This window comes from Mandrillus leucophaeus, unplaced genomic scaffold (genome assembly GCF_000951045.1).
Source record: "Mandrillus leucophaeus isolate KB7577 unplaced genomic scaffold, Mleu.le_1.0 Scaffold472, whole genome shotgun sequence".
In the NCBI taxonomy this organism is placed as follows: domain Eukaryota; kingdom Metazoa; phylum Chordata; class Mammalia; order Primates; family Cercopithecidae; genus Mandrillus; species Mandrillus leucophaeus.
The window spans coordinates 1,588,975-1,661,063 of NW_012105054.1; the positions used below are offsets into that span (position 1 = coordinate 1,588,975).

The window sequence follows — 72,089 nt, forward strand, 5'->3', positions numbered from 1 at the left end:
TGACCAAGGCCTTTTCTTCGAGAGTAGATCTATTGATCAGAGTTTGCCATCATCTTTCTTGTATGAATCACATTTATAATGCATATTCTACAATGTCCAGTTTGGGATTCTTTAAGTAGAACACAAACTTAAAGATCCCTGCAAAAACCTATGTATGTAGAACCTTTCTATGTTTAGTGTTTTTTGTTTTATATCTGTCTCTTCTATGGCCATTTTTGTTTTGTTTTGTTTTACTGACTTTCCTTGAACTCTTATAGAAAAAAAAATGTATTTGTTTGTTAACTTGAGTTTTGTTTTGCTTTTCTTAGATTTCTTAAATTTTTATGGGATACAGTCCCAAATACAACTGGCAGAAACAGGTTTGGGAACAAACATGCCTGACCCTTAAGAAGCATACAGTTCAGCTAGTGAGAGCAAAAATGCACAGGCATTGCACAGAGTGACTCACTAGTTACACATATTCAATCTTCTGAGAGCATCAGGCATGTGTTTTATGTGGAAATCAGAATCGTCCATCAATCACAAAGTAAATTAAGTGGGATCGATTAAGAGGTTTCCTACAATATTTACTCCCATAGCAAAGTAAAATTGGGAAGGAGATTGCTGTCTATCACAAGAACTTAAGTTGTTAGCATCACGATGACTGAAGAGACAAAGTATTTAGAAGAGTAGTCATGGAATTCAAAAAATATCCAGAAACTATTTAGTTTAAGAGCAAACAGACCTGCCTGATTAAATAGAAGTGACTGAGATTATACCTGAACAATTTCTGAATCATCATCCAAAAACTAAGGCAAAATTATGTTCGGTGTTGTCTATTTAAGGATGTAGAACATAGAACCGCACAAAGAGTTCCCTCAAGTATATTAAAATAAAATTCTGGCACTTGTGATGTTTGACTCTCTATCATTCACCCTATCCAGTCCCACATTATCTAGTAGCAAAGCAATTTAGGGAATTGACCCTATCTCTGGAAGTTGGTTCTGATTTGTCTTAGTCAATCATGGATTTCTGTCCTTGTGATTGGTCTGTGCCAACTTGGTCCAGAAAGCCACTAGGGAAGACTTACCAGTAACTTTTGTGAAATGTCTTCCTTGCGTTTAAAAGAATACCATGAGAAGTGTTTAAAGAAAAACTTCAGCCAAATTAAATTTAAAGGAGTTTAATTGAGCAATGAACTGTTTGCAAATCAGACAGCCTCCTGAGCCAGAGTAGGCTCTGGGACTCCAGTGCAGCCACGTGATGGACAAAGATTTATGGACAGAAAAAAGCAAGTGATGTACAGAAAACGGAAGTGAGGTACAGAGACAACTGGATTGGTTATGATTTGGCATTTACCTTATTTGAACACAGTTTGAACAATCGGTCACATTTGATTGGCCAAAACATAGTGATTGGCACAAGTGTAGGCTACCACCTGTTTACACATCTCCTTATAATACTTTATGACGTACAGAGAAACCTTTAGACTGAACTTAAAATATGTAAGGAGGCAGCTTTAGGCTAAATTTGATTTAACAGAAGCAATATATTCTGAATACAAGTGAAGATGAATAATGCCCAGGTTTTTCCTAAGGGTCTTTTGTGATCATATGCCTAATGACAAGTCAAAATACTGATGAATGGAGCCATCAGAGGACTATAAGGTAATAGAGCTGGTGCCATGATTAGACCATTCCTGAAAATTTGGTCTTCAACTACATGAACAACAAATGCCCTTATTATTTAAACCTGCTTAGTCAGATTTCTACTTCTTCTAGTCGCACATACACTATTATTATTATTATTTTTTGAGACATAGTTTCGTTTTTTGTCACCTAGGCTGGAGTGCAGTGGTGCAATCTTGGCTCACTGCAACCCCTGCCTCCTGAGTTCAAGCAATTCTTCTGCCTCAGCCCCCCGAGTAGCTGGGATTACAGGCATACACCACCATGCCTGACTAATTTTTGTATTTTTAGTAGAGACGGGGTTTCACCATGTTGGCCCAGCTGGTCTCTAACTCCTGACCTCAATTGATCCACCAACCTCGGCCTCCCAAAGTGCTGGGATTATAGGCATGAGCCACTGTGCCAGCCCACTATTTTTTTCAGTATTTAAAAGACCGTTCTTCAATTATATACAAAATAAGCATTCTTTACAAGAGACACTTCAGTTTCTTTCAATTCAAATAAATTAGCTGCTACTTTAATTTATACGTTAAACTGATAGAATTTGTTACCTCAAGAGGTAACCTAAGCTCAAATGAATATTTATAACAGGATTATTAAAGAAAGATGTTTGGGTCAAAAACAACTCTATGATTTATTAACAACCACATCTGGGAGAGTAAACAATAGCCACATCTATTCCTAAAACATCCCATGGGGCCACTGTCAAAACTAGTGTCTTGGAATGCCTGGGCCCACGATATGATCGAGGGAGGTATTTCTGAACATTTTTAGAGGTTGGAGCCATAAAAATATAATTAAATATTTCTAGCAGGAATTGATGGTGAACTCACCATGTCAGACACTAAGCTCCACCATTTAGATGTCTTTCCACTTAAAATTTTTCAAATAGCTCTATCAAGAATATACATTTTTATTCCAAATGTAAAAAGAAGGAAAAATGGTTATTAAATTTAAATAACTTGTCCAATGCCACAGAGCTGCTAAGCGGCTAACCTAAAATTTGTTATTATCTAACTAGGAAGTGATTCTCTTCATTATGTTGTACATTTGATTTTATTTACTTATTTTTAAATTCACTTGCTAAGAAAAAAAAAAAATACATGGAAGCCAAACATTACAGCATGTAGAACTATAACGATCAGAAACATCTACCAACACTTTCCTCTCCTGACAGTTAACTCAGCTTCACTTGTTCTAATAGCATGTACTCTCTCAATGGGCCAAAGGGGCCCTTCTACCTTTTCAAGGAGAAAAGTTTTCTGTTGTAGGTCTCTGAGAAGTGACAGGTCTACAATAAGTGCATTTCCAATGACTTTACATTAGAGGGTCATGGTAAATATGTAGCATATGAATCCAAAGAGACTTTGAGATTGGCTCTACTTGAAAACACTACGGAAAATACAGCACTCAAGGTTTAAAAATGTGCAATCAGAAATACAACTTAACCAAGGTTGTGTCACATGGTCACTATCATTCTTTAAGAACTACATTGAAAATAGTGTATTTATCATACTTTGAAAACTATATATCAGACCCGGCATGGTGACCCACACCCGTAATCCCAGCACTTTGGGAGGCCAAGGTAGGTGCATCACTTGAGGTCAGGAGTTCAAGACCAATCTGGACAACATGGTGAAACCCCATCTCTACTAAAAATACAAAAATGAGCCCAGTGGGGGCCGGGCATGGTGGCTCATGCCTGTAATCCCAGCACTTTGGGAGGCCAAGGCAGGCAGATCATGAGGTCAGGAGATCAAAACCATCCTGGCTAACATGGTGAAATCTCATCCCTACTAAAAATATAAAAAAATAGCCAGGCGTGATGGCATGCGCCTATAGTCCCAGCTACTCAGGAGGCTCAGGCAGGAGAATGGTGTGAACCTGGGCAGTGGTGAAGGTTGCAGTGAGCCAAGATCGCACCACTGCACTCCAGCCTAGGTGAAAGAGCAAGACTCCGTCTCAAAAAAAAAAAAATAAAAAGAAAAGAAATTACCCCAGTGATAGCGGCACGCACCTGTAATCCCTGCTTCCCTGCTACTTGGGAGGCTAAGGCAGGAGAATCACCTAAGCCTGAGAAGCAGAGGTTGCTGTGAGCTGAGATTGTGCCACTGCACCCCAGTCTGGGTGACAGAGTGAGACCCTGTCTCAAAACAAAAACAAAAACAAACAAACAAAAAAAAATTACATATCAAACAGATTATGCTTCTTTATCATAAATTCATCTCTCAGTGGTTCATTGAGGTGGTTTGGGTATAATATTCAACTATTGAATTAAAAAAGTAAAGATTAGAACCAAATCAATGGTCTGGAAAATTGTGTTTATGGATTAAAGAAATGAAAGGAGTATACTCATCAGTATTCTGATTCTTAAATTGTTAAAGCGGTTTGACATGAGCTCACTCTAACAGCACCTCAGGGACATAAGCGAAATAGGTATAATTGGCTCCACCCTACAGAAGAATAAATCTAGAATCAAAGGATATAGTTCAAGGTTACATCATTGAGTAAAAAGACAGCCTGGATGAAATACATTTAGTACTCACTCTAGGACTCAACACATCTCCTACTTCTTCATGCATACACAATTTCTAGTAATGTTAATTAATGCTCCATATTAATCATGCATATAAAACCAAGTTCACATTTCTCTAAGATAAAGTTATACAATTAATAAAATTATCTTTATCTTATATCTAAAGAAAAAACAGAGGTGGAAATATATCACTGAGTTCTAAACATACCATTTAAAACCCTATGCATCTCTAATTAGATCACAGTAAATAATCTTTTGATGTCGACTTCTGCAGTCATTATACTATGTGCTCACACTTCTTATCCATGAACCTGGAAAAGACTATCTGAGCAGAGGAAATACCCAGATGTGAACAAATGTGGCTTTGGCCAGTTCATACTAACATTCCATTTATTTGCTTCCAAAGAAGAATTCAGGGTCACCAATACAGTATGGCATTTTTCAGTTTTTCTAGTTGGTCTACCTTTACCTTTTGGCAAAAACAAAAAACTACAACCTCATCTTCACAGAGGCCTCCTCTTCTATTTACTTGTTGAATAATTTTTAAAATGAAAGCACTAAGTCTGTACTCCAGAACTTCTACAAAAATGTAGATTGTCTGGTCCTATTCCTGATCTATTGTCTCAAAATTTCTGGTGGGTGAAGCACAGAATGTTTATTTTTAATACTTTTAATAAGGTTCCCAGATGACTGTGCACACTAAAGTTGGAGAATTTCTGGATTAAAGAATGAAGTCCCATCTTAAAGTTTCCCTGTCCAAGTAGTTTTACTCTTAATGACCTTCCTTTCTGGCTTTTAGGAGCCAAAGAAAGAATGTTCTCTAGAAACATGAAGAATGATAGAAAAGAAAAACATAGAAGCAGAAACTCTATCAAGAGAATGAAAGAGAAAAGAGATTAAAATCCAATGATGCACAAAGCAAAATACAGACCCAGAAATATAGAAACGCAAGCAAAAGATAGCTGGACAACACACCCACTCAAAAATAGAAAGCTATATCTGAACATATCTGTCTAATCGTAACTAAGTGTGAAACACATTTCATGTATTCAAACCTCATCTCTTTGTTTTAATCTCTTTTTTAAAAGCAACATGGGTTATTCGGCAGTAATTTTTCTAGTCAACTTGGTTGAATCGTCTTGACAATTGTTTTTGTCCTACAGCAAGTATTGAAGTCAAATATTTTACTGTTGTTGCTGTTACGACAAAAAGTACTTATTGGGGCATCAAACACACAGTAACAATCCATTTAAAAATATGTCTGAAGATTAGGTAGGTCCTTGTGATAAGATCTGTTGTTACGAAGAGAGATGCAGAAGCTGTGTCCAAGAGATCCATGTCTTATCCATGTCTAGCTACTTTGCATTTTAGTGTCTTAAGGCTGAACCACGCTTGAGAGAGTCTCACTCTGCCTTTTCTGTAGATGTGGACATTGAAACGAAAAATGTAAATGTAACAGTGACAGAGTTATTTAGTGACTGAGAAAGGATAAAGCTTGGATTTCCTGACTCGTGGTCCAGCATTCTTTCCTCCTCACTAGTGCCTCCTCTCTGTAGATCACCAGCCGGATAAGTAGTTGGCTGTATCAGCTGTAAATATGCAAATTATATATCGAAGTGGAAGGATGCAGTTGTGATATCAGCAGACTTATGGGGGAGCAGGAATCATGCTCTTGGTGGACTATAGTAGGACAAATGGCTGAAGGTCAATGGTTGGTAAAGGGGTTCCTAGGGTTTGAACCCCAGCTCTTTCACATCATAGGTGTTTGACTTTGAATAAGTTATTGCACTTCTCTTTGCCAAAACAGTTTGTTTTTCTAACCTATGGAATGGTGGCTAAGATCCACCTTTGAAAAAGCCAGGGCAGAAGCTCTACCTCATAGAGTTTTTATAAGGCTTAAAACATTCAGAACAATGTCCAGCACATAATACCATCATAGGAGTTTTTAAAATAAATATGTGGTATACTCATACACATTGTAGATAGTGTCTCTCAGCTACCCTAGTCGGGGAGGCACTGTTTCCAAGTCTGGATGCTAACTTTGTCTAACTCCTTCCTTCAGTAATTCATAGATATTATTTCCTGGGCTTCATGTCTTACACAAAATCTCCCTCAAATTGACTAAGGTTCATCACTCAAATTATCAAAAAATGAGTTGCTTGTAAAGATCTCCATTTGTAAGACAAATTCTTTTGTAATTTTTTTTTTTAATTTGGGTTCAACTAACATTCTTTAAGGACCTACCACACTTTTCTGTGTCACTGTGTGCGATTCTACTGTAAATGGAGTTCCTTCCACTCTTACAAGTCTGTAAAAGCAGACAAGGTTATACTAAGTGAAATGGACCCAATTTCATTAGCTCTTGCCTCACCGCCTCAACAGACAGACCTTAGTCAGCTCCATACCCCATCTCTAAGCTTATGTCTGGGAACCCTCAGGCATCTCACGTGGGCCCCACTCTCATGGAGATCCATCACACCACCACTACTTCCAGGGGATACCTTGTGAATGCCAAAATCTGGGGAAGATCCATTCTCCCAGATCCCCCAAAGCTGTTTGCCTATTCTTCATGCAGCATCCATGATGCTGTTTTTGAAGCAAAATCAGAGAAAATGTTCCCCTCTCCCAAAGAGTATCACAATTTGTTACCTGGGGACCAATAGTGCCCCCTTTACATTGAGTTCTTGATGTAAAAGGATTCTTCCATTGCTGCCTGCAGCCCATCTCTCTACTAGTCTGGGCGTAAGTCCTTGAAGCCTGACTGGTGGAGGATGTGACTTTCCCTACCCTATTTTCTCCTGGCGCCTACTCCTTCAGGAATACAACAACACAAAACCTCAAGCAATTTGTTTTTTTGTTTGTTTTGTTTTGTTTTGTTTTCAGATGGAATCTTGCTCTGTCTCCAGGATGGAGTGCAGTGGTGCAATGGGCTCACGCAGTCTCCACCTCCCAGGTCCAAGCCATTCTCCTGCCTCAGCCTCCCGAGTAGCTGGGATTACAGGAGCCCGCCACCATGCCTGGCAAATTTTTGTATTTTTAGTAGACGGAGTTTCACCATGTTGGCTGGGCTGGTCTCAAACTCCTGACCTCAAGTGATCCGCCCACCTCAGCCTCCCAAAGTGCTAGGATTACAGGCCTGAGTCACTGCACCTGGCCGAAATCTCAAGCAATTTGATTCCCAAAGGCCAGCCCATGCCTTCATCAGACTATTCTTTGACACATCTAAGTTACAGTAGAGGATAGAGAAAGGCACTTGATCTTGGCCTCATGGCTTCTAGATTGCATCTATTATTTTCCCATATACGATCACCTGAATGGTGTTTATTACAGGGATTTTTTTTCTATAAAATTTACTTTCAGTGCTTAATCCATCTACTATCAATTCTGGGATTATTACTTTGAAAATCAGTCTTCTGGGTGATGGATGAATTGAGTCAGAATCATAAATGTGTGCTTGTTCAATACAATAATGGGTTAAGGTTACATTCCCTGGTTTGTAAAATGTTTAAAGCCCAAAGATAAAAGCTGTTCACCTATCACCTTTTCTCACTCACTGGTGATGCCTAATTGCAGGAGTAAGCTGGGGTGGTCAGGTGGCGGACTGGGAACTTGCTGTCTTAGGAAAAGGAAGGCAAGCTTGTCTTGTTTCTTTGAAGCTGCTGACACTTGGCTTGCTGGGGACATTGGTTGGACCAGCTAACATTTGCTGTCCATTCCTCTTTAAAGTAATCAAAAAGCCACTCTATCTGTTAACCTTGACCGTATTTAGCTTGTAGATCACTCTTAAGTCCTCTACCCCAGAATGTTTTCATACAGTGGTTAAATTAATGATTCAACCAGCCCAATTAGCTAATTTTTAATTGTAATACATATCTTATTATCCAAAGCCCAAAAGGAAAGGACTATTTTCCCCTACTCCATGTTTTCAATCTGAGGCCATTAGTAACTTCATGGCAGTATGGGCTAGTCCATGATCTGATGGAGACTGGTTTAAATTCACTCTTTTGAGAACATAGAAGTTAGTTGACTTCAGAAGTGTGAACCCCATAATATTTGGTATATTAATAGTTACTAAATGTATGCCACTGAGAGAACCTAAGCATTTCATCTGGTTGGCAATTAGATCACATTTAGGATATGATTACTAAGATGGAAAATTAGCTTTATCTTTAAAAAATATCCTATGTACTGACAACTTAGAGTCTTTGAGGGATAAGTAGATCTGCCATGAAACACAAACATTTGTTGTCACATCAATGGCAAGAAGCCTTCTTGGTTTCATTTAGGAGGGTTTGATGGTTGTCTTCAAAGTGGTTGGAAGCTGTAACAATAAACACTTTGAAGCACAATGCTTTGTCATTCTCCTGCCTTAGGCCTGCCTGTTTCTGGCATAGATTAGCACGGTTTGTCTTTTTTTCCTTCTTTCTTTTTTCCTTTCTTCCTTTCACAATGGAAGAGTTTCCCCTTAATGACTGCCTTTATCCCATGTAAGCACCAAACTTTTTAAATGGTTTAGGCTGGGGAACTCAACTGTGTTGATAAAAACTTCATTAATGAAAGGCGTATTCCATGGGAACTTTTGTTGCCACATTATAGTATTTGTGTTAGAACACTGGGTCCGCCACATAACAGTGATGCAGGCACCACCACCACCATGACAGCAAGAATTACAGTAGGAAATTAACTCTAGCCCTAGGTGGCTCATTGCTTTTTTCTGACAATGATGGGACCTTCTCTCAACACTTCCCCTGACGTCTTCCTGAAGAGAAGTTAGCTAAACCAAAAAACATTCTTCATCATTTTTATTCACTCAGTTGGCCTAATATTTCCCAAAACCACCTCCAGATTTCAACTGCCAAGCTTTCTGCAGGAAAAATGCTTCTCTGGTGTCTGTTGAGAGAATTTGAAGTCATGGTGGAACGCCCAGGATTATGGGCTCTTCTTGAAACTGGACATCATCAAACGGGGCAATTGTTCATTTCTAAGAAGCCTGAAACAGCTCTGTGGTTCTTTGCTTGTGGACAGTTTGCCTTTCCTGTTTTTCTTACTGTAGGCACTAATTAAGAACAATTAACAAAAGCCTAAAAGGGTGTAATGGAGAATTTCTAATGAATCCTGACTTATTATGGCTGAAAGAAGACTTGATGTTGGATTAATGTAGAAACACTGGAATACTATTAAAGGAGCTGGCACTTGATTTGATAGAAAAAAAGAATTATTACACTGTTCTATTCCCTTTTTTCAATTTGTACAACTCCTCAGACAATTGTTTTCTAAGAAAGGATTAAACTCCTATATGAAATGGATTTTGATGTTAAATGATGACACATTCTCTTTCTCAGTCCCACATGTATGTGTATAGATATCATATATACACACACATATTCATATACTTCATGTATATGTATGTGTATATATATACATATATATGCACATTCAAAGTATTTTTCTATACCTCACTTTGTTTTCTTTCAGTAATTTTCACCTTGATTATGATAATATCCATATAAACTTCATTACAAGTTTACTCGTTTATAATTCAGTGAAGTTTTTACTTCGTCCCTAAAATGTATTCATTGTTAAACTTGGCAGGAAATAAAAGCTAATGCAAGTGCTCATGTGTGTACCCGCAGGCACACACACACATACACGCACACACAAATGTCCCACTGCCCACAAAGTAAAATAAAGTACTTTGGAATACCCCTAGCAAAATATGAGAATAGCAAGATAAGGCAAAGTAATAAATATAAAGCAAAACTAACAATTCCCATTTTCTAACTTAAAAATCGAAACTTTCCTGCTAAATTAAAAAGGGTTTAGTATAAATTTGCATGAAGTTGGCATTTCACTTCAAGATAAGTGCCAGTGAACTATATGGTGGGTATGAAGTGTCTCTGTGTTAAAAAGTTAGAAGTGACTTCAACACTCAGTCCACTCACCCCTTTTTTTTCACTACATAAGAAAATAAACACAAAAATGCAATTATGGAAGAACAAAAAGAAAATTAACTTTAGATTTGAATATAGACCTGGGTTGGAATTTTAATTCCAATTAATGTTACTCAACCATGCCTCAGATTCATCAGTAAAAGCAGCAATAACTCCTGTGCAGGGTGGTTAAAACGATGATATGTGAATATTAAATGAGGCGATACATGGGACATTCCTGGTCCAAATGAGCAGTTGTGGAGCTTACTTTCTCCATGTAAACTCTGAGATGGGCACAGATAATAGAGAAAAACTAGAGAAGAAAAGGTCGACCTATCAATTAATGTTTGACCTTACTTTTGTAATTCCAAATTCCAACTCTGTTGGTCCCAGTAATAAGACTAAGTACATTTTTTCCCCATGTATATAGTTCTCTAGCTCTAGTTGCTCCATGCATTTCCAGTTTTCTAACTGGAAAGGAAAGGAGGAAGAAGGAAAGAGGGAGGGAAGGAATTAATATCTCTTTATTTCCTGTGAGTAGTTGCCACTACACTTGAAGAAATGGGAAATCAACAAAAGAATAAAATATAAATATTGCTGATCCAAGCATCTGCAGCCCATTAACAGCCTCTGCCATGGCAATATCTATTCTTTTTCTACTTGAGCTCTCTCACTCCAGCTTTTGTTCTCTCCCACATTCAGTCTGTTTCTCATCCTCTTCTGGATAATTACAGTAAAAACAAAATTATCACCCAGCAAAGGATGTGTCAATATGTGTGCAAAGTTGATCATGGAAAATAAATAAGACATAAAATAAAAATAAAAATAAAAAATACATCCCAAACAGGTCTTTTTATTTAACATAAGGCCAAAGAAGCTATCAGGCGTTGCTGAATACTGTCCACTAACTGTACAAAATATTGACTGCATGCCTCGCAAACACCAAAATATCCGCTGGAATGCCATAGAAATAAATAACTTCTGCTATAAACACATGAAAACATATCAAACTGTTATCTCTTTAAACATATTGTAAATAAAAAAATTACCAGTACTTCTACACAATAAATATTAAGAAACCATTGACATAGTTGAAATGCACTCATATAAATTAACAACTTTAATTACATTAGCCAAACAGACATTGGTTAAAGAACTGCATGTAGTATGCAAAAAAAACAAAACAAAACAAAAAAACAGAGTAAAAATCCAACAAAATAAAAACAAACAAACAAACAACATCAACCACAGAACATAAAAAGTTTTAAAATAAAACGGGCTTCAGATTATCTTGGCTTTCATAATTATATTTTTCTTTTAAAGAAAAATATCAACCCATTGTCAATGCACTGTTTTTCAAAGCATTTAAATAGAGGGTAAAACCCATTGGAAATTAATACAGAAGAAATGATTCACTTTATGCATAAAAAATAAATAATAATATAGCTGAGACATGTGGTTTGCTTCTGCTCTTGAAGATGTGAACAGCTTCTAAGCATTCGTTTTCTCTGACCCATACAACAGCTTCTCAGTGATACAGGGTTTAATTTAAACACATACGATGTCCACCCCCAAGCCTTCTGCCCACATCTACAAGTTTTATTTATTTTGTGGGTTTTCAGGGTGACTAAGTTTTTCTCTACCTTGAAAAGAGAAGTTGCCAAAAGGTGCACAGGAAATCATTTTTTTAAGTGAATATGATAATATAGGTCCATGCTTAATACAACTGAGACATATTTGTTCTCTGTTTTTTAGAGTCACCTCTTAAAAGTCCAATCCCACAATGGTGAAAAAATAAATAAATAAAAAGCATTTGTTCTACCTTTAAGGAGACTGCAGGGATTCTCCTTGAAAATGGAGTATGGAATCAATCTTAAATAAATATGAAATTGGTTGGTCTTCTGGGATAAGAAATTCCCAACTCAGTGTGCTGAAATTCACCTGACTTTTTTGGAAAAATAAAAATAGAAAATGTCAATTTGGTCCATAAAATACATATTACTATTAAAAGATATTTGAAGACAAATCCTTTTCAGAGCTTCTAAGATTGGTGTGGGCAGATTTTTAAGAGCCTAGAGTTTAGCCTTAGAGAAAGAGCGAGGAGATAGTAAGCTAAGATAGAGCCACCCTGGTTTCAAAAAAAAAAACATACTACTAAGAATCCCATATGTTAGAATTTAAAGCCTTTACTTTTGGCCTCATGCTGCTAGGTGAAAGGGTGATTGTTCACAGGGCTTGTATTTTCCAAGATTATTAAAGATGGTAAAATACTATCTTTCAATGTTATCAAAAAATGGTAGCAATTTATACTTCTATTTCAAAGCCATATAAATTTAACAAAATTAAAGTTTGTGGGTGTTTGATAACCCAATCATTCAATATCCAATTAAAATATGGAATAAGTTTCAAATAAAATATGGAATTACATTTCTCTGCTTCTGATAACTGTGGTCACTAATCAACCCCTATGTTATCCCCGATATGTCTAGGACTTAGCTTAAAAAGGTAGCAGATGTATTTGAGATGAATGGGAACTATACATGGGTATCAGCTTTCTTTGCAAATTTCTGCTTTTTCCATATCCTTGACCATCTCTGCTACTGCGCAGTGAACCAGGACTTAATTTCTCACACTGTTTCTGCAGGTACCAGTACCAAAGAAGATGCAGTTCAAAATACTGCCAGTTTTCCATGAAATTTTGTAAAGTTGAACATGGCCATCTACTCTTGCCTTAACACTTCTCTCACCACACCCACCTTCCCACATGCATGATATCCAAGGTCAATAGACCTTGATTAGAATCCACTCTCAAGCTTCTCATGCAGTGCTTATTGTATTTTCTGCATAAGAAAGGGCGGCCTCTAGAACACAGTAAGTGTATTTGCCCTGTAGTGACATTGCCTACATATAGCCAAGTGTTACAGTATACCAACTGAGTATATTTTTCAAGGAGAGCTAAACCATCTTTTGTAATCTTTGGTTTCTCACTGATATCTTCCTTTCCTATAATTAATTTATTTTAATCTACAAATTGACATAGGGCTAAAAGCTTCAATATTTTACAAAATATTAATTAATGTAATTGTTCCCAATTATTAGAAACTTTTTTCCTTTTTTCAAAATATTTGCCAACTTCACACAAGTCTGTAAAAATAAGGCTCTGTATTTTCAAAAGCACATACATGAATAATTTATTAGCTATTCTAGGCAAGCTAAATACTAGAATAAACTAGATAAAAACTTGGCTTTAAGCATGTACTTTGATATTTATAAAATAAAGGTTTTTTTTTTTTTTCCTCTCTGCATCTGAATCGATACAAATTTACACATGAAGAGTTTTGGCTATAAATTAAAAATTTAGAGATTTTTTACTACTGCCCTCATCTCTGCCTCTTCTTAACTGTTCTCTTCCTTACTCTCCCTCTCTTAACACCTTCTCCTAAATTAATTATCTTTTAGTTAGTGGCGACATTATTTTTCCCAGCTGGTACAGGTAATATTTCTCACAACCAAGCCTTAATCATTTTTTAAAAATACACTTAACTCTAATTCTGACCTAAATATTATATTTTTCTGAAAAAGCTTCTGATTTAAGATTGATTCCAGTAGACACTAAGTTGGAAAAACTTCCGCCCAGAGTTTTGATTATCATCCTGTTTTCCCCATAGGGGAAAACTTGTAGAAGTGGGAGGGGGCACAAAAAAGAGGAGGAAATTTGATCCCTGTACAACAAAAGAGGGCCTTGCTGAATATTCACTGGAATTTTCAGGCTTTTTCCCATCCGAATTTTTGAAATGTGCCCACCTAGTTCAGAGTAAAAGCAAAAACTATAGCCTATCCTTCTTAAAAATACTGTGTTTTGCACACAAACATTCATTGCTTTAAGAACATTAAAAAATGACAGCCTGAAGTGCTTAAAATGTGTATGGACATGGTACAATACATGTATATATACATACAGATATGCATATGCACAAGCAATGTATATATACACATACAAGCATGTAGTTCCATGAATTTGATTGAACTTGATATCCAACAGTGTACAACTACTGTACATCCAGTATGAAATGTCCTGTTTCATGGATGTAAAAGGAGTCAAAAACCAAACTTCTCAGGTCTTTTAAGCCTGAACACAATCCACACTACTCAACCTTGAATCCCAACCCCTGACTCATTGATGGTGAATGATACCAACCACAGACAGACTGTTTAAAGGCTCACACAAATGTCTTTGGTGTATGTGTCTATTTTTTAAGGTACAAAATAATAATAATAATTATAATTATAATAATAAAAATAGCTATTTTGTGTGCTGTAGCAGTTCTTTTATAGCTCACATTAAGTGCAGCTCTTAAACCCCACCCCCACCCCCACTCAAAGAAAATACTTGTTAAATAAGGATTAGACAGGTCAAACACCATTGTAGTGCAAATAGTAAACGATTAAAAAAAAACAACAACAACATTTACAAAATATAGAAATGTTTGGATCCAACAGATGGACAAACATATTCCTTTCAAGTATCTCTCCTTGAAGAAAATAAAAATTAATCAGATTACTTCCAATACAAAAAAGTCTCTCTTTTTGTTCTCTCTCAGGTAAACAGTTTCAAACCTATTAGGTTGCATAGTTCTAAGATCATAAGCACCTTAACGAAATGTAACTTGGTATTCTTTTTTCCTTGATCTTTCATTCTTTCCATACTTGTTCTCAATTTTTTAATGTTGTTTGTTTTGTTTTGTTTTGTTGCAAAAGTGGTACAGAAAAAGGAAGTGTGACCACCTGCACACGATTGTTCTTTTACCAGTATGTGTATATATGTAATGTGTGGGAATGCCTGTGTGTGTGTGTGTGTGTGTGTGTGTGTGTGTGTGTGTATGCTGATATACACAGAGATAAGTGTCACACAGACATACCTTATGACCTGGGTAATTGGGTAGGAAAGTGCCTGTGATGGGCCCTTTCAAACTCATGGCTTTCTAGATGCTATTTGGGTTGCTCTAGTCCACACTACTGCAGACTAGATTAGTTGACTCAAGGCTCACAAGGGAACCACAAGGGGGGAAAGGACAATACCCCATTTAAACAACTGATGTCATCAGTGTGATTTCAGAAGAAATAAAGGGTACTCCATTCTCCCTTTGCCTCTCAATTCCTGTCTCTTTCACTGCTTCATCTCTGAGCCCTGGCTAAGGATTTTTTTCCACATCTTCCTTCATCTGTTTCATCAGGTTTTGTTTTTAATTTACTTTTGTTTTTTTGTTTTTTTGTTTTTTTAATTTATATTTATCTGGTAACTCAGAAACCTTAAAAATTTCTTCATTTTGCCACTGTCTTCTCTGGACAACTCTTGCTCCCTTTCCCCCTGGACTGGGCAACTCTATGAGCACCCACACTCCTCCACGATCATGTTCTGAATGTCCTTTTTGATGATGTTTTGACCATCATCATAGTACAACATGGACATGGGTCTCAGCTTGGTGGGCACACAGCATGATTTGAGGTTGGCAAAGGGGCTGTGGCCCCGCATGCGGTAGTGGTTGATGACTGTTGAGTGGAAGGACAGTGAGGACCCGGATGTGCCTGCTATATGGCTCGGGCACTCACCCTCGCAGTAGTTGGCATGATAGCCAGAGGGAGCAATGATCCAGTCATTCCAGCCGATGTCCTTGAAACTAACAAAGAACTGTTTCTTACAGCAGATGTTGACCTTGCCATCACACTCCAAGCCCCGCCGACGCCGGCGATGAGGGTGGTCTTCAGACTGCCGGGCCTGCAGCATGAGGAAAGGTCTGTGCGACTGCTCCTTCTCCTCATCTGCTCCTGCCCCACCTTCACCTCCACCCTTCTTTTTCCCATCCCCCTCCTCTTCTTTCTTCTTCTTCTTGCCCAGGAGCACCAGGCTGGCGCCACTCTCCTGGCACTGCTCACAGGCAATCCGAACGTCCAGGGAGCTTTTTCCCTGATCCAGCAACCGCTGGATGCTGCTGGAGACAGGGAAGACATGCCAGGTGCTCTTCCGAGCGTCTACCACTTTTTCAGAGAGCAACAGTTCACTCCTCTCCCCCTTTAAGCCCACTTCCTCGGCCTCTTCCCCTGTGTCCAAGCTGCCCTGCGGGTGCTTCTGCTGCTGGAAGAGGCGGATGGTGACTTTGGTCCTGGTCCTGTTGGCCTTGGGGACTTTTAGAAAGAGCCAGACTTCTGCACGCTCCACCACTGACAGGTCACTGCCTTCCTTGGAAATCTCGAAGTGCAGCGTCTTCCTGGTTGTTCCTGAAGACAAAAGACAGCATAAGAGAAAACAGTGACACCTGTTAATTCCAACATTTACATGCACTCACAAATTTCAGGCAAGCAAGAGTCTTCTGTGATAGATCCTCTCCAACAGGGGTCAGCGAACGACGGCCCATGGGCCGAAACTCTTTCTGTACTGCCTGCAAACTAAGAATGGTTTTTATACTTGTAAGTGGTTAAAGAAAAGTGGTATTTTGTGACATGTGAAAATTGTCTGAAATTTAAACGTTAGTGCCTGTAAATAAAGTTTTGTTGGAGCATGGTTATGCTCATTTCTGTACATGCTGCCTACAGCTGTTTTTGCACTAGAATAACCCAGAGCTGAGTAGCTACAACAGACTCTCTGGCTCACAAAGCGTAAATCATTTTCTCTCTGGCCCTTTATAGAAAAAAGGTTTTGGACCCTTGCTTTAGAATGAAGAGGGCCTGTGATTCTGTGTCTGTTGACTAATTGCTTAACCTCAGTTTCATCTTCTATAAAATAGGAATGACATAAGGATATGTGACCTGTTATCTCACAGGTTTAGGAAGATGAACTGAGATAACATAAACGAAAAGACACTGTAAGCTCTAGAGAGCTAAGGAAATATTATTCTCAGACAAAAATGCAGCCCCTGGCCTCGCCTCACTATGTAGGTCTGTGCAGTCGGGACACACTGAGTCAGCTTCCTCTTCCCCTGTCACAGCCTGATTCCTCCCCCATCACCTCTTTGCTGGGTCACTGCAGCAGCATGTTCTTTACTTTGCCTCTGCAACACTAAGGCGGGCCTCCTCTCCAGTCATTTCTCCATGAAGCAGCCAAAGGCATCTTTCTCACAGGTGGATCTGATCACATCACTTCTTGAAAGTCCTTTACTGAATTCCTATTGCTCTCAGTATCCAACAGAAAGTGCCTGGGACTTTGGGCTCTGTACATGCTGTTCCTTCCTTGAATGCCAGCTCTTGCCCAGTCCTGGTCTCTGGGGTGTAAGGCCTTGAGAATTCCACCCCCTGTCTCACCCGCAGGCAGTGACACCTGCTGTTCCTTCTGCCTCAAGTGCTCCTGCCCCAACTCCAACACATCACCCTTAGTGCTGCCTTTAATAATGTTTCAATTTTCAGATTGTTTGGACAACACTTCCTCTAGGAGGCTTCCTTCACATCACTTCCACCGCCACCCTCCTGCTAGCCTGGTTTAGAATGCCCAGGGTCTAAGGTCACTATCATAGTCTAATGTTCAGCAGAAAGTAGGCAATGACTTGATTACTTATTAACAAATGGAGGCGTCCTTAGCATTGAGTTCTATTAAATTAAGAGAGCCACCTTGTACCTCTGAATCCCCGATGTTTGCCTCTGACCCATTAGAGTGCAGCCTAATGGGCACCAGAAACATATGTCAAATAGCAATCGCTGCTAATGGACAGGAAATCCCCACATTGTTAGGGCAGTTGAATTTAGCAACCACTCAGTTCTAGCCTAACTCTAAAATTAGAAAGTCACCTATTTCCTTCTCTTTTCGTAAGCACCTGTATGTTTAATGACGCAGCAACAATTACTATGAAAGCAGGTATCCAAACTAAAATTTTTTGATTAATCAAATATGTTCCCTCACTTCCTTTTTTCCCCCTTTGTGGCATATGGAAACATACCCTCTTTTCCCTGACCATGGACCTCCTTATAACTGTCCGCTGTACACGTATCCCATGCACAAATCTGTGAACAATCTTCAAGAAGTTCATCTTAGAACTCACAACTCCCTGGGAGGATCTCCCTGCCTGAATTTCTATAGTTAACGGAAATCCAGCCATACTTATCACTCGAGGCCCTGAGATGTTTACGGTACTATAAATTTTAGGCACAGTTTCAAGTTCTCTGCAGCAGAAGGCAGGCTTTTCTGTGCATTGCGTACTGTAGATTCTGTTCTTAATTTAACACACTCTGCACACTGTGATTATGATAGTGGTAAATTCACTGAGGCAAGGGCCAAGCAGGGCTGCAGATGGATATGAAAGGTTCTCTGGCATCTTTCTATAAACTTACGAGGATGCTGGCCATGATGATGGTGGTGGTGGTGGTAAGGGGAGTTCCTCTGACTCCGACCTCATGTCTTTGGCAGGAGTTGAAATGAATAATAAAGCTGGGTTTATGATTAGATAGAATACCAGAGCAGAGAGCAGTTAGAGGGAGAAGCTGTCTTATTTTAGGAAGCATGATGACTTATTTTTTCAAAATCTGAATTCTATATTCCCCTTTGCTAAGAATTGGTGGGGGTTTGTTGTTGTTGTTTGTTTCTTAACAAAGTAAAGAGAAGAAGATTCCCAGAAGCAGAGCTTAATCATTTACATCTAAAAAGGCAATCAGCAGTTGATTTTAGGGTGGCAGCGTCCTGCCAAGGCCTTAGGAGAAGACCGAGGGAAACCTCCCAAGCCTCGGATAACTGGCCTGGAGGGTGTGCAGGTTACCTCCAGCATGGGCACATCTGCCTTGCCCCATGGAGAATGTTAACAAGCTACCTGCTGTTTTCCCTTCTGCTTCTATGCGGGACAGCTTCTGAAATCCTAAACTGCACAGGGTGTCACTCCAAAAACAGAGAGATAGTAGCTGCTAAATTAGAGAACCCAGAGGGCACAAGGTTGGGTTTTGTTTTTCCAGGAAAGAGCGTGAAACTGGAGCATCTGACTAGTGCCCCACATAGGGAGGCTCACTGGGTTTTGGGTAACTCATCCCCATGGGATCTACTCTGCTCTCATCCACACCTGCCAGAAGGGGTCAGGGTGAAGGCCGATGGACAGCAGTGCTGACCCGCATGAAGTGGACTTTCCATGAATAACATCCAGATGTTTGGGTGGGGGTGCCGAGGGAGGGTTAGTTGGCTGACTAGAATTAGGGACAGCCGCGTGCAAATTGCTTTTGTAGGGTTAGAGAGGCTGAGGCTGCTGGCTTCTAGTCACACAGCCTACAGGACAGCCCCTCATTTCACAAGAGCAGGTTTCTGATGCATGATCTAGCCCCACCCCTTCTTCACAGGCAGCTGTACTTGGAAGCAAATGATTTAGTGCTCCTGAGAGAGGATTGTACAAAGAGAGTACTCATTAGAGGGGGCTCAATCTGTCAGGTGCTGTTATATTAGGATCAGAGAGTCATCATAAAATGACTTTCATGCTGGTCTTGGCTGATAATTAACTGCATGGCATCGCCTGCGTATTATGGAGAGGCACGGGCGCTGATTTATGCATCCGTTTAATTATCTGAATTGAAAGACTCTGTTCCCTGTATTTGCATCCACTGCCTGCGTGCTTTCTCTCTCCCCCATATTTCTGACATTTGGATTTTCCCCCTACTAATTGACATGCCTGTCGCCTCCTTCTCCTGGTGTCCATTTCTGGAACTGCTATTTGTATATTGCATGATATTTTATCACGAAAAAAAATAAAACAGATCTAATTTCATGAAAATGCTGTTGCCATAATGCTCAGGAGAACAGGGGGAAGAGAGAGATTCAAGTCTTCCTAATGTCTACCTTATATGCAGGTACATTTTACAAGTTCTATTGTATTCTGACTTATTAAGCAGTGCATATTTCTTTCTTTTACATTAGCTTTCATTGCAGAAGGGGGTGGGGAGATGAGACTGCTGGAAACTGACGTGGGATTGATGTTTATCAGGGCTGCAGGCTTCAGAAATATATTACAGCCTCGGAATGTCCTAGGTATGAAAAATATAATAAATCATAGGTCAATTTATTATATTCCCTTTATCTTTATATTACCTGAGAGAGATGGCTATACTGCAGTGACACTTTCAAGATGCCCCAATCCTCCAATCTCCTTGCATAACAATTTGGAAAAGGGAAGGTTGACTAAGGCTGGGATGTTCAGGATCAATTTCTAATCAGTTTTAGTTTTCACTTAAATATCTCATGCTGTAAAATCTTGAAATGAAAGCCTTCCCATAATGCGCCATGAGCAGGTTCTGCCTTAGTTTGTACAGGTGCGACCTAGGTTCCTGCACTATTACCTAGCTAGCCAGATATAGCTGGTCGCTTTGCTAACCTTTCATTACCTACTCTCTGATAATATTCTTTTCATCCTCTGTGCTATTTTTTCCCTCCCGAGGCTTGTGAGCAAGGCTGTATCACAGCCTGCTCTGCCTGAGTAATTCACTAAGAAAGTCCCACGCAAACCCATGTGGGTGATAATATTTCATCACTTAAACCTCTATGAGCTCGGTGGACACATACTAAAGAGAGAGAAAAAGAGGTACAGAAAAATAGGCAAAGAGAAAATTTGTACCTTACAGGGAATACCTCTGAAATGCTGCCGGGTGGGAAGGATTGGACAGAGGAGAGACTGTGTAAGCTGGAAGGAAAGATACCTGGAAGGGTGTTTGCAGCACATTTTCCTTTGCTTTCAAAATGTTTTGAATAAGTCAATCATGAAGGCATGCCAAGGCTTAAGCAGCTAAGCCCCTTGTTGTTCCTTCCCCCTACACTAAGATGCAAAATGATGGACTCATCCAAAAGTCCAGCATCTCAGATTTGTGGGTGTATGAACATTTTCAGTTAAATAAGCAACACACACATGCAGTGTTTCGATTTGGTTTTGTTTTCCTCACCAGGGTCCTGCCTGAAATATGTTGCTCTTTTACATATGGGCAATAATTATGTCTCTAATGTGAATGTGGAAAGCCTCGTTGTTTACAGAACATATTTAAACTTACCATGGGGTGGGGGTTGGGGGAAGCCTCCCTGTAAAAAGCGTCTGTTCCTTTAATTTTCCATTCTTCATCAAGATTTCACTGTGCCTAGATATGGTATAGTCAACAGTAAGGGTATACACAACTACCATTTACAGGGTGCGTTCTCTGAAGCTCTAACTTTGCATTTGGACTGCTTCCAGGGGTTTCCGCAGAAAGCAGCAAGTGAGGTCTTAAGGTTATTCCTCCTTTGACCTACAGTAGAGGATCTTTCCTGCAGTAGAACTATAGGTTTGGCCATAAATTATCTTGATTAATTTTTTAGCTTTAATGTCCCTCCTTAGGGTCCGTTATTGATTTATAAATGCCCAGCCACAAACATCCATCATCCATGCCTCTTCCATTAAAATGGTGATGAAAAAGGTTAAATATTTCAGGAGAAAGGGGTTTTAGATTCCTACAAGTAGCAAAAATTCTTAAGGTTCAACCCACAAAATTTCAGAGACTTCTTCCAAAGTTCCTGAGAACTTTGGCACTTTTGATTTTGGACCTAGGAACCAGTCGAGTACGAAGAATTCTGAACTACAGCTAGGAGATCATGTGCAAGTATTTTTTAGCAGAAGAGGGGCCAAGACAAATATGTGTTTTCAAGAAAAGTGCCTGGGAAGGTATTACTGCAGTTCTTTAAATATTACAACAGACTTTCCACCCTGGCATCTCCGCCACCCCCAGCCCAGTCCATCCACTGCACAGGCCACAGACCACTATTAATCTCTTTCCCCATCTTTCCCCACCATTTCTCTCCACACTCTCAGTTCGGAAACAAACGCATCCTCTGAAGCTGAACACCATGTTCCCACAAGGCATTAAAGAAAGAACCTTTTTCCTCCCTGTTTGAAGTCACTTGTCATTTGTCGCTGGTGGAAACTGTTGATAAGGCAGGAAAACTAGGCAACAAAATCAGGGGAGACGGAAGATGTTTTTGTTACGATCCGGGAGACCGTATTAGGGAGAGACTTGTGAGCAAATCAGTATCGCTGATGATTCATGGTCACATTTCTCCCTGCTCTGCTTTGTTTGCTTTTGAAATTTATCACTCGTCTGCCTTCCATAGAGCTCCGGAATGTTCACATGTATCACTAGAATTTCCATTTCCTTTCCTTCCGTCTCATTTAATGTATTACAGGTAGTCATGCTTCTCCCATCTCATAAATTCCTAACTCTTTCTGCAGGGTGAGAGGGAGCAGGAGGTAACTGATAATCACCAAGATCACTGGGCGCTACAGACGGGGTGCTTCCAGTAGGCGCAACTGCCTTTCCCTGGATAAACTGACAAGGAGCAAAAGTCTTTGGAACGCGCCCTCTTGTGGCCACTCTTCCCCATTATTCACAGAAGAGAACGTGTAACCCCTAACGGCGTCCCTAAGGGATGGGTGATTCACAGAAAAGTTCGGACGATGGGCATGGAATGGTGGGAGTCAGCTTCATTTTGAGATGGCTTTCTTGGGGTGGGGAAAATGGTCATCCAAGCAAGGCTTCTTGGATCCCTGTCTGGGCGGTGTAAACTTCGAACTCAAATCTTCCATACATAGTATCCTCCAAGGGTGTTGAACTAAGGTGTTGCACTCAACAACACCTAGGCTACGTGAGCACATCCATTTCTTGGTGTTTCGTTTGTCTTTCTTTTCCTGTTCTTTCTACAACAGGTGCTATCAATTGCTAAGCTAATTACCAGAACCTATATCCAGGTTTGAAAGCATATGGAGACTCAGAGGTACATTATTACTATGCATTGATTGACCAGCTACTGTCATGAGTCAAAATAAAGTAAAAATAAGCTGTATCAGCCAAAAAGGCCACTGAATTTAGCTTCATTGGCATTTATAGCGATAGCTTGGCTTTACCCATCCCTTCTGTCTTTCCTTGTGAGGAACTCTGTAGGCCTTAAGGTAAACATTGGGGGTTTTGTGCCAGCCATGCACAGAACACACTAACCTTGGTGAGAAATCTTGGGTGATGTGACATACATAAAAATAAAATCATTTTTGTTGGTTGGGACACATTTCAGAGAGCCTTAGAGTGATTCCCTGCTGTTTAGTCAATAACAACTCGCATCAGCTTTACAGAAATCGGGCACTTTCTACCTAAGCAGGATGGGACAAACTCAGTTAAAAGAGTCCCAGGCACTTCAGCTTTTGCAGGCTCTCTACTTCTGTGGCCATGCCTTGGCTTTATCCAACAATCAAGGAGAGAAAAGGCAAAAAGTAAACGTAGCCTCAAATTGAAGAATCCTAAGGTTGAAAGGGGCCGCGATGGGTCTGCATTTGTGGCATGCTCATGGGTGACAATGTCTGGATTCTATGCTGCACAAAATGGTTATAAGGGAAAGAAAAATACATGGCTTTTTCTATTCTCCAAAAACCCTTGACATTCCACATAGTTGGAATGTCATTAAAGTTGAATTATTCCAAAAGCAGCAAGACATATGTCTTTGCTATTCATGTTCATATATTTGCTACAATCATTCAGATGATAAATATCTTTTCCTTGATTAGCAAAATCAGCAGCAAAATGCTCATGTGGTTTTCTGCTTGAAGAGTAGACTGTCCATATAGCAATTATTAAATATGTGAAATTATATTAAATCAACTTGAAGCTGATGTGTGAAATTCCTCAGAGAAAAATAAGCAATTGTAATAAACGTTTTCTAAGAATTCAAAGTCAAGTTGTAAAGTCAACCAGGAGTTTCCCATTACAAATCTTAAACTTGACTCAACGTGAACGTCCAATGAATCGCTTTTTAAAAAGTCGCTTATTTTCTTTCAAACTAAACACCTAACCGAGAAGTAAAAAATGACAAAATCTCATACAACTGAGAGAAGATTGGCACTGAAAGGAAGACCACACATAAGTAAGAATGTAAATGGTCAAATGTTTTCACTGCCAAATCTCTAAATGCTAAGAGAGTGATTTGCTATACAAGTCCAGTAAGTCAGAAAGAGGGGCATATTGCTAGTAACAGTCGTGTGGTTAAAAGTGGTCAAAGGCATAGGCATACTTAGTCGTATGACATAGTTAAAGGCAACTGGATAGGAGCTGTCATTAAATCCATCATGTGTGAAGGTTGGTATATAAAGACACGAAGCAACCCTCTAGACCACTGAAATCTGTTTCACACGCGCAGCCAAATATCATAAATATTCTTTTTTATCTTTTCCCACCATGAAAAGTTGAGAAAAAATGGGTGTCAACTTGAAAAGTTCTAACCTAGCTTTCTTCCTCAAAAAGCTTCAGAAGATAAAGTCCTAATGATCATGCCTTTTGGGGCTGGGTTAAGAAAGGGCTTTAGGGAAAGAAAGTAGGACCTTCCCCAAGTGAAAGAGGCTTCTGGTGAGAGAGCCAAACTGGGAAGCTTGTAGGACACCAGTGCTTCTCCTGCAAGGGGAAGCCACACAGCCAGCAGGCTATCTGCACCCCCAGAAGGATGCCCCGGTCTTTCATGGTTTTCTTGAAAACAGAACATCTGAGTCAACAGGTTTTCAGGATTGGAAATTCTGAGTGTTGCCTTAATTGTTTATACTGCTGCGGCAAACTTTTAAACAAAAATGCTGGGAGTCCCTGCACATACTTTACTGGCCATATGCTCTACCAAACAAAACAATGGCATTCCTTTCAAATGGAGTTGGCAAAGGATACAGTTCTTTAGCCTGGCATTACCATGAAAGTAACACGGTATTAACACATCTGTGTGCCTGACGTGCATGGGCTTGCAGGCATGCAAAGGATCTGTGTCACTTAACTATAAAAATAGCCTGGCTCCAAGTCCATGGGCCCATACTTTTGACAGGTATTGCTATTCAGCAACAGGTTAGTGTGGTCCTGGGCCAACGATTAGAACCTATTTATTAAAGTTCTTCCTCTTAAGGATTGAGTGAGTTCAGCATAGTATCTGAGAGTACTTTGTCAAGGTTGCGTTCCTTGGCAGAGAGCTCTTAGTAACTTTAGAAAGAACAAAACTGGTTGTTTTCTTTTTTTTTTTTTCTTTTTTTTTTTCCTTTCAGAGAGCAAAAGTCAGTGTCCCAAAAGTAACTGCTGGTTCAGTGACAACCGTCCCCCAAAGTAGCTCTTCCCTGTCTTGAATGTGGTGCCTGTGCACTTATAGACAGTTTCTAAAGGTAAAAATGACTGTCACTCATAAATATGCCCTGCTTCTCTAATGTGGCCCCAGATTGGACTTTTAAAGGGGAAGGTTTGTTTTAAGAGAGTGACTTCATCTGTGCCATTCCACTCCAATCCTGGCACAATCACCCCTCTACCCTCAATAAAAACTTGGATGGGGTCCGGAAGCCTCCTCTGCTCCCCAAGCACCCGAAAATGCCGCGGCTTTCATCCGGCTGCTCAGATCTGGTTTCACAGGCAGGGCAAGGCAGCCCCTCACAGCCTGCCTTCCAGCTCAACATTGGCCCCGAGCTTCCTCTCTGTGTGACCGGCTGAGTTTAGCAAGTGTAAGCCAGTCATCTCCAGGCAGAGCTCGACCGAGAATTCCTTTTCTGTAAAGTCCTCTCCCCCTCCCCTGCCTGCCCTCCGTCCGCTAGTCCGCTACCATCACCTAATAACTAATAACCTTCCCAGGCAGTTTCCAGCTGGAGGGAAAAGAAGTTCCTCCTGGGACTGTCAAAGAAATATATTTTACCCTCCTACCCCCCACCCCTCCCCACCCCCTGCCAATGCCAGCACCAACCTGACTCGGCAAACGTGATGATCTCCGAGGTCTGCTCCATAAGTTCATTCATTTCTGCTCTCCTTCCAATGTCATCCTCTATCTCCACATACCCGTTCTCCCCGACTTTGCCCACATGAAGCTTTCTGATCGCGTTCAGAAGCGCCGCCTTGGGCACCGGCTGGGTGACATCGGGTCTCTTCTTCAAGTGCAGCATGTTTAAAATGTGCTTCTTGACGGCCTCCACCATCTCTGGCTGAGAGTTGGGTACATCCTTTGGGAGGGCGGCCAGCGCACAGGACGGACAGTCGGGGGCCGCGCTGTGCCCCTCGGATCCTGGGGTGGGGGAACTCCTCACTATAATCCAGCAACTTGCCAACAGAAATCCTCTCAGCCAAAGCAAGGGCATCCTGGCAGCAAAAGTTGTTGTGATTGCCTTTTTAAAAGGCCCTGCTTTTCCTCCCCCCTCACGCACAGGTTTTTTTTTCTTTTCTTTTTTTTTTTTTTTTTTTTGGTTTTTTTTTTTTTTTTTTTTTTTTTTTTTTTTTTTTCCTTCTCCTCTTCAGCAAATTCTCTGGAACAAGAACAAAAAGTTTTCTGTGAAGTTTTGTTTGCAGGTTCCTCTCTGAATGCAGTCAGTGCTGTAGGTTTGTGGCTGTCAGGGAGGAGAGTTCTGACTGTCTCCGAGTAAGAGAGAAGGAAGGAGGGAGGGAGGGAGGGAGACAGGGAGGGAGGGAGAGAGAGACAGGGAGAGAGGAGAGAGGGGGAGAGAAGAGAGAGAAAGAAGGGGGAGAGAGAGGGAGAGAGGGAGGGAAGGGAGGGGGAGAGGGAGAAAGGGAAAGGAAGAGAGAGAGAGAGAGAGAGAGAGAGAGAGAGAGAGAACGGATTGGCCCTAAGTAAGTGAGTGAATGGAGAGGGAGGGAGTTTGCTGTGAGTAGGGCTGTGATTAGGGAGGGAGGGACAGCCCGTTTTCTGACAGGCTGCTCTCCTTCTGCTCTTAGCTTCCTCACAGACACCTCTCTTCAAATATCACCAATTTCGGGGGTTCTACTTTCTCTTCTAAAATAAATTCTCCTAATTTTGTTCACTATTTTTTTTTTCTTTCTCTGCCCAGTCTCCTGGTTTCACCTTCTTCCTTTTTTGGAGGGGAGCAAAGAAACCCCAAACAAACACAATGTCTCAATCAACAGGGATGACTTGATTGAAAAAGTCTGTTCCCACCGCTCCTCCACCCTGCTAAGCCACAGCCCTAGGTGGTAAAATGCCCTCCTGACCAGGGAAGTCCAGTGGACAGGTAGTGGAGGTCAGGGAAGAGTAGCTCAGGGGTAACAGAGGGTGCCCGGGCCAGTGGATTGTTCTGGTCTGATGGGATCCAGGGAGATGGTCGTTTTCCCCCATTCATTCATATTTAAATGTTCAGGTCATCAACACTGGCAGGCGATCTGAGGAGAGCGCAATGGAACTTTTGTTTGGGGTCATCTAATACACTCCACTCTTCCCAACTGTGAAATGCAGCAGGGCACTGAGGGACCAGAGGGCAGGCAGCCTGTCACAAGCCCAAGTCCCAGAAGCGCTCTCCCCGTCGCCTTCAGCTGCCCCCTTCTGCCGGGGATCCACTCACTCTCACACATTACAGCCTACCACCGCTCGCGGGACTTCACAGATAAAATGCAAAATTCTCTTGGCCTTTCCCACATCCTTTTATAAAAAGAGTGCACTCGTATGACTTGAATAACTGATCCTATGGGAAAAGACTCTCTAAAATATATTGGCAAATTATTTTTCTCTGTCATGTGGTAGTTTTTTCAGCTTGCCCCAAGCCTGTCCCGACCAGTGCATTCATAGACAGCCTCCTTGACTGCTTCTTGTTCCCTCAAAGGAACAGTGCAGATAAAATCGTCATGGATTTTAGTGTGCACAGAAAAAGAAAAATGTGAATTTTTTAACAATGCCTTTCTAAGGCTTAAAAAAAATTCTTCCCCCTCCCCTTTTTTCATTTTCTGTCTTATTGCTTTTATCTTGCAGAAGAATCTTTAAGGGGTCCATCTGTTAAAGCGTTCCTTCCCTCTCGGTTTCTTTCCCACACATAAGCCCTCTTGGTTTCTGAAGATACACTCAGCTTATATCTGACACCTAGTGTGTTCATAGCATTATAGTCAAGCAATGCAGTTTAGGTGGAAAGAGTTAATAAATATCATTACTACAAGCATAAGATCTGAGTGCAAGGGGAAGAGGGCAAGAAAATTGTGACACTAAGTTAAAATTACAGTTTGCACAGGTTAACAATGCTCTCTGAATTGTATATACTGTCTCCTTTTCCAAAACAACTATTTGTAAGACTTTTTCTGTTACAAGTAACCTAACACCTTTGGGGTTTCAGCTCCAGAAACATCAATTACTCCACCATTATTGTTGAAACTTTGTCAACATTGCCTAAAAAGCCTCATATTTTTTACGGGGATGGTGAAAGAGAATGGGGGAGGCAGGGGACATTTGTGTTATAATGGTTTTATAAAACATCTTTGTACTATAATACTTAACATCATCCACCTATTTGGAGTCACATATACAGTATCCAAAACATTTTGTAGTCCAATTAAGTTTTACAAGAAAGTCTGAAATACAACCAAAAGTTTAATGACTCTAAACAACTCAAGAGTCCTAATAGCAGCATTTAGATAACTGCAAGTTATCAATATTTGGATTCTCTCTGCATCTGAGTACGTGTGTGTTCCCTGAATTTACTGTTTGCGAATGTAACTCTTAAAAATAGCTTTCTCTTTGGCATATGTACTTGTATATATGTGCTGAGTGGGTTGTATAAACATATAATCTATTTGCATGCTCTAGGACTATTAAAAGCTATATTAACCTGCCTGAATAATATAAAAAGGTACACATCACAATGCACATTGGAAATGTCAATTAGTTGTAAAATTCCTCCTAGCTATCCTATCTTTGAATGTGTAAAGAGCTCAGAAGTAAGAGTTAAAAAGCATTACCTTTCTGGTCCCCACTCTTCCACCAGCCGGCTCTTGTATCATGTGGTAAGAGCTGTCTGAGCTCCTCTTCATGGTATTGGCACTGTGAAGTTTTATACTGTACTACTTATTTGTACACCACACATTGGTACCACTGAAACAGAGGAGGGCTGGGGCTTTGTTTGGGATTGGTTGGAATCAGCATGACATCAGCAGATGACTGGTTTTTCCAGTGTGAGACATTTCATAATTCATTATCTAATGGAAAGCCCTTCCTGGCTTCTGAGACACTACTGGGTGATGCACTGAGCCAGTGAAACCTCTGGCTAGGATTACTCTACCTTTTGGAAAAATATTGGAATCAAATAGATATGTCTCAATGAGTGTGTCCAACTTTCAACTTTTCTTTTACTACTCGCACACACGTCTCGTTATATTCAGGTTCAGTTTTATGTCTTTACATAAAACATCTGTTACTTCATGAAGTTGCTTCTATTTACAAAGTATTTTATTGTTTCTTTCAGGAAAGAAAATTGGTAGTGTTCTTTATATGGATTCTAATTTTATTTTTTTTAAATAAGCTATTTCATTGAGGAAAAAATTGGGAAAATCTGTATAATCATATGATGATGGTCTCCCCCCACCGCAACCAACTTACACTATTATTTTACATCTTGAAATTGAATGCCTGCTTCATAAATCAAGAACTTTGGAAATAGTCATTCTCTTTAAGTGAACTTCATAAGTATCCTTCCCAGGTCTTTAGAATCCATCCTAACTAACCAAACACACACACACAACAACAACAACAACAACAACAACAACAACAAAAATCCTCATGCATCATTCTTTTTTACCAGAACTTCAACTCCTATAATTTCTAAATTGTTACAAATATAACAGGAGATTAATGAAAAGAAGTGAACACTCCTTGAAACAGGGGTAAAGCCGGTCAGGCTTTTTGGGGGCGGGGAGAGGTGTTGGCAAGTCTGGTAAATAACACAGGAGGAAGAAGTCCTCTGACAAGAATGGTGAAGGGTTGTTTGAAGGAGTATAGTTGAAGCATAAGCCCAGTTCTCATGACAAGTTGGATAAAATGTGCAAAATTGGGAGCTAATGAGAGCCATATGACCAGATATGTTGTTTTGTATGCAGGATTTAACATGCATAAAATAAACTTTTCACTGTGCCCACAAGCAAAATATAGAGGCTCTGGCCTCCTGATGTGTGGCTTAAGCAGGTTCCATTAGGACACCAGAAGTTTTCTGTGTAAGAGGGTCTCTCTTGGCTAGATACAGAGAAAGTGTGGGTGCTGAGCTGCATGGGGGTGGGGGGAAGTAGTATTCTAAGAACTGCATATGCAGAAATGAAGTAGGAAAAAAATCATTAAGTTGTAGAGGAAGAGAGTGAATCTGAGTGGCAAAGACAGAAATAGGATTAATGATGGTGAACTCCAAACCTGCCCCTCAGTTTAGCACTAGGTGAACAGAAACCCTTTATAAGAAAGGAACTTCTCCACCCTTCATGCTGAGAATTAGTGGAGTCAATGACCTTCAGGGCATCTAAACTCACCTCTGCCGCACACATGAACTCTAGTGTCCTGATAACATCCCCTCCCCCCACACACAAAGTTGTGTGTGTGTGTGTGTGTGTGTGTGTAGGTGATGGGTGCGGTGGTGCACAAAACAAACCCAGATCAGATCCCAGTTCCTCTGCTCACTCACCGTGTAAACTCAGGCCTCAGTGTTCCCATCTATAAAATGGGATCCATAATATGAACCTGTGGGGGTCAAGGGCAGCCGTCAGATAATAATAAGTGATACTATTTCTGAGAAGCCTGGTGGCTCTTCTTAAACACGGGTGTCACAGAAATCTGCAGCACTCTGACCAGAGGAGCCACAACACAAGTGTGACTCTGAAACTCCGCTGGCCGTCTGATGCCACCGAGTGCCCACCTGCCAGACCAGCCTACCAGCCGCGCTGCAACCCCTCTGCAACCACCTGCACCACAGTGGCAATGCCTCCTCGCTCGGTGCAAATCAAGGTGGGGGTGGTGGAGGAAGCAGGCAGGTTAAAATAGCTTCTGTGGAATATTCTAGACTGGGAATCAGCTTTTCCCTGCGGAACTCAAGGGCCCGGGGCACAAGCTGGTCAGCCCAGTCCTGACCAGAATCTCCTTCTCCTTCCTTGGTTTGGTTTCTCTTTCACTTCCCCCTCCCCCGGAGCTTCCCCGCACCCCAGGCCCTTCGGGTCCCGGCTTCTCGGCCCTGCTACTGTACCTTGAGCAGCACCTGCTGGCAGCTTCCAGGGATCACGCCGGAACGCGGCCGCTGCTCGAGCCCAGCTCGCGGGATGCCTGGAGCCAGGGCCAAGCCGGTCTAAGCGGCAGCCTCTATTTTTACCCTGAGCACCAGCAAGGGCAACTTCTTTTAAGAGCAGCTCTTGATTTTTTCCCCCCTTTTGGCAGCTAAAGAATTCAGGGAGGGGAAAAAAAAATTCACTGTTCAGTGAGTGCAGCTGGGAATCTCTGAACCCAGCCCTCACTGCCAGGGACTGAAACCACAGCAAATGTCAGGGAGCGGGACCTGCGGAGGGGCCGACTGGCTCCCCGCGGACAGAGGCGAGCAGGGAGCGCTCGCGCACCAGCTAACTGCCCCCTTCTGAGTGCAGAGCGCGGTCCTCCAGCGACTGCACTAGCAAAGTGGCCCGCTGCCACCGCGTTATTCACCTAGTGGAGGCGGCCTGATTTACTGGCGACTTCACAAACCCAACTCCACGCTGGAGCATTTGCATGGCTCTGTTCTCGCCTCGAGGAGCAGCCACTAGCGAACCCGGTGGAGCAGCTTGCTGCGAGAAGGAGCCGGGAGGGAAACTGTGGTACCTTATTTTACTGTAATTGCAAAAGGAACGATGTGCCAGAGATTTATATTTAGAAGTTGTATGTTTCTACTTTTATGTAAATGGAGCAATTAGGGCCTGTCTTGCTGCTGCTAACTCCAATGCGTGTGCATTGCTGGGGAGCTGGTGTTTTCAATCACAATTAGTGAGCTGGTCAAAAAACAAAGTTCGTTTAAGGATAAGAGCTCAATTGTGCGAATGGGGGAGAGGCCAGCGTTCGTGTGCCGGCCTGTGGCTTGCGGTGACACCTAGCTTAGGGCCATGGCCAACCCTATAGTGGTGTTTACCTGTGGCAGCAGCTGTCCCTGTTCAAAGTTGGCATAGATGAGGAAGCAAGAATGTTCACTTTTCTTCTCAAGCAAACCGTCTGTCCTTCAGCTTTCATCCACGCTATTAATTGGTGTCTTTCCTCACTACTCCTTGAGCAAGGAGACAGGCCCAGAAAAGCGGAGCGGGGGGGCGGGTGGGGACATTTTTCAGGGCTCTATTATTTTAGCTGCTGCTCACGGATTGCTGTTATTCAGTCAAAAATATAAGCCAGGAGACGTGAACACCCCAAGCAGGTGACTGGGATGTTGTTCTCTGATTCAACTGAAATGACACAAGGCTGGGGGTTCAGAGGCATGGACAAGAGTGCTGACGAGTCCGGGTGTTTTCATTCCTTCCTATGAAAAAATCTGTTTCCAAAAACGCATGAGTTCTGGTTCATCCTGTCTGGGAAACCAAACATAAAACGTGACTATGGAGAGAAATCAAAAGGTGTTCCCAGCAGCTAATGTGTTATTCTGGGGCTCAGGCCGGAAAACCTGGCCTTGTTGGTGAGGGGTGACTCCCTCAAGAGGCAGCTCAGAATCCAGAGAATGTGGGCAGGATCCAGAGTACTATCTGCTGCAGGGAGACTGCGAGAGTCTGTGATGAAGAAGGGTCTCATCAAATGGTTGACATTGAACATGGGATTGGCAAACGGCCTGTTTCCTGGACAGCCACAGCCTGTACATAACTTGGGCTGAATGTTAGGTAGAAAGAGTTGGGACAAAGGAGAAGCAGTGTTTCATATTCAAAATTGAACTGGGAAGCTGTTTTGCTTTCAAGTTAAGTCAATGAATGAATAGCTCTAAACAGAGAGAGAGAGGGAAACATTAAAAAGTCCCCTGAAATTCATTGAGAACAACAGGGTCAGAAATGGTTAATCTGAAACTTGACTCCTGAGCTTCACATTTCTTTCAGAACCACTGGAATATCCCACAAGGCCTTCTGCTTCGTGGGATATTCCACAAAAACAGTGGGATACTCTGTTTTTAGAGTATTTGGAAATGCTGTTTTCTGAAGCAAGGGAACCCGGATACTAGAACTAAAACAACTGCGGAAAAGAGAAGAAGGAAAAAAACCCAGTAAGTAACCTATTACTCTTCATTCTACAGCAGTGGTTCTCAACTGGGGATATTTTGCTCCCTGGGGGACATCTGGCCATGTTTGAAGACATTTTGGTTGTTACAGCTGGGAGGGAGGTTCTACTGATCATTAGTGGGTAGGGGCCAGGGATGCTGCTGAATATCCTACCATGCACAGGACAGCCCCCAACAACAAGAAATTATCTGGCCTACAGTGTTAATTGTTCTGCAGTTGAGATACCCTGATTTCATGTTATAATTGTAAAGTTCACCCAACCTTCTCCCTATCCATCTCCAAGAGGCCTTGGGAACCAAGAAAAACATTGCAACTCTACAAAATACTAATAATTCAAGTGATTCTGCTGCCTCTTGCATCTTATGTTCTCTGATTACTGGAGACTACAGATACAATGCTCCTCTTGGGCAACATTGTTGCTCCAACCAACTTTCATGTATGGCCTCAATACATTTTCCTGCTGGCTTTTTGTTCTAAACCAAAGCAGAATCTTGGTGGCCAGCAACAAAATGAGATGGGCTGGCCTACACCCAAGTTGTTAGGAGACAAGAGACTCATGCAAAAGAATAAATGAATAAAGGATTGAGTTGTTCATTTTAGCAATTCAGTATCAGATAAATCCATGCAAGAGAGAATTCCCTGAAGTAAAATTCACAAAAGTAAGATTACCCTGCCTTTCTCCTAGAGCAAACGAATATGTTGTAGCTTGATTTTATTTGTTTAATACCTTAGGGGAATGACATACAATCAATATCCAAAGAGATAAAACAGTGTTTTGCTAAATCCTAATGGCTGTTGCAGGCAACATTATATTCTCCAAACTTCCTTTGTAAAAGGAAGTGGTGTGGCTGTTGAAGGAAGGCCATGCCCTTCCAGCCCTTCCAGGTGTTGCTCTCCTGTGAGGACTGGGGAAACTACTGTGAAGGATTCCACCTCATGGAAAATCATAAGAGTAATCAACAAGTATTGGTGAAATGCACAAAAAGGAAGTTGCCTGGATGAAACTAGCTTAGAACTGAAATCCTGTTGTCCAGACAGTGAGGGCTTACTTCCCCGGTTCATTACTTACCTCCTGAGTGACTTGGGTCCTCCAGAAAGGAAAGGGTAGGTCAGAGATCATTTTAAGATGAAGGGAGCTATGAGGGGAATGTCTTAGACACTCTGACGCCGTGTCATCTCTTCCAACTTGTGAATCACCGTCTCCTCAGGTAAATGGTCATTTTGGAACCAAAGGCCTCAATCAACTTTCAAATGATTCAGAAATGCCTGGAGTTCTTCCCAAGAAGTAACCAAGTGGTACATGTAAAAAAATTCAATATTGAGAGAAATACTCGTTTACAACTACTATAGAAAAACATACATTGAAGAAAACCCAGACTAACTCAACCTGAAGAAATATGCCCTCAACATTCTTCCTGACCAATATATATTTCAAAATTGTTTATCATGACTCAGTTCTAACCCAATCAGGAAACATCTGCTTCAACAATTTATCTTCCTATTGCCCCAGAAGATTGTTGAAAAATACTCCCCAAGGAACACGGAACAGATTGTTGTAATCATTTTTCTCACCTGGATCCCCTTGGGTAATAAGTTCCATTGCTGACTTGAAGACATGGTGGTTTAGCACATAGATTCCATTGGACTGATAAGAGGGCAGCAATCTTGCTTTGCATCCAGTTTTGCCTGTCCACAAAGATCCCCCCACAGCCTGTTCCCAAATCGCTGCTTGGAGGGAAAAAGCCCCACAGAAAAGCCTGGGGGCAGTCCTGTGTGAATTTTTTTTTAAATCAGTGAATTGCTGCCTCCCTCGTGTCCTAATAGAGTCCAAAGGTTCTGCCCTCTGTGGGAGCAGCTCCAAGGCATGGTCTGAGTGCCGCTGTTCACGAGTCCTGCGGGCTCGCGTGGACACTGGCAGCAGCTCAGCTAGGTGAGCAAATATTTCCAGGTGGCCCACTCTAATTTTAGGAAGGTCAAGTTTGCAAAGGTGAAATAGTAAGTAGGACTTCTGCACTTTATCAGATTGGAAAAGCAAACTGTAATTAAGCACAATATTCTTAGAGTTTAAAATGGAATCACTGAATTCTACAACCAGCTTTAAACTCTCAAAAAATAACTTATGGCTACAATCCCTCTTCTACTCATTGAGTTCCTCTTAAAAGATGGAAGAGTGTAATGAATGAGGGAGGAGCCTCTATAGTAGAAGGAAAAAAACACTCCAGAAAACCTCTCTCCCAAAGGCCAGGGGTTCATTTGTGATCCCTTAATGAAACAGGGGCAGAAAGCCAACAAGGTAATTTTGGCCAACTCCAACATCACTTAACTATGAGCTGAGAATAATTAAAATGGTGCTCCCTGTAGAAAAGAGTTCACCCAATAAGTTTCCCAAATTTCAAGGAGCTTTTGTTTTATTAGATGCTGTTAGCTTCATGTTAGTCACAGGAAAAAAAAAAAATGCCCACATACACACGCACAACTAAATGTAGTCAGTTTGCTCAGCTGCTGCTGACGTCACTGCTGCCCACTAGGAGTGAGTTACTGTCATAACCCCTCTTTTATTAATCATAGGCTGGAGGAAGCACAAAGTGGGTGACATCATTAGGCAAAGGACCGGCTAACTCATGCTCCAATTTACTCAGCTTTATTATAACATTTCTCGAGTGTCATATGAAAGTGATTACCATTTCACACTTTCCCCATCTGAGCAATCATCCCTAACCTTCAATTCGAATTCCCAGAGAGAAGCTTAGCTTTTCAGATGGAGGTGCATAAAGGCCAAATCTCACCAAGGGTCCTTGTCCCAAGAAGAAATGTCCTCCTCAGAACGCCTTCTTCCTGGGCTTGAAACAGAGGCAGTTTCTAGAACTGTAGGAAACTAAATAATTCTCCATTGTCTCCGGCCCTGGCAGTGGCCTCTGAGTGGGGAAGACCCTGATGGTCCAGACGGGTGCAGCAAGTATGGCCTCCCGGTGACCAAGGGCACAGGCACCTCAGTGCTCTGAAGTATGAAAAATACCATTTGAAGTTGAGGTAAAAGGTAGTGGTTGAATGTATGGGTCCTACAGTCAGACTGCCTGGGTTCAAATTTAGGATTCACCATTTTCAAACTGCTGGGCAAATGACTTGGTTCCCCGATTAGTATAATAAATATGGATAAGAATAGCACCCCCTTCGTAGATAGGATTGTTGTCAGGGATAGCTCAGTTAATTTTGTGAGCCACATAGAATGTGCTAGTACGTAGTCACCGTTGCTTACTGGTATTATTTCTCTTCCTTTTTTAAAAAAGCTTTATTGGCTGACCTGAACTCCCTGCATTCTACTTTGTAGAGCCTTGGAAAGATGGGCAAATGCTCTGTGACAAGCCACCAGGGCAGACTGGTACTGGGAAGACCCTACTATACATTTGGCTCTGTCCCTGGCTGGAAAGTTACAAGTCAGTCTACCTCTCTGTGGTCCAGTTTCCACACCTACTACTCTTTATCCCATGAGGAACTTCTGGAAACTAAAAAAGGTACGTAATCAAAACCAAAAGAAGACATTGGTTCAAGGATCCTCCAGAGCTCAGCATTGTGTTTCTGTTGTTTCTTTTTGAACAGACAAAATTCTCGGAGTGTTCAGTAGCTACACACACACACACACACACACACACACCCCACACACACAAAAGTAGCATCTCCACAATGTTGCATGCATCAGGAAAAGCAAATGTTTTTACCACAGGCTGGGCTATGCTTCATCCTCTTAAATTAGCATCTTGAGGTCTTTGCAGAAGCCATTTTATAGATGCCTACATCTCATCCTGAGGGTATTTTAAGGAGTCAAAATAAAGTTTACTTAAGCGTGTGTGAGAGACAGAATGATAGACCAAAAGAGAAGGCTGGGGCTTTGTAATATTTAGATAATGATGAAACTGAAACGGCTGATGCAGAGTGCAGTAATTATATAGGATACTTTATTATTTGGGTTCACCTTTGCTCAGTAGTGAATTATAAGCACTCTACTAGGTGAGAGGTTTGGCTTCCAAAATGAACAGCTGGTGCAGGATGGAACTACCAGAGCATGTCACATGGCAAATAAAATAATAATACATAGAAACTTCAGGATCTCCTAATTGGAAGCTTCCTTTAGACAACAAAAGATGCCAGGATATTTGCTGCCCCCTAACTGGTACCATGACGAAGAGCACATAACTTTTTAAGAAGCAAACTCTGATTCAGATACAGTTAGTTGGCGGCTGAGTCAACCTCCTAAGTTATAGTTGTGAATTTGGCCACTTCCGTAAACCTGTTTGTTGCGATTAAGGCAAAGCTATTGGGTAGAGTCCTGTTCTGTTTCTGTCTTTTCCTGATGGAGAGGCACCCCTGATTTGCAGCAGCTGCCCAGGTAGAACAGGTTGACCAAAGCACACATCACCAACACAGACTGTTAATCACGTGACTAGATAAAACTCTCACAGTGTCATTCAAATTTCCATATCCTTCTTCTATGGAAATTTCTGAGAGACCCAGAAAAGGAGCGTAACCATGAGGGAAAGTGAATCCTGCACACTTGAATATTCCAGACTTACCAGGTGATCCAGCTGTCCATCAGTGGGAAGAGGCTGAGGCGCCCCCTTCTGGTGCATCTGAATAGGAATAAACTCTGGGTAGAAAGAAATCCTGTAGCAACTGGGTACCTTCTCTGTGATTTGTCCACTTCCAATATCAAAATTGTTGCTTTTTAAATGACATCCACCCTAAGTTAAAAAAAAAAACATATTATTTGTATAAAATGTGGAAGACACAGAACAAAAAATGTAAATCACATATCATCATCCCTCCCAGAAATAATCATTATTAAAATTTCTGTGCGTGTGTAAAACAAAATTGCAATCCTACTGTAATATTGTCCTGTATACTGATATTTTTCACCTATCAATGTATGTTGAGCAGTTTCAATGGTCAAATTATTTCTTGAAAATATTAATGACTGGGGAGTAACCTTTCAAATAGGTGTGTCTTTATTTTTAAACCAGTCCACAATTATTGCATATTGAAATCATTTCCCAAATTTTGTAAGTGTAAGTATTGCATCCATCCTTTTATGTGTTTAAATACATCTCTTATTATTTCCTTGAGATGAGTACCTAGAAGTCGAATCACTGGATCTAAAAATGTGGACATATTTGTGCTGGACGCTGTGGGTCATGCCTGTAATCCCAGCACTTTGGGAGACCAAAGCAGGTGGATCACGTGAGGTCAGGAATTCGAGACCAGCCTAGCCAACATAGTGAAACCCCATCTCTACTAAAATTACAAAAATTAGCCAGGTGTGGTGGCACACGCCTGTAATCCCAGCTGCTCAGGAGGCTGAGGCATGAGAATCACTTGAACCCAGGAGGCAGAGGTTGAAGAGAGCCGAGATGGCACCCCTGCACTCCAGTCCTGTCTCTTATACACATCTAGATGTGTATAAGAGACAGGCTCCAGCCTGGGCAACAGAGACTTCCTCTCAAAATAAATAAATAAATAAATAAATAAATAAATAAATAAATAAATAAATAAAGTTAAATATGATAAATAAAAAATAAAAATGTGGACATATTTAAGATCTTTATATATATAACCAGCTGCCCTCCTGAAAGTTTTTGCCTGTTACATTCCAACCAATAGTGTAAGGGCATGACTCTTTCCCTGTGTTTTGGGATGGATGTTATTATCAAAGTTCTCTCCCACCCAGGCCAAATACGGTATATGCTTTGTTTTAATTTGAATTTTTAAATTATTATTTTAAATGGACATTTTGTTGTCCATTTGAACAACTTTCTTTTGAGTCACTGTTCATGTTCTTTGCCCATTGTTTCTTTTATTAATAAGAACCCTATTCTCATTCTTATATTTTAAATAAAATTTCATTGTATATGTTTATATTATCTATAGTAAAGTATATTTTATTATTAATGAGAACTCTTTTTATATTAAGACTCCTACCCTACTGTCTGCTACATATTATTGTAATTTTTCCCCTGTTAGTTCCTGGCTCTTTAATTTTGTTTGTATTAATAGTGTTTCAGGCCAAAAGAGAGTTTACATTTTTATATGAACTCATCTAGGAATTGCTATCTTTTTGCTAAGGCTTCTCCATCAGGAAATCAAATTGATACTCACATATATTTTTCACTAAACATTTTTTGAAACTTTATTCTTTAATCCAACATATCTGGAATATATTTTGGCATACAGAACAAGGAAGAGCTATGACATTTTAGAAATTTTTCCAAAGATTGAATGAGCACCGTTTACGAACTTTTCACTTTGGAACGCCATTTTCATCACCTGTTGAATGTGTATAAATATGAACACTAATTTCATTCAATTGATCTGTAGTGTGTTGCTAAGCTTGTGATCCCGTTCCATTCGTATCGTTTCCCAGTTTTAATGTTGTTCTTTTAACTCTAGTTCTGTCCTATCCCAGGTCTTTTTATGTATGTGACTCAAGTCCACAACCCAACAGTTATCTTGATTAAAATATAATTTCTTAATGCCTGGGCTTTATAACAACTGTAGATAATTCTAGGTTTTTCTCTACCTGTAGTTACTCAAAGTTTGTCATTTAATGGTAGCATATTATCGAACAGTGTGTTTGTTTGTTGAGACTGTGTCTCACTCTGTCGCCCAGGCTGGAGTGAAGTGGCGTGATCTCGGTTCACTGCAACCTCCATCTCCTGGGTTCAAGCATTTCTCGTGCCTCAGCCTCCTGAGTAGCTGGGACTATAGGTATGCACCACCACACCTGGCTAACTTTTTGTATTTTTAGTAGAGATGGATTTTCACCATTTTGCCTGGGCTGGTCTCGAACTCAGACAATCCGCCTGCCTTTGTTTCCTGAAGTGCTAGGATTACAGGCATGAGCCACCGTGCCTGGCCTTAAACAGTGTTTTTAATTAAAAAAGCTTCTTCATAATTCTAAAAATAATAGGTATTCATTTTTCAAATACAAACACCATCGAGGAAAAAAGAAAGGAAGGAAGAAAGAGAAAGAGGAGGGAGGTTAAGAGGAAACAAAGAAAGGGAGAGAAGGAGGAAGGAAAAAGAGGGAGGAGGGACAGAGGGCTCCTACAATTTAATCATCCAAAGAAAACCAGAAACAAAATTATGGTTTATGTCTTTCCAGAAATGGAAAGATCTTTCCTCATTTCAGGAACATTTTCTTCTATTGCATTTTTGACAAGTGTTTTTGTTTGTTTCTAAAATTTTCTTGAATGTGTAAATTGTTGATTTAAAGATTTAGTTTTTGAGCGTGCTCTTTAGCTTTCTTTGCTCTTTGTTTCATTTCGTCTTGTTAGTTGAGGAATTTATGCATAAGCCCTATGTTGCTGTTTATTCTTTTTCTGTTAACTCATTTTTGAATGGAATAAGACAGCAGGTCTACTGTTTGCCCTAAAATAGCATAGATGTGTTCTCATCTATCCTCTTTTCTACTTCTCTCAACACCATCTACATCTTATCTAATGGTTGGGTGCTGATGGCCTCTGGGGCCTAGGACAAGAGCTGAGGTCATGGGTTGGAACTTTCTGTTGACCCTGCAGCCAGGTCCTGTCTTGCCAAGTTAGGAGCGTGTCCCTTCTGTTGGAGGAATATGCTTCAGGTCTCAACCTTTTCCCTAGTTTTGGAATGGACTGGGTTAGAAAGATGTTGGAGTTTGCAGCCTTTTTCTTCTGTACTGATGCATGCGTTTAATTCTTCATCGTGTCTCAAGCTTACAGCTCTCGCTCCTCATTTCCTTTTCTTACCTGTGACAAAGCCTCTGTTCCTCCATCCTTAGATGTAAGCTTATGCCACCATTAGCAAAACTTAGGGAGAGAAAACTAAAATCACCCATGCACTCCAGGCTTGGTAGATGCTCACACCTGACTCATTCTTTTGTTTTCGGGTCCTTCCCCCAACGACTGCCATAGCTGTGTGTTGGCTGGTTGCTTCCCGGTCCCTAGTTGGACCCTGCTTCTCTGCAGTCCCTTGCATACAGACTCTCTCTGTGAGACACATTCTCCTCCTCTTGGGCAGGACCTAAAACAGTCTCAGGCCTGCCTTCCTTCCCATGCAGACCCTATTAGGTCCACAGGAAACTCATGCATTTCTAGCCCACTATTGATAGGAATGTGGTTTCTTAATAAACATAGCCCCTTCCTCTTTTTATCCTTTACCTTGTCTTAGACCAATTTACACATTTATTCAGGCATGAGTTAGGCATCAGTGTGCAGGGTCCCTCAACTGCAGAAGGTGCTGTTGAAGCCTATGTTAGTTATCTTCCCTGGAGTTGAGGGAGATTAATTAACCCTGCCCTGTTGGGAGAGCTGGGACTCACACACAACTGGCAGGTGCTTCTTCTGAAGGCGTCTCCCAAAATTCACCCTCCCTCCACCAACCTGCCTTGCTCTCCACTCTCTTAAACTTTTATATTCTCAACATCTCCCCAGAGTCTTAAAATAATGGAACCTGTTCTCAGATACCTACTTTAAAGATTCCTTTGCAGTGGTCTCTATCCCCTTCACTCTGGTATCTGATAGCTATCTGGTATTTTGGCCCCTGGGTTAGAATTTCAATTTTAAAACATTATACTAGTTTTAAAACACTAAATGTTCGTCTTCTATTATTGCTTGAGTGAGAAATAAGCCTTTATTGATTTTGAGGCATCATCATTTTGGGATCTATTTCTTCTAGCAACCATTACCTTCAAGATAGAGAAGAGCAGAAGATGAGAATTTAAAGGCAGAGGCTTGGGAACCTTCATATTTACGAGGTGAGTGGAGGAAGAGGAGCCTGTGAGGAGCTTTGAGGAGTCAGATGTGTAGGAGAAAAACACGTAGGGAACATTGTCAAGGAAGTCAAGAAAAGTGAGAGTTTGAAAATGTCAGATGACACGATGTGGTCAAATAAGACACCGACAGAAAGGCCCAATAGATCTGGCAATATTCTAATCAGTGACAGTGCTAGCCTGAGCAGATCAGCTTTGTTACTTGGGGACAGATTTTAGTGGGAAGAGGAGGGGATGAGAAGACTAAGGAGATGTACTCTGTCAAACGTTGTGAAGAAGAAATTGAGTAATGACTAGAGAAGGAGACACTGAGGATTGAGAGAAAGCCCTTTCAAATTTTAAGATAGAGATTTAAGCTTCTCTTCTGAGAGAAGTGAGCTGCTAAAGGTAAATAACTTTACAATATGAGAGAAGACAGAGAAACAAATTTCCTCCTGAAGTAAGAAATGACGGATTGATTTCAAAATAGACACATGTTCACACCACTCCTTACCACCTCCATCACTGTCCCTCGGGCCAACCTGCCATTCTCATTGATCTAAATATACCACCACACCTGAATAATTGCAACAGCCTCCTAGCAAATCTCCCTATTCCCATCCTTGCCCCCGTAGACTATTGGGAATCCAACACTCAAAATGACCCTTTCAAAAATGCAAGGCAGATGAAGTCTCTCCTTTGCTCCTACCCTCCCGTGGCTTCTCCACTCACTCACTGTTGTGGCCAGAGAGAAGCTACGTGACCTGGCCACATCCCCGATCATGTCTTCTCTGTTTCTCCTTGGTCTCTGTCTTCTTCACATGTGATCCCCCTTGCTTTCCTTCCAACAGAATGAGCTTGTGCATGTCCCAAGCCTTTGTGCTTGACATCTTCTCTGCCAGGAATTTCATCATTTTCCATCAGACACCCACGCAGCTCACTCCCTGACTTTCTTGTTATTTGTTTCCAGATCACAGAAGCCTTTTTGGACCACTCAATATAAAACAGCAACGGACTCCACCCTGATACACCCTAACACCCAGCCTGTTTCATTTTTCTCTGTTATATTTATCACCATCTGAGGTATTTGTTTATTGTCTATGTGACAACACTAGAATGAGGGTAGAAACATTGTTTTGTTAACAGCTAAATCTTGGCACCTAAAACTGTGTCTGGCATGTAGTACTTGCTCAGTAAATATTTTTTGGTTGATGAATTAATCCTAAGCATAGGTGGTAGGATTAGCCTTAAATTAAACAAGAAGAAAAAAATAAAGGATGGGCATAGAGAGACATGATAATAACTGACAGAGAAGGGAATTAAGAGAATTTTCATCTCATTGATTTTACAGTAAAAAAAAAGGTAAGCTCATCTGCTGAGAGAGATGTCAAACCTGGTGGAGGTGGTGGAGAGGAAGTTTGAAAAGATAGGTGAGGCCGGGCGCGGTGGCTCAAGCCTGTAATCCCAGCACTTTGGGAGGCCGAGACGGGCGGATCACGAGGTCAGGAGATCGAGACCATCCTGGCTAACACAGTGAAACCCCGCGTCTCTACTAAAAAATACAAAAAACTAGCCGGGCGAGGTCGCGGGCGCCTGTAGTCCCAGCTACTCGGGAGGCTGAGGCAGGAGAATGGCGTAAACCCGGGAGGCGGAGCTTGCAGTGAGCTGAGATCCGGCCACTGCACTCCAGCCTGGGCGACAGAGCGAGACTCCGTCTCAAAAAAAAAAAAAAAAAAAGAAAAGATAGGTGAAATGTTATAACAGTGGCAGAACCAGATAGGAGATGAGGGGGATTCTGAACACCTCCAGGCATTCTGGAAGACACTGAGACTGAATGCACTGAAGTTTCAGGAACACGAAACCACAGTTGTTCTGTCTTACCCAGAAGTGTTCTTCACTGTAAGGTGTAGAAGAGAGAAGGTCAATTGTCTAGATATAGCACTGCTGTCCAGTAGAACTTTCTGCAATCATGAAAAGGTTCTACAATCTGTACCGTGCAATCGAGTAGCCACTGGCCACGTGTGCTTATTGAACATTTGGAATGTAGCTATTGTGACAGGCTGCACACTACACAGCACACGTCGGGCGATCCAGACTCCGGTTCTGGCAGAGCAGGAGCTGAGAAAGGACAACAAAGAATGGGAGTAAGAGGAAATGTCAGTAAAGAAACTGTGTGGTGCCCTCAGGAATCTGAACCAGGTGAAGAAAGATGTGAAGCCAAAAAGCTACTGATGGTTTGTGAAAAATAACATCATTCAGGAATCAGAGATATGGATGATGTGAAATGCAGGTATGTTGAGAGAGAGTGAGAGCTGATGGGCATTGGGTCTCAGAAAATGAAATGCTGAAGATTAAGATTTCAAAGGACAAACCATTGTGAATAGTAAAACAGCCCAGGGCATGGGCATGGGATATGTTTCTTATGTAGAGTGGTTGTGAAAGTCTTTGGTGTTAAGGGATTCAAAGGTCTGTAAGAGAGAGTTGGCTGAATAAAAAACCTGGGGTAGATGTCTGGCACAGAGATGTATAATGTGACAGCCACAGCCTCAAGGCTGTTTTTATATGAAGGTGGAAATACAATGAAGATGATGTTCTGTTAGTTATCATTGATCAAGCACTCATTTCTGCTAGGCATGGAGCAAAGTGCTTGATATATATGTAATACCCTTTCACCCTTCAAATAACATTTTGAAATAGGTTTTGTTATTATTGCCAATTACAGATGAAGCCACTGAGGCTTGGAAAGACCAGATAACTTGTCCAAGGATATACCCTGAAGGTGTGATGGAGCTAGGATTTCAATCCAGGCAGCTTGGCATGAAAGCTCATGCTGACCGGGCGCAGTGGTTCATGCCTGTAATCCCAGCACTTTGGGATGCCCAAGACAGGTGGATCACTTGAAGTCAAGAGTTCGAAACCAGTCTGGCCTACATGGTGAAACCCCATCTCTACTAAAAATACAAAAAATTAGCTGGGCTTAGTGGTGCTACTGGGTAGTCCCAGCTACTCTGGAGGCTGAGGTAGGAGAATCGCTTGAACCTGGGAGGCAGAGGTTGCAGTGAGCCGAGATTGCACCACTGCACCCCAGCCTCGGCAACAGAGTGAGACTCTGTAACAAAAAAATTTTTAAAAAGACAAGAAAGCTCATGCTGTCCAGCACTAAGCTCCATTACTTTCTTCTTTTTTCTTTATGTCTTTCATGTTCTCATCTGAGCCTTCATACTTGCAGCAGCAGTGGTCAGCACTAAGAGTCCTTAGTGGCTAGCACCCACCCCCACCCTCATCCATGTCTCCCAGATCAAGGAGCTGCAGGAAAACATGCGTGCTTGATAGGAGGTGGAATGTCCGTGGAGGACTCCATGTCAGAGAAGTTAGCTGGTGGGCAAGGTTAGAGTGGAAACTGAGAGTTATGGCAGCGTATTACAATGGAACAAGTGGGAACGTAGGAAGGGGTGCAGTGGGAGGAAGAAGGCGGGGATACGGAACCCACTGGATGAGATTCCTGGAAAGGAGAGTCCTTGGAAGGCCTTCATTTGGGATGGTGCAAAAGGCTGACAAGCTAATATTAATTGACCTTAAACTTTCATACTTAAAATATAATATGTATGGCATGCACAATACTCATATCCCATGCCAGGAGAAACATTTAAGTGTAATGCTTACCTATATTAACAGATATTAGAATGGCACTAAACAGGAAGCATTTTTAAATGTAGGAGTGCCTGGTTAGCATAGTAGCATTCAACCGGTTCTTGCTACACCTGCTTCCGTGAGAGTATCACACAAGATAAAAACTTCCAGAAGCACTGAGATAAGAGTGGGGATGAGCCTTAGTCTACATACACAGGTGTTCAGGATAGGTAATTTACTTTATTTTTCTGTGATTGCATTAAATTCCTACCCTGAGCCTTCAATTTGCCATATGCTAGTAAATAAGCCTCACTCTATTTGAAGTCCTCACATTTTTTTTCTGTACCTAAATTCAGGAATCGGGGAGGGTGGGTGGAGTAGAGCAGAGGGATGAGAGAGCTTGTCTAGTTTTTTCAGTCTTAGGCTAGAGAGGGTAACATGTGACTTAGCACCTATCTTACCTGTGTCCGTGCAGAACCCTTCTTCCTTCCTGTTCTAGGCAGATCAGAGCTAACTTGTTCCTCATTGTTAATTGTGAGGCCCTTTATTATAATGTTTTTCAAGTTCTGGTCAGTATAATAAGGCAAAAAATAAAAATAATGAGCAAAACGCAACAAAGCGGTGACAAAGTTATCTTTATTTCTTAGTAGATGGTGTGAGTGTGCTACAGGTACAATTTTTCAGTGCACAAATTCATATGCAAAACACATGACATTTCTTTAGTTCTGAAATCAACACAAATCAGTGGGAAGTCAAATCTCTCTTAAGGTTTTTTACCCTCCCCTCATTCTAAAGTTTCCTGGTCTTGACAAAGGGAAGTTCCTCTGTTCATAGGTCCCCACTGGCTAATGATGGGGTGCCAGTGCTCTCCGAGAGGCCCCACAAGGACTGAGACCTTGCTGCTCTCCTAGGTACTGCCCAGCTGCCTGCAAAGCTCCACTGCTCCTGTGAGGGTTTTGCCAGCCTCCCACCCACCTCTTCCTCTCCTCCCTTGGCCATGTCCAGTCCATTTTCCTTTCTGCACTGCATGTGCCAGCTACCCACCACAGCCTGTTCCAAATTTAGTAAAAGTCTGCCCTGCAGAAGCATCCGAGGCAAAGATACACAAAGCCCTGGCTTTCTACCTTTCATACAGGAAAAAGGACAATACAAAAGATAAACACAAACCAATATTAAAACAAATTGTATTCACCATTGTGTGACCACAACAAACCCTAACTACGTTAATTTGCAAGCTTACATAAGAGTTCAGCCAGATAACAGAACACAAATATTTTAAAAATAACAACATTTTATAGGACAAAATAATATACAATACCTAGAAGTTATTTTAGAAGATAGTTGTTTCTCTACTCTCCATTTTACAGATGAAAGAAAAAGTGCATAAACAGAGTGACTGGTCCAATTTTACACACCTATACAGTGGCAGAGCTAGACTACAAAACCAAGTCTATTCAGTTCCAAACTCTATGCACTCAATCACTATAGCATACTGTCATAATAAAGCGATATATTCCAGTATTATGTTATAGTGATTGGGTGATATATGGAGTTATGGAGTGCTATGTATCTATCTCTCTCCTGCATTTGTTGAGCATGTACTACTTGCCAGGCACTTTGCTAAAAACTCTTCAAACATGGTATCTTTTAATCCTACAGTATCCACTCACGTAGGTGTTATTAATCCATTTGGCACCTGAGGCAGATGAAGAATGTGATGAACTAATTCTTCATTCATTCTTCAACTGTGATCTGGCGTGTGCCATGAATACCATTAAAATTGTTCTGACAAATACTACCAATAATCCTCTCTACAGAACACTTCAGTGTTCTCTTTTTGAGTGATTGCATCTACTTCCTGGTTTTAACTGATAATATTGGTGATTCCTAATCTCTCTCTGGCAATACCTTTTATCTGAGTTTCAGACTCATACAAACAACCGTATATTGATTTTATCCATTCAGGAGTCTTTTAGGCACCTTTAACTCAACATGTTAAAATTTAACCAACTTCTTTCTCCCTAAACAAGCTCCTACTTTTGAATTTTGATCTCAGTTATTGGTGTCCAATCACCCAAGAGTTCTTTCTTGACTACTCTCTTTTCAGTCTGCACAACTAAATACAATCAATAACCACATCATAACCATTTACCTTATATGTAGTTTTAAAGGATGATAAAACAGGACATTGTAGGTTAGGACCTTAACCCAGGTTCTAGCACAATGAAAACTCTTAAGAAATGTTGGCTATTGTTTTTACTAATATATAAGCAATGACAATAGCCACTACCACAACAGAGACACACTGACTGTGCCACTGCAGACCATGGCTATTAATTAGATGCTGGATCTTTTTAATTAATGTCCCTATTGTGTCCTTTTTTCTTTTTTCTTTCATATTTCCATATCTTTGCTCTGTATTTAGTGAGACTTCTTCAACTTAACCGTCTATCCTTCCTTTTACTTTTGTTTTAACTAATATTTTTAATTTGTAAAAGCATTTGAATTACTGTTTCCTTTCTGTCTTTGGGTTTAATTTCTTTTAAAATATTTCTAAGAACATTTTGTGAAGGTGCCCTTAGAAAAGACACTTTCTGTTCTGTGCTCTGAATAATTTCTGTTTTCCACATCATCTATTTTTTTGTTTGTTCACCTTTCATAACTTTGGTTTCCCTCATGCCTAGTTATCCTAGGTTGTTCCTTTGTATTCAAGATGGAATATACTAATTATTATAGTGGGCATGTTAATTACCAGAGCTAGAGTGAGTGCCTTTTGCTGTTGTCTAAGTATGTTTGTTTCCTGACCTCTAATTCTTGATAGGAAACATGAGTAGGTGATTTTGTTTGGTTTATTTCTCTTTATCTTGAACCCTATGCCTAGAAGAGTATCTGGCACATAATAAGGACTCCCAAAATAAAAGCACATTGTTATTGAAGGGCTTTTCCTATTGTAGTTGGCAAGATTGTTAGTGGAATCTAAAGAGACTTCTAATGAAACAAAGACACTAACCTAGTCCTGGGAAAGAAAGAGAAATATAGTTTAAGTATAGTTAACCCTTCAAGTCAATGTTCTTTTATTTTCTTCTATTTTTATTATAGAAACTTCCCAAAATCAAATTAAAACAGAAAGGGGCAATGCTGATCTGATAGCTCACACCCTCTGCATTAAGAATTAGATATGAATCCTGAATCCTGATTCCATTTCTATTAGTGAGATCCTGAGATACATCCCTTAACTCTCTAAATCTCAGTTTGTCTACATACAGAGGCCATAAATCTTATCTGCTTGCTTCCCAGGGTTTTGTGGGAATTTAAGTAAATATCTTACATTTCAGTCACCTTAGAAACAATTCATTTTACAAATACACTTTACCAGGCTTCATTTTTAAACTCATGGTTGCACCATAGCCTATGTTTACAAGTGTTCCTCCAAAAAAAAGCCTGTGGTAACACATTGCGTTAACTGGCACATATCAGAGAATGTGTTCCTGGGTTGTCAGACATGAATCAAGACTTGATTGAATCAAATTCTCAGGTACTAATCTTTTAATCTTAGCACTCTGTTGATGTCACCCCTCTAGGGCCTTCTGTTTGCTCCTGGAGAAGTCTAAAGTAAGCCTGATTTTTTAAAGTTAGCTTGTTACTGTCTTTTTAAATTTTCTTCATGGATACTTCTCAGCTCTGCTTTATTTTGTTTTTATTTCTCTTCATAATTCAACAACTTACCATGGTGGAATGATATGTGATATTTTCTATTAACATTTCCTGAAACATGTTTAGCCCTTTTCAGTCTGCACACTTTGGTGGTTTCTTTTAGTTCAAGAAAGTTTTCTTACAATTACTCTGGTTTCCTTTCCAATTCCTAGGTTGGCTTTCCATTTTATGAACCCCGTATCTTTTCTCTGTGAGTATTCGTCTCTTGGTATATTTCTTCTTTTTACTGGAAGAGCTGCTGAAGTGTATCACTCTCATCTGTGTGGAATCTTGTCCTTTATAATCTCTAGTACAGATTTTAATTCTGCAATTGCAAATTTTTTATCCTTTTTATCTCACTTGGCCCTTTTTTATCCTGGATTTCTTTCTAAATTATTCTACTGCTTTTATCTTATCATTCTGTCTTTTTCAGGCCACTTTTTCTTGGACTGCTTCAGGGTATCAGATTTCTAAAATGTCCTTCTGTTAGTAAATAACTTTAAGAAGAATGCTTTTCCATGGAATGCTAAATATCCTGGACACTTCTCTTTTTCAAACATATAGTTCTTTCATTGTTTTGTTTTGGTTTTTTTTCTTTTTTTCCTTTTCATCTGGAAAGAGAGCCATTCATACTTGATGTTTACAATTAGATAACACAGATTCTTTGGCTTTGTTCTCTGACTTTTGTAACCTGTTAAATACCCTGGAAGGAAGGTAATTAGTAACTCCTAGAATCGGTTAAGCATTCTTCTTAGGATCATTGATTCTGTGATATTCTACATCAGTGGTATACATGAAAACCTACAATTCCTAAGACACACTTCTATAGAGGTACTTCCATTTCTTACACTAAAGGAAGGCTTTATTAAAGGGGTGGTGTTTTCAATATTTAATGTGTCAGTATTCCCTTGTTTTCTGGAAGTGACAGTCCCAAGACTGATGCAGAAAGTAACAGGGGTAGAAAAGAGGGGAGAGAGGGAAAAAGGCAATGTTATAGTCCATGTGGAAAGTCCTCTCTGTGCAGTGAAAATGGAGAGAAGATGACTAGTTTTAGTTAAGAGTCAAAAATTAGGAGGAAGGATATAGTGTTTTCCTTTCTTTAATATTTAAAATTTTTAACTTCAATTCTTTTTCTTTCTTAGAAATGGGGTCTCACTCTGTCACCCAGGCTGGAGTGCAGAGGGGTGATCATAGTTCATTGTAGCCTTAAAATCCTGGGCTCACATGATCCTCCCACCTCAGCCTTCTGAGTAGCTGGGACTACAAATATGAACCACCCTACCTGGCTAATTTTTTAAAAATTTTTTTGTAGAGAGGGGGTCTTGCCATGTTGCCCAGGCTGGTCTCGAACCCCTGGCCTCAAGTGATCCTCCCGCCTTCGCGTCCCAAAATGCTGGGATTACAGGAATGAGCTACCACACCCAACCCCGTCTTCTTTCTGATGAAAAGTGCTGTTTTATTTCATGAGTCAATGCATAAGTTAGCCAGTCAGGCCCCAGGAAATCAGAGTTAATGAAAATATCTCCCAAATTATCGGTTTGGTTGTTGGTTATTTAAAGTAACCAAAAAGGGGAACTAGGAGGGTAGCTTTTCTATGAAATAATGAGACAATTCTATGTTTCTGTCTTTTACCCCTGCTGTAGTTCTAAGGAAAAGCAGGTCATGAGGAAGGTTTTTCCGGAGCATTTTGACCAACTGCTTTTCTTCCTTCTACTACATGATAAGATTCTGGACAAGAACAAAGGCTTAGACTTTTTCTACCTTTTTCTGTCTCACATGCAACTTTCCAGCCCATTCCCCTTTATTCATACCATTCTCTGTTCGCCTGCCTGTTTCAATTCAAAGTGAGGCAGAATACATCAATGCTTAGTGGTTATTCCCAATTGCAGTGTTCTATATCAAATAAGAAAAATGATATGTCTGATTAATAATGTTTTAAAACACAACAGCAAAAATCTCACATAGAATTCTAACTAAACTGTTAGAGTTACCATTAATGATCACAGCAATTATTAATGTTTTCATGTTCATAACCAGCCTGAGACTCGGTTTTCTGAGCAGAAGGCATCTCAGAGTTTGTAAACTTGCCACGAAGTCACAGACTCTGACCGCCAGCAGGGTCCTCGTGAGTCATGAGTTCCGCCATGGCCCAGAGTGCCAAAATGTAGTTCTTCTCCACACTTTTCCACAGGAACTGGGGGTGCCTCAGCCGTTGGAAAGCTATCTTGTACTCTGTCCACACTCAATAAATGCTGCTTAATAATGACAATGAGAATATGTGTTCCATCTCACTTTTCTCCTGAACACCTCTATTTAGGGAGCCACAAATATTTCCCCAAGTCATTTATTCCATTGCCCGATTGGCTGCAGAGTCAAAAAAATTTTCCTACTGTCTCCCTTGAATGTTTCCATTTTCTTTTTGCAGCTCAGCCCGTTCCCCCTTGTCTTGTGTGTGGATACTACCCTAAACTATGTTGGTGGTTAGGAAGTCATGCTGGGAGGACATTGCCTCAAATTTCTCGTTTCCAGGTAGTCAAATCCAAGAATATGTTCCTGGATTCTAGGTATAAGCTGAGCTTGATTTGCAACCATTCATTATGAGAAAAAGAAAATTCTCTACTTATTTACTTTTAAATGTTGGAAACTCTGCCAAGGCAGAGGACTGAGGAGCTGCAGAGTTGTGTGGAGCGGCCAGGGGCAGAGGCCGCCCGACTGTGGTTGCAGGATGGCCGCTGTCCCTACTAATAACTGAGGGATCTGCAGGAATGATTAGCTGAGTTTCCAAAGCCCCTTCTTCCCAGGGTGTGCTCCTCAGAGTCCAACTACAGTGTCATGTGTCTGTGCACATGAGCCCACAGAGATGGGTGTAAGTGTATATAGCCTTGTGTGTGTAAGTACAACACACCAGCAATTTCTGTTTTAGAGAGGCACTAAAATGTCAGTTAGGATCTGTTTTATCTAGTTGCTCCTGTGCTTACTTCCCCAGCATGAGTCCTTCCTCTTGGAGCTGTGAGTGGGATCAGCCTTATGAGATGTCTGAGTTACAAACTATTCATCTTTTTTTTTTTTTTTTTTTTTTTTGACGGAGTCTCACTCTGTAACCCAGGCTGGAGTGCAGTGGCCGGATCTCAGCTCACTGCAAGCTCCGCCTCCCGGGTTTACGCCATTCTCCTGCCTCAGCCTCCCGAGTAGCTGGGACTACAGGTGCCCTCCACCTCGCTCGGCTAGTTTTTTTGTATTTTTTAGTAGAGACGGGGTTTCACCATGTTAGCCAGGATGGTCTCGATCTCCTGACCTCGTGATCCACCCGTCTCAGCCTCCCAAAGTGCTGGGATTACAGGCTTGAGCCACCGCGCCCGGCCACTATTCACCTTTGACACGACCCCAAAAGCCCTCCCTTCCCAAAGCAACTACCTCACTGTAAGAAATAGCTGCTAAAAAAATTTTAGTCTTCTAGTTTTAAGGAGTGATCTCTCAACCTGACGGTCAACCTGACATTAAAATTCAGAGATACTCCTATTGATCTGTATTAACTCCTGTGGTAGAGGCTAGGAAGACAGCCCTGAATAAAACAGTCAACCTCCCCTTTTCTGCAGGAAGAAGACAAACATTAACAGAATAGGGAGCTCATGGAGTCAGCACTCCCGGAGACAAGACAGCCAGATTTTCCTTAAAAAGTGACCCAAGGGCTGAAAACCAAAGGAGAAGTAGGATTTTTCTCAACAACAACATCTTGAGGTCATAATAATAAGTAAAAAACAATGCATTGAATGTGATTAAAGCTTATTTTTTTCCATAGCAATTACAACAAATACGATCTAGTCTGAGTTTGACACCAACCCCTCCCTCCCACTGCCACTACCATGGAGCCAGTGGGGTTGTAATCATAGTTCCCACTGCACAGGCTTTGAGAAGGCTTCAGTGAAATACCCATGGTCACACAGCTACTCAGTAAAAGAATACAAAATAATAAATGAGCCTTCCAATTCCAACTCTAGGAAACTTCTGAGCACAGCCTTCAGAGAAATTGGCTGGGGAGTAGAGGTAAGAGGAGAGATTAGCCTAACCTCAGATGCCCAACTTCAGCAGTAGAACTCGGTTTTATAAATAAATGCAGGGTTTTAAAAAAAAAAAAAAAAAGTGGTATAATGGAAAGACTTCAGAGACATATCCAAGCTCAAATCCCAGCTCTGCCAGTGATTAGCTCTAACCTTGGGCAAATAATTCAACCCAACTATAATATGTGACTCCTTCCAAGCTAGCAGGAAGATTAAATGAGCTACTAGAAGACATACAACTAGTACCTGATACCTTACATGTTCAAATAAATTTGTCTTCTTTTTCCTGTAACCCAAGAAAAGAAGTAAAGCAAAAATGTCACTTCACAAGAGAGGCACTAGAAAAAATACTCCAAATGGCCAACCGGCTGTGGAGCCCTCACGACCAAGAGGGAGGTGCAAATATTAATAATACTGGGAGGCAGGAGGGCACCCATGGATGATGCCTGCTCTCCCCCTGATTCAGCTCCAAGACAAAGGGAGAGTCATTCACACTACAGCAGAAGGAAACCTAGATAGGATGTGTTCTAGAGGAAACAGGAGCCAAAAAATAAGGAAGAGAAATTGGGCAACTAGATGAAATACTTGGATGTAGGACCCTCTTCTGTGCTCTTCCTTGATACCTTGGCTCTGTTTGCACCTCATATACCCTGTGACCTATGTATGTGACTGCCATGATTGTCCTTTTTGACAGATAAAAAGATTAAAGGCAGATTTAGGTCCCTCCCAGAGTACACGTTTATCTCAACATGAAGTGCATTTCTGGTCCAATTTCTGCTTCCAGGTTGCTCTGCTCCATACACTTTTTTGCTCCAACTTTAACTTGTGCTACTTTGTAATAATTTATGTTCCTTTATAAGACTCCTGAAATCTCTTTATGAAAAGATAGGTATAAGTGAAGAAATGCAAGGCAAATAAGTAAACATTAGATTTAAAAAGTTGTTTTTAACATTCCCACTCGCCAGCCCTCAGGCTGTTTCTAAATTCAGCTTCTGAAGCTCTAAACATCTACTATTGTTCAGGGCTGTTACGGCATTCCAAGCAAAGTTTCCTTTAAATAAGAAAACCCTATAAAAATGCCCAAGTTGGCCGGGCGCGGTGGCTCAAGCCTGTAATCCCAGCACTTTGGGAGGCCGAGGTGGGTGGATCACGAGGTCAGGAGATCGAGACCATCCTGGCTAACATGGTGAAACCCCGTCTCTACTAAAAATACAAAAAACTAGCCGGGCGTGGTGGCGGGCGCCTGTAGTCCCAGCTACTCGGAGGCTGAGGCGGGAGAATGGTGTAAATCCGGGAGGTGGAGCTTGCAGTGAGCCGAGATTGGCACTGCACTCCAGCCTGGGCGAACAGAGCGAGACTCCGTCTCAAAAAAAAAAAAAAAAATGCCCAAGTTAAAACCAACACACAAGATCTTGTCCTTAGATTGTCACCGCTGCCCTGTGTTGGGTCTTCACTGCAGCGAGGCGTGGGTCATTCTTAGCTGCTTTACTTCAGAATCACCCCCAGCCCCATTCTTCTGGGGCCACCTCTTCCATGAAGGCTGGAAAAACAAAAAGCACCTTTTCCCAGCTTTCACTGTAGGTAGCAAGCCTATTAGACCTATCGTTTCCTGATAAAAGTACAGAAAGTGTCAGCAATTTTCTTTTTCTCCTGACTTGGACACAGATGAGATGGCTAGAGCTGGAGCAGTCACCTTTTGACACTGAGGCAATAAGCCATCATGCTGAGAATGGCAGAGCAAAAAGGTGAAAACAGTAGCTTTTGGACTGTCTGGCTCCAAGTGTATTGTTAACTGAGACATATAAGCCTCTGCATAACTAAGTTAGTATTAGTCAAGTTTCTATTCCTCGAAGCTAAAAGGCTTCTCAACTAAGACATATGTAAATATAGATAGAGATTAGGTATAGATATAGATGTAGACATAGATATAGATATAGATATAGTTATCAATAGATAGATTCCTCCCTAGAAAATCATTCTTTTTCAATGCAGGCATATTTAAGAAAATACAGCTTAATTGCTCTACACAGAATGAATCTATCGACTAAATTGTCGTCTGAACCCAAATGTACATGCATAGTGTCTCCAGGTTATTTTCTTTAACATGCTGTACAAAATAACACATCTAAATCCACAGCAATAATAGGGAGACAGACACAACAAACTCCATGCCAACTCATTTTCCCTGAAGATACAATGTAACTGCATGTGAATAATGATCCCTAAATCTAGAAAGAATCTTGAGTAAGATGAGGTTAAAGTATGAGAACAAGGGAGAACTTCAGATTAGTATAAGAATAAATAGCTTTCAATCCCAAAGCAACTCTATTTCAAACAAGAAAATTAGAAATGTGTTCTTATTTTTATCACTGCCATTCTCAAAGCCCAATAGATTGATGATGCAAACAACTTGGAAGACTTTTTTTATCCAAACGACTCCTGGTTAAGCCAGACTGGCTGACCCACATGTCCATCAGTTGCTCCGTCCCCTTCTCTCTATTTGTTCCCTTGATGCGGGGGGAGGTGCTTTCTCCTGCTCACACTGTCCTGGCACTGAATTTCTGGATCCATTTCCCAACTGACATCTGCCTCTGCCCTGCTCCTCTGACTGTTGAGAACATCCTGATTCACCTTCTGGTATTTTGGACCTCAGCTCTCTTCTAATTTATGAGCTCAGTTACTCTTCCAGTGTGACAGTCTCCTAGAACAAATTGCAGTCCCAGCTCAGCTGGACTGAGATAAGGAGGAACTCCAGCCCAACTCCAAAAGAAAAGCTCCGTTTCCCCTCCATCCCCAGTAATAGGATTTCAGACAAAGACAATGAAACCAGAGGTGAAAGGGTAAAGAATAGAAGCCACATCACTTTGCCCCGCTCATAAATTACCTGTTTTCATCTGTGGAACCATCCTCGTGGAGGGAAGGGAAGACAGTGTACCATGCTGAACACAGGCGAGACCATCGTGAATTGAAGAGGTTTCCTGAAGTGGAAAGATGAGGACATATATGGTAAATGGAGGCTTCTGGGTCTTTTCTGAAGGAAATTATCGAACCACAGGGACAGAAAAAAACTGGTTATATGAAGTTGACCTTTTGATCATGATGAGTTTTAGAAGCAACCCTATGTTCCTCTCCTCTTCTATGCCATCGCCACTTAGTGAGGCTCTAGCAGTGATGACAGATCAACTCTCCCCATAATTGATACCATGGAATGTCATTAGTTACAGGGATTGGGATTCAATAAAGTTAAAGCAGGCTTAGGAGATCCTGTTTGAGGAATTTAATATGTGGGGCCTTGTATGCGCTCCTAAGTACTTTGACCAAACTGAAAATATGTTCTAAAGAGGACAGTTTCCAAACTGTGCAGCAAAGAGGGCAGAGTCTACCTGATGGAACTGTGTTAGTTAGATACAAATACTGGTCATTAGGGGTATGGATGAGTAATTCTGTGTATACGTTTCCATGCAAATAGAGATTGGGAAGGAGCCATAGTCACCTGCCGCCACCCTTTCCTCACTGAACCCTGATTTTGTTCATGTTCACCTTGTATGGCAGGGCAGTCTGGAACTCTTTGCTGCCACAGGGGGAGAATGTTGATCGATCCAGGCTAACTACGGTAATTCTGTATCCTAGACCAGTGGTTCACCCAGGAATGGACACTTTTCACAATTTTGGTCAGTGAGGTGAAGTCTGGAACTTCTGGAGTAGTGTTTTCAGCCCTTAAGAAAATGGAAATAAGAAAAATATCAATTTTTCTGTCTCTAAATGTCACCGTATGAGGATATGATACTGGGAACAGCCATCTTGTGATCTTGAAGCAAAGGCCAAGATGATTGCAGAGATGGTTGACATCATTGAGCTCCTGACTGAACTTCCCTGGAATTTCCTGGTGCCTAGACTTCCTGTCGGGTAAGACCAGATGCACCTTTATTTATTAAGCCACTTTTAGCTAGGTTTTTTGTTATTGTTGTTGCTTGCAGCAGAATGCATCCTAGGTGATACAAAAATCATACCTACAGGCAAAGAGTCTACAGATTATTTGCTTTGGGTGAAGAAGGAGTAACTGAGACTCAGAGGGAAGAAACACTTGCCCAAATTAGAGAAGGCAGACCTTCTAGCTGCACTACTGTGTGTTTGCCGCTCTACCACACTTGTAAAGGGAACTGCTTGTTCATGTTAAGGCCATCAGCATTCACTCTCATTTGAATGATTTTCTTATAATGATTAAGGATGCCATTTTAAGTAAAATATTTAGCTTCCCTAACCAGGTAATGGGAGATCTTTAGCCACAAGGTTAGAAACTAGACTCAACCTTGTAATTTATTGCCTACAACTATAAGCCAAGCCGCTGTCAGAGAACTGAGAAAAAGAATAAACAATGAGAAAGCGGCAGCCTGGTCTTTCAACGATAGATGGCAAGGCTAGATATGGCCAACGATGACACCAACCCATAAATATTCTATATTTAACCTACAGTTTTAAAGTACTTTGATTGTCATTATTGATGTGTGGACACCCTCAGGGTCTTAAATTCTAAATCCCTTATCTTGTACTGCCATGTTATTAGGAAAAAGGGAAAGTGCTTTAAAAAAAAACAAAACAAAACCAAAAAAACCCTCCATTTTGCATAGCTTCTTAGACTTTGGCCTCACTGGTATTTGCATTCTGAGTGTAACAGAGTTGATGCATCTCTAATATGACAGGAGAATCCCAGCACTGAGCTATTCCTGGGGAAAAGAGACTCAGTTTCTGAGTGCAAGGAGGACTGTGTGTCTAGTCAGGGTGAGGTGCAGATAAAGGGAGTTCTTAAATCAAAATGTTTCAAAGTCTTGCAACTAGTTATTTTAAAAATCCGTTATCAATAAGTCATAACATACTCTTTATAATGCCAGGGCTACCATCCTTGCCAAAAAGACTTTTCTGGAGACAGTTTTCTCTCCCCTGTAGCATCCTGAACTCTACTGAAGAGGCGAATTCACGTTGATGGATCACCATTATTGAAGGATGCTGGCATGATTCCCATGTGCTCCCCACAAAGAATCATTACTCCAACGTAAAAAATAAATTCAAACTGAAATGTTCTCTGTGTCTGGAAAAGCTGCCATGTTTGGATCATAGCAGCCCCACCATGGCAAAGACGTCAGCAGTAGAATCATTTGATCCCAGGGCCTAGTTCCTCTAGGAGGACAGCAATGTTACCACTGTTTATATCTTCCACCGTCACTCTGTCACGTGGAACCAAAGCCACACAGAGTTAATCTTGTGCTTGGAAGATAGTCTTCCCTCAAGCAGTGATAATACTTGCATTTTCTTAACTCTCTAAAACATAAGATCTTCTTGAAACTTTCCTGAGAACTTCTTATGGACTGTGCAGTGGCAACAACCTCAGTATTAACCATCTCATTCATTGGTTGTACATATTTCAGAGGGTGGCCTCTCTAGTTCCAATGTCATTTCTGTCTTATTAACTCTTTCTTAGATGTTTTCCATTGAAAGATATTTGTCCAGTAGCCCCCAGGATTATTTTCCAGTGTATTGAAAACCCTTATCGAAGAAGTCCAGATGGGAATGAAAATAGAACTTGAAGATCAGGTGTCTGTGGCAGACTTGGTGTTTTGAAAGCCCAACTCACATCTTAGACAAGAGAATTTCCTTTCCGCTTTTAGTTGTGCGCTGAGTGAAAATGAAAGAAGTGTGTCTGGGGAGGCATGTCCTCATTTAGACACTTATAAGATCTCATCTCATTTTAGTAAAATTTACATGCATGACTAGTAATTAAGTTTTATTAAATTAGATGTTCTCTTTTTCATTTAAAGATGAGTTTTAATTATATAAAACAACAATTGCTGTAAAAATGATTGCATGCATTTATTTGAGCTTTGAGTGCCCTCTACTGGAACAAGAGAAAAAGTAAAAAATCAATACTACCTTGATCCTGCACGGTTCTGTCGTAAGTACTAAGATATTATTATTAGGAAAACAGAAATAACAGTAAGAACTCAACGTATCTCACTCACAGTGATTTAATAGTAATAAAATATTTTTCTAAAAATTACTTTAAAGCAGACCTAACGTGCGCATTTTGTGGGTTTTGCATTTATGGAAAGTCCTGGGTGATACTGACAAGAAGCATCTCTTTAGCTGGTTGGGCTGCTCTCTTATTTCCAATGGCTGCTTGTCTCCATGAGTTTTGGGTTTATAGCCATAGCTTCTGGAACAAGGCTGGACTCTGGATTCGTATTTTTTTTTTCTAAGCCTTTTCCTTCCAAAACCACGGGTGATTTCAACTTTGATTTGGATGAGGCACTTCACTTCCCAACTTCAGTCATTTGATCCCCTTTGCTCTGACCACTTTCCCCCCCTCTCTGCTGTAACTTCATTTGCAGCCATCCCTTGGCCTTTCCACTCCACCTCTGACTTCCCATATTCTGCTGTGATCTTCCCTGTGTGGACCGCCAGGTTCCCTCTTTCCATTGTCACTGCCATGTCTTCACAGCTGCTCTGTTCACTGTCAATGTGCCCAAGCCTAATCGCCTTCCCTTGTCTCTATTGAATCAGACTCTCAGTCCCTTCTTATTTCGATGTATTTCCTAACTTATCTGGACTTCATGGTTTATTATTTCCACCACACTGTCATCAACACACTCATTTCCACCAACCCTTTGATCTTCTGCTGTATAAGCCTTGCAAATAGTCTGTTCTACAACAGCCTAGTGATTCATTCTGACCGACTCTGATTTCTAAGCTGTGAAGCACTGCTGAAGGAAGTCATTTTGCTTTGCTCACTGGGAAATGACAAATATTCTATGGCCTTCAGGTGAGACCTCGGGAACACTCAAGAATTTTTTTTTTTTTTCCTTTTCTTTTCTGCTGTTTGCTTGTCTTTCAAATCCCTCAAGGATTATTCAAACCTTGACTACTTTCTTCATTCTTAAGACTTGCTTTGCTTCTCAAGTTTTGGGGAAAAAATGGAGACTACTGCATCCTTAACTTACTTACCCTGAACTTTCAAATGTGTCCTTTTTTCCTTCAACTTTTATTTTAAGTTCTGGGGTACATGTGCAGGATGTGCAGGTTTGTTACCTAGGTAAATGTGTGTCATGGTGGTTTGCTGCACAGACCAACCCAATCACCTAGGTATTAGCCAAATGTGTCTTTATCTCTATTTATTCTTCCTTTCTGCCACAGGAGATTAGTCTCTTCCCCATTTGCTTTTGATTCTATTCCTTCCTAGTCCTTCTTAGATTTTGTTGCAACAGTTTGTTCAATTTTTCTCTCTCTTCCCAGGTAATTCTCTCTTGAATTCAGAGTATAAACATTCCAGATTCTCCTGGAATGCCCCAGAAAAGGTTATCTCTCTCCCAGTCTTGATCTCCCACAAACTACTGCTCCACATTTTCCTTGTTTCACTGTGAAGCTTTTAGAAAGAGTAGCCTGCACTCCTTGCTGTTGCTTCTTGTCAACCACTTCAGCTTCCACACAACCCCGTTAGGGTTTATTTTTCTATCACTAACCAGAAACGGCTCCCAATAAAGGTATCTAGAGAAGTCTTGGTACCATCAGATTCCCAGGATTATCTGCTGTGCTGCTCAGCCATCCTTAGCTGATGCTCCAGAACCCAGGACAGCTACTTATGCTCCAATTCATTGTTGTGGCAGCAGGCAAAAGAAAATGACAAGGAAAGGGATATCCCTTCTCTTGAAGGACATGTACCAGAAGATACATGTTGCATCTCATTGGCTTGAATGTAGTCACATGTCTAACCTAGGTGCAAGGGAAGTCCTTATTCTAGTTGGCCATCTGTGTAGCCAAAAATTGGAGGTTCCATTTCTAAGAAAACTGAGAGTTGGGTATTTGAAATTTTATATACTAAATGCTAACCAAAGATCCAAAGAAACTAATGAGACTGAAGTTTCAAAAATGCATATTTTGGTATAACTTTAAGGAATTTTGATGTGATATTTTGTGCAATAACAGTTGTTGGAAAATTATTGATGTTTTGTACACTAATATATGCTAAATATTTTATGAACATGTAAAGAGAAGATATACTTTTAAGTCAAAAGTAAATAAACATATACTAATTTATCATTATATTAATATTTATTTTATGTGCCTACATTTAAAAAAGTAATTTTCTTTAACAGACACAGTGTTAATAACTACAACACTGTTACATTTCCCTAAATGTTTTCCTATATTTGCAAATAATTTTTGTATAAAACAAAAGTGATTTTTCCTTCAGTTCACAATGACTCTTGAGAATATCAATATTAAGGCTTTTCTTTAATATTTTATAGTGATTGCAAGTTACGTATATTTTTTATTCCACTTGAATCTCTTTCAGAGTATCAAGCCACACATCTAAATCTACATGTCTCTAATTTTCAAGAACTTTTAAGTCTGACAATATTTGTAGTAAAGAATTTGGTACGTTTTTACTTCATCTATTCTCTACTTGTTTTACTTCTTACTTGCCATTAATTGACCTGGGATATTAGATCCATTTTTAAATTACATGACTAATTGTGTAATATGCCATTGTTTTTTAAAGAACCATAGTGACTTGTGCATTTATGTTTCTAATTAATATTTATAAGCAGCGTACCTCACTCTATATAGTTAATGGTTTTAATATTTACTGTAGATCTTTTTTATTCTTAAGTTGTTTTGTTTTACGTTTTCATCTCCATCAGTTGAAGTACACCTTTACTTTGTTTTATTTTAGTAAATACATTCAAGAATTCCATTTTTTTGACTACTTGCATTGTGAGAATTGTTTTTATTGCTTAACACATAATACTACTTAATTGGGGTATAAGATTCTTATAATACGTCCCAGATACATTACTTAGAAAACTAAAAGGAGTCAACTGGAATATTATTAGAACCAAGGCGGAAGTTTCACCATGTGGTTGGTTCTGATATAAGTGTGCATCTGTGGCCTTTCCTAAACCACAGAAACTGTTTGTTGAGAAATGTTAAATGGCGACACTATAGATATGATGTATTTTTTATTCTTTTTTTCTTAATTTTTCCCCCAAACTTTGCCCTCAACCATGATATAGTGAATTTCCCATCTGTATCTTTCAATAACATCTTAGGCAAATTCTACAATGTTTTCTGTATTAACATGTATCTAGATTAAAGATTCAATCATAAACTTGATTTAAATGACTTCTTTCTTCCCAACACAGGTCTGATCCATGGCGCTAAGGATCTGAAGTGTGAAGTAAGACCTGGTTAGCTCTTTTAATTACACTCTTCCTTCTGCTCTATGTATAGCTTTTTAGGCTTGGAGCCAGCTATGCTAAAATTGCAGAAGGTGGTTCCAGGCTTAAGGGACTAGCAAACAAAAATGTTCTGATGAGGTGAAAAGTTTGGTGTGGTTCTAGAAACTGTTAAAAGCCAAATAAACTTGAGGTTAGTTTTATAAGAGTCCAAAGGCATGAGATGTGTTTGAAAAGTTAGGTGGGAACCAGATCATGAAGAGTTTTGAAAGCCATAAAGAGACTTGAGATTTTATTCCAACCACAATGGACAGCCACTGGAAACGGAGTCACTTGTAATCTAATTTATATCTTTAAAAGGTATCTCTGGCCATTGTGAGGAGAATGGTCTGTGAGGGATAAGAGTATGAAGGAAGACTAGTTAGAGAAGGATAGCGAAGGTCCAGGCAGGAGATGTCAGTGGCCTGGATGAGAGTGGTGTCAAAAAAGATGATGATGCGTAAAATTTGAAGATCCAGGCAGCAGAATTTGCTGATAGATTAGACACTGCATGGGAGAGAGAGAGAACTGAATGACTCCAGATATTTGACCTGAGCAACTTGGTGAACAGTGGTGCCTTTAACAGAGAGGGGATGTATTAGAGGAAGAAGAGCCAATATGATTAAAACAAAGACTCCAGGGTTTGGTTTTAGACATGCTTGCCTGAGATTTTTGCTACATCAAAGTGGAAATGTTAGGTAACTAGTTATGCATGTGAATCTGGAGCTCTGGCTAGAGACATAAATGCAGAGCCATCAGCGTATACATGTGGGGATATGTGGCCTATAAAGCCGTGGGAACAAAAGCAATCACCAAGCAAGTGAGTGAATACATAGAAAAAAAGGGATCCAAAGGCTAAGCCTAGTGAGACGTCAACCTTTGGAGGTTGAGAAGATGAGGGGGAAGGAGCAACGGAGACTGACAGGGAAAGACCAGTACAATTGAAGCAGAACTAGTGTGGTGCCCTGGGAGCCAGATTTAGAAACACTTTATAAAGTGTTTAGAAAGTTTAGAAATACTCTAAAAAGTGTTTCAAGGATTGTGTCAATCTCTTCTTTAGCTCCTGTAATTTTTTGGCTTTATCTCAGTTGGACAGATTATTGGCAAGAGCAAAGAAAAAAATTTTTTTTTGTTTCAATACCAAGACTAGTTTTAGAGGTAGGCTTTTCTTTTGTATTTTCTGACAGATACTGCCTTTCCCTTGTGTGATTAGTTTTTTCAAGATGCCACATAGACATGTTTCCCCTTCCCACATACAATGCAGCCGCATCATATGCACATGTGACTCACGTGATTCCAACTCTATGCACTTGAGAAAAAGAACATGACAATGTCGTAGGTGATACCACCTGCCACTCAATGCATATGCCCAAGAATAGAGAAATAGATGAGAACCTGATGTTCTTCTGGGGTTATGCCCACAAAGCAATACTTACTGAACCTATGGATGGATTGGGAGATTTTTTAAGATATTTTAATTGTACATAACATTTGCCTTATATGCTGAATCTAGTCTTATGTTAGATATTATTCCACCCTACCTAAGCTGGAATGTGGTGCAAGCTGCCCAGTTTTAAGTTTGTCCACACAAAGGATGTGTGGGATGTTCTTAACTCTGGTCCACTTGGGTCCTGGCAGGTCACTCTCATATCTGTTTCCTCATTATCCAGCACTTGGGCATCTTCTGGGATCTGTATGACTGAGGTGGGGTTTTCTTCCTCCAACCCTCAATTTCCTTGCCACATTAGATTTCGTGAGCTTTCTCTTGGTCCTTTACATATTCAGAACATCTATGTTGGTGGTTACTGTTTCATACACAAAACTATTTTATCAGAGTTCTGTCTTCTTCCTCAACAACAGTGTTTGTATTGAAATGACCACTTAGTCCAAGACAGTACTGTTAGTGGATCTTTTTGATTAGTTTGTTGTATTTTTATTTTTATTTTTTTGAAAACTGACATGAAACAGCTCTATTTATTTCTAGTTTTAGCAGCAAAATAAATAATGCTTTTTGGGGAAAAAATACGTAGCCATTTAAATATGTGATATGAGATGAGCACACCATGATCTTGTTGTGAACATAGCAAGTTGCTGAGGCACAATTTTCCCAGGTGGATAAAGCTGGGCACTGCCCCTCTCCTCTGCATCTATTTGTAGCAACAGATTTCTATTAAGGGCCAAATAGCCATCTAGAAGGAAAGAAATGAAAGCTTTGAGGTTCTGGGTTATTAGAGGATATCTGATATCATGGCATTGTTCTGGATGAGGCCAACAGATGAGACAAGGGGCTCCCAGGCGAGTTGGATTTAGGCTTAACGCCAGGGTCTTATTGTTGGTAGGGTGAGCTCTTTCTGGCAAAGTGGGTTCTGTAACCTCCCCCATCCCCTGAACCAGTGTCCAGGCACCATGATAAGCCCTGGAGAAAATGTCTGTGTCTGAGTATAAAGTGATAGAATTGTATCTTGGAATTTGGACTGGCTGTGGTGTGAAGCACCCATAGATGAGAATAAACCTGAGTGGAAAAGCAGTTTCTTCCTCACCCTGGATTCAGAAGTAAGGCCAGGTGCTCTTCAGTGCCTTGGGGCTTGCAGCCTTGCCCTAGAATATTCGCCTGCTGACCACACCAGGCAGTGGCAAAGGCAGTAGAGAAAGCACTCCCTCAGGGGAAGTGGCCAGACTTCCCAGTTTCCTCCTCTGCAAAGGGTTATTAATCACTACGGGTCCCCTTCCACTTAGAATGCATTTCAAGCGCCTGCAGAGGGAGAGCCTTCTCACAATCAGTGGAACAAAGGCTTTGAGTCAATAGGATTTGGACACCAGAAGAAAGGAGACATTATTTTGCACCACATGCTGGTGAAGTGGGTCTTATCTTCACTGGAATTTTTTTGTAAAATTTGGAGACTGCCCATCAAGAAAGCTTCTTTGTGAACCCAAAGGTAGTGATATTTTCCTTAACAATGAGGGGGTAGAACTTATGGGAAGCAGAATGCAATTAAAACTCATATCCGATATTCTGCTGCTCAACTGATGTCTTATTAAAAATGTGTGCTTGTGGCCAAGGAAGTAGGAGGTGCGCTCTCAGCTGTCAGGCAGAGAAGAGAGAGCCGTGCCCTGGATCCATGTTTAAAGGCCTGCACACTCAGATCCCCAGTCCATGAGGAGGGAGCCGTTTACATCCTCTTCCCACATGACAATCAAAATCACACCACAGACTTCATTTTTCTCACTTCTCCTACACAAGGGCTCATGGTTGGGCATAAGATAATGAGGACAGGCTCTGTCACCCACAGTGTGGCAAGATAAGATGTAGCATAGTCAGAAGAAATTATTTTAGGGCCCCCTCCCCCAGAATTTTCACTGGTGACTCAATTCATCCTCTATGTGGCTAAATGGGTGATATCAGATATAGGATCCTCAGATGCCCTGAGTTTTAATTCTGGCTCTACCACTGACTTCATTTCTGTAATAGGTATACTATCAAATGTCTCCATACCTCTGTCTCCTTGAAGGGAAAACTCACTTCACCAAATTATAAGGAATGCCAAATTATTGTGAAGTCCTCTGTCAAGTCTAGTTGAGATTTGTATCATTCTTCAACCTGTCCAGCATCAGCCCCTCTGGTGTTTTATGATCTGTGGCTCTCCATCAGTTAAGAATTACCAAGACATAATTGCAGGAATGTTTTAAAATATTACTCATTTTTAGTAGCATTTCAGTAGCATTTATAATTACGGCTGCTAAATCTTTCTTGGCATTCATTGTGTTAAACCTCGACGGCTCTACCAAGTAATGGGTTTTGGAGTTGGCCAGTAAAACTCATCCAATATCTCATAAGATCTCACTGTACTTAATTCTGTCCTCAGGAAGACAGAATGATTAATCTTGAAGACATCAATTGTATGTTTCACATAGGAACTGAAAAACGCTTAGTGACAATGAAGATAATAGAAAATCTAAGTCACAAAAGAATGAACAGTGGGCTAATGGCATTCAACTACAGGAGAAAAGAAGGAGAGAACAAGAAGAGGAGGAGGAGAAAAAGGAGGGGAAAGAGGAGGAGGGGGAGGAGGGAAGGGGGAGGGAGAGAAAGAACTAAGGAACACACAGGAACTAAGCAGTTACTCTGTGGACCAACAGTAAACTCAAAGGTCGAATACAGAATATTTTCCTTCTCCTTGTGCCTCTATTTGCTTATCTTTAAACAGGGATAATAGCTCAAATCACCTGCACTTAGCAGAGATTTATATCTTTGCAGAATTTATAACTATTGTTAGTATTCACTCACTAACTACAATGCTGTAAGTGCTCATTAGGCGTGCATATATATACATAGCTTTCCAGAAAAATAAAATGCCTTCATTTCTTCCTAAATGATTCAACCTATAGAATACATCTTTTTTTGGGTTATATTTTGTTTGTCTACAGTGAAGTTAGAAATGTTTATGAATTGCAGTAATGTCAGAATTTTTAAAAACAGAAAACTCTTTATGTAGTATTTACATATAGGATTATTAACTCCAATAAATTCATGAAGAATTGGTAGATAAAGATTTATGAGTTAAATATTAAAATTCCATGCAGTCACTAAATATTCCCAAAGAAATGGAAATATCTGGGAAGTATATAACCATGTTTTTTGGCCTTTTTTTGAATATAAAAGAGGTGGTTTAAATGACCATTAAATTACATTCCCAGAGAGTTTGTGTACAAATCAAATGATAACAGATTATACATTGACTGGTGCAAATTGCTTCCTAAAGTGAATATTAATATAGGGTCACAATTCTTGAACCATAACCCATGTGGGCCATACTTTGGGATTTGTTGTACTTTTTTGAATGGTAATGTGAGCACAAACTCTGTATTGTGTAACACCCCCATCGGGAGTTGGGGGAAGCATTCAAACTCATTAAATTTTCTTCAGTAAAATGTGAAAATATTCACATTAAGTGAGATAAACACTATTAAATTATTTCACATAATTTGATTACTTAAATCAAATAATTTTTTAAAAAGTTTGCAGACTTGTATTTTCTTTCTCAGATTTGTGGATGATTGTGCACCTGTATTCTTTAAAGTGTTTGGGATGCTCTGCAGTCACCTGTGGGGAAGTCTTTGAAAATGTAATGGACACCTGTGGGAGGATATAATATCAAATATAAATAATAGCTGTGGGCTCACATTTTCAGGAATTCACCAAATATGTAAGTCAATGATATTTTTGTCTTGGTTCCCAGGTTTGAAAGTAATTAAATTTCCAGTACTACCTAGACAGTGTAGTAGGTAAGGAGAAAAGAAAGTTGAGGATGGTACTTCAGACACAGGGACAAGGAATCCACAACAGAGAGTGAAAAGAACCTGCCAGAAAGATGGGGGGATAAATCACCTGAGTATGCATCAGTCTGAGCAAATAATCTTTTTTTTTTGGTAATATAAGAAATTCCATAATGGCCAGGTTTACAAAGATATGACACATGCTGAGAACTCAAGCATCCATCCAAACTGACGATGTTTGGTAGTCCAGTCTGCAGCAGGGCCAGCTGCAGAGCTCATGCCTCGGCCCTTGGAAAGGACTCTGTGCTGAGAAGGACCCACTTTTGGTTTAATGCTCTGTGGTCACTGACTTTATGTTCATAATCATAGCTAAAGAAGGGCCCTCACATTTGCATTTTGCACTGGGCCCTGCAAATTATGTAGTGGGTTGTGTCCACAGGCAAGTCTGTGTGTGCTAGAAGTGAGAAGACAACCTGCTGCCTAAGCATGGGAGGAGCTCACTGACCACATGGCCAGGGAGGCCTTCACTGTGGCTCCTCTCAGGTCTGCTCCAGGCATATGAACACTTGCAGAGAGAGGAATGATGTGAAGCCAGCTCAGTTGTCTCATAGAACTGATATTTACAGGTTTTTTTTGATAAACATAGAAGTTGACCCTCCCTGGTCTTAAAACTTAAAACTTACATTTGTCTCATCGGAGTTTCTTCCTCAGGAAACTGACCCTAAAGTAAGGGTACTGAAACTCACCAGATCACTGCATCCAGGCCTCTTATTTTTTATGATTGCTCTCTTGCCCTTCTCTAACTCCTGTTTTCCTGCCTTGCCCATCATATAAAGCCCACCAATTTTTGTCAGTCAAGGAGATGGATTTGACACTTTTCTGCTGCAGCACCCAATTAAAGCCTTTTTCCCTGGCAATACTTGTTGTCTCAGTGATTGGCTTTTTGTGTGTGGGCATCAGGACCTAGACTGAACCCCAGGTTTTTCAGTAACAGATGCACGATGCACTTTCTTTCCTTAAGAGGAGGAAGAATTTCCTTCACATAACCTCCCTCTAAACAACAGCATTGGGCAGAATGCACAGTTCCCTTTGACAGGAGGAGTGATGAGGATCTTTGCCACAGCCGTAACCTTCTGCTTATGTAGCATAAGGTGGGAAGTCTGAAGGCATCATCTCCTCAAAGTTAACCTAAGCAGAAAGTAATAAGTCTTCACATTTGTTTTGCATTCTGCAATGTACAAAGGAGGTTTACAACCATTATTAGATTTTATTGATTCACTCATGAAACACACACATGCAAACATACATACAGCCACCTACACACACCCACACATACATACACATCCCCCACATATGCACACAATTTTATTCTGCAGCAAGCACAAGCCACAGAACTGGATCCTCTCCCATTGTAATAAGAGAACCTTTCATCACCTCTTTCTTACTTGTCACTGTCTGTTTTCCTCTTTTCTCTCATCAGTGACTCATGGACACTATTGTCCCCCAGGTCTCCACTCCCTTCCCTTCAGTTCTTACCCCAGGCCAACTCTGTCACTGCCATCCCACTGACAAAGTTCTCCAGCACTCATTAGTGCTCTAAGAAAAACTTGGCCTCTCACTCCTCAAGGCCAAAGTTCTGCCACAGAGATCCCTGATTTCCAGAGCACATCTTCCCTAAAACCTAAGTTGAGTGTGACACTGACTACTAGCCCTTCATTCGGGGTGGGCTCTCCCTCTTTGGTTTATAGAACACAGTTCCTTTCCTGGCTTCCTCTTATGCCCCTGACACTGCCCTTCAGTCTCCTTTGGAGATTCTTCTTTTTCCCACAGTGATTGGGGCTCCCCTAGGATTTCCTCTTTGACCTTTTTTCACTCTTTGCATTTTTTCTAGGAAACCAGTTCAATACTTCCCTGTGATTTCAAAGGTCATTTATCCAAATATAGATCTGAAGATCTGTATTTGTTCTGACTAGCCATGTGATGTGGGACACGAGATGTAATCTGTTAAGCCTCAGTTTTCACATCCATCAAATGGGCAAAATAATCATCCCTACCTGATACAGTTATCACAAAGCTTCCCTTATTTATTCACCAAAAGTTTTGAATACTTCATATATGCCATTCAGGGATAACAAGACATATTAAAAATCCTCGTCATTGTAGCACTTCTATTAATGGTGTGGGGTAGACACTGAACTAATGAGCCAATTAATTATTTAATACATAACAGTGATAGGAGCTATGAAGAATAAAGCAGGGCAAGAATGAATGACCTGATAAATGCAAAGCAATTAGCACAGAAGCTGACATAAATTAAATGCTCAGTAAATCCTATCATAGTCCTCCTCATCACCTGCTGTGAGGGTCTTTAGTCTGTTTCTAGCCTAGATGTCTCTCTTGATGTCCATAGAAACTCAAGTTTAGTACATCTAAAGCTATTTTTTTATTCCCCACTTTGATCAATAGCACCAAAGTCTCAGTTGACCATCAGTTTTACCACCCTAATATCCATTTTAGATCTGCTCCTCCCCTCCAACCCTGTTACCCTGACCTGATTCAGGTCTTCAACTTTTTTGACCTGATCTACTGTGAGAATTATTTGTGTTCCCCTTCTTTAGACTGTTCTCCACTCAATCCTCCACCCAACTGCTGGGATGGCATATTGGTCCCCTGCTTAAAAGTATACAATGACTTGCTATCATCCTCCATGGGCGTAGCTCAAATTTTTTAGCCCAACCCCACTACTCCCCACCCCTCCCATTTTGACCCTCTAGACTGGGACACTGAAGCGTATGAAGCTCTTCCTGCTCATTCAGCTGTTTTGTCTCTTCACCTGTGTCCCTCTGCAACACACTGCCTTTCACCCTTTTCTCTCCCTGCAATGCCTCCCACATACCTTTTGACCTGGCTAACTATTGCTCACCACCCAAGACTCAGGGCCAACATCACCTCCTTTAAGCATTTCCCTGGTTTCCACCTTACCCCTACCTTATTCCAACTGTTACTGAGTTGTGTATCTCCCATAAGTGTCCCACATACTCTGCTCAAATCTCTGTCTCTTTCACTAAAATCACCTATTTCTTTGGATTTTACTTTTGTGTCTGTTTTTACCAGATTCTTATGGAAAGAAAGGATGAGTTTTACTTGTTTTCTTTGGGTTCTTTCAGGAGGACTCCCACCCTCATTTTTCCCACAGGCTGTGTGCTCGTGTGTCCTCCACAGCCCATAATTGTCTATCGTGAATTTGCCAAAGTCTGGATTTGTCAGTCTTAAAAAATACCATGTGGGAAATACCAAACGGCCAGTCTAAGTTGGAATGTATGAAAAACTTGCCTCTAACGCTTCAAGGCCATAGTTCAGCCATGGAGATACCCAATTTACATGATTAAACAGACCACTTAGCATCTCATGTTACAGCATCTGCATTTGTATTTATAATGCTTTACATTTTTATCTAAGAATCATGGAGTAATTTTTGCATTACTTTTATGTAACTAGAGGGCCCAATGTGAATTTTTAAAATCAAGAGAAATCTCCAGTACAGGAAACTACCAGAATCCAGAATGTTAATACCCTCACTAAATCATTAAAATCCCTTTCCACTGGGCACCTACAGCAACCTAAGCAACTAGAACAAGGCTTAGCATCTAGGATAAAAAATGAATTATCTCTTCCCTTTTCCTTTCCAGCAATGTCTTCTCTCTTAAGTTCAGTCCTCACTCTAATGACCATTAGGAAACTCACATTCTATTATGTTGAAAACTGAACCAAGTTCTCACCTCACCACCACCCATCCTTTTCTTTCTTCTGAATTCACATCTTGGTTAATGCACCAGAATTTACACAGGGGCCCCAAGTCAAAATTTTATCAAAGAACTTTAACTCTTTTCTGTCCCTCCCTCCACAAATTTCATCAGCACCCATGCTCTGCCATTTTGCCTTCCTTAATTGTAGTGTCTGGCTGATGGATGTCAACAAGGCTTTGTTGAATGCCTGTTCTTAAAAATTTGCACTCTCAGTTTCATTGTCGTGGCCTTTAATCTCTCACCTAAACTGCTGAAATAATTTTCCTATTCTGGGACTCTCATTTCTCCAATATCCTGTCAAATTGATTCCTCACTTCAAGCCCATTCAGTCTTCAAAGTTCAATATCCTATCATCACCTGCAGAGTAAATGGAAATCCAGTAGCAGCGGAAAGAGTATAGAGAACATCATCCCAAAATATGGCTCCTTGTTATAAAGATTATTTTAGTTAAAGACCCTTAGAAAGCAACAGACTGTAAC

General features: G+C 40.7%; 1 protein-coding gene and 2 long non-coding RNA genes across 3 annotated transcripts; 2 read left to right on the forward strand and 1 right to left on the reverse strand.

Annotated features, from left to right (window-relative positions):
• Window positions 1–9,047: 9,047 nt before the first annotated feature.
• Window positions 9,048–9,509, forward strand: LOC105550236. The gene is made up of 2 exons (XR_001007671.1): window positions 9,048–9,170; window positions 9,257–9,509. It is a non-coding gene; the product is annotated as an uncharacterized LOC105550236 (long non-coding RNA).
• Window positions 9,510–14,600: 5,091 nt separating this feature from the next.
• Window positions 14,601–28,930, reverse strand: INHBA (inhibin, beta A). Its single transcript, XM_011995109.1, has 3 exons — window positions 28,827–28,930; window positions 25,846–26,398; window positions 14,601–16,409 (listed from the first exon to the last, which is right to left on the reverse strand). Exons 2-3 carry the CDS (start codon window positions 26,231–26,233, stop codon window positions 15,517–15,519), a joined length of 1,281 nt encoding a protein of 426 aa, XP_011850499.1. The 5' UTR covers window positions 26,234–26,398; window positions 28,827–28,930; the 3' UTR covers window positions 14,601–15,516.
• On the forward strand, window positions 19,771–37,971 carry LOC105550237. The gene is made up of 3 exons (XR_001007672.1): window positions 19,771–19,940; window positions 36,439–36,622; window positions 37,484–37,971. It is a non-coding gene; the product is annotated as an uncharacterized LOC105550237 (long non-coding RNA).
• Window positions 37,972–72,089: the final 34,118 nt, after the last annotated feature.

Bases quoted from the DNA above. Each gene is read 5' to 3' on its own strand.
- INHBA (XM_011995109.1), bottom strand. From the start codon at position 26,233: ATGCCCTTGCTTTGGCTGAGAGGATTTCTGTTGGCAAGTTGCTGGATT. The intron at 16,410-25,845 runs GTTGGTGCTGGC...TTTTGTCTTCAG, and splicing joins CATCACGTTTGCCGAGTCAG to GAACAACCAGGAAGACGCTG.